Here is a 72,089-nt window from a genome sequence, read left to right on the forward strand (position 1 = left end):
CAAGTAAAGCATCACTCTTTATGAATCATCATAAAATCATACACGTGACAGCAATGGATGTTGTCTGTTGAACATTAATGCATGAATCCTTACACTTTGTTTCCTCCCCCACAGTTCTGCCAACCTTCCCTTTTCCTAAGATGAATCTTCTCCAGTTATAAAATCTTGTTCCTTCTAAATCATGACGAAAGCCAGTGTATTCATTTGTGCACAGAGGCTACGTTAATGCTTACTTCAGACAGATTTCCTGCTTCCACAAAGTGCAGACCCACTACCTGATTCTCTGTTCACTGGTCAATTGCTCCATTTTTCTATCAGAAATTCCCTTCAGTGGCATCTCTAGTATAGCAGCATTCTATTGTTGGCATATACCAAGTTCCTAGACTACAACTGGGCACCAGGCTGAGATATTTTTCTTCTTCTAAAGCTATTCATAAGGAGCCACCCATGGGATTAAGCCTGTGAGTTGAAGGGCAGGCATTAGTACAATAGTGAAAGATGATATGTGAATTGAGTCCAGCTCTTCATTTAAGGAACTTACTTGTATCTTCTGCTCTTCCTAAGGATCACTTATAAGGTATTCTCCTGGTCTTCATTTCCCTTATCATTTAGTGGATCAAAATAATTCTATGGGGTTTATCCTACATGAGCAATTGACATTTAGTGCAATACTGCATGCTTGCTTTACATTAAAAATGATAATTATAATTCATTACAATATCTGATCAGACTGTATGCTTATTTCAATACATGTGTTAAAGCTTTAAATAAAATTCAACAACATTTATGATAAAGACTTTAAATCAATGTAAGAATAAAATATCGATTTGAGAAAGTATGTATGTAAAACTGATCAGAAACATCATACAGCAAGGTGAAATATTACTCTCACATTGAATATTCAGACTCCCTCTTTCACATTTGTGGTACCTTGTGATCTCTTGTGTCCCTCCAAATCTCACGTGTTGGAACTGCAATTAATCAATGCTGCTGTGTTGGGTGAGGAGGTGAGATGTAGTGGGAGGCCTTTGAGTCATGGAAGTGGGGCCCTTATAGATGAACCAGCACCCATATGGGATGCCTGCACTGCAGGCAGAGGCTTAGCCTACTAAAGCACCTTGAGTTTTCTTTTAACAGATATGCCCATGATACACTGCATGCAGCATTCCATAATTCGAAGCATTATAATATTTCAAAATGCAGCTCCATAAGCTAAATGGTTATCATTACCAGAGGATATCTATAACATGAAATTTTGTTATAGAAATTGCTTCAAAATCTTGTGGCTGGAAGCATAGCAAAGAAAAACAGAAAAACTTCTCTTACTTCCAAAGGAGAAATAATTTAAATTATAGGAATGTATTTGAAAATTGGAGAAAAGCATCATTTATTATTTGATAAAATAATTAAGAAGTAAGCTTTACTGCAAGCTAAATTAAATGATGGCAGGATTACAGTGAACTAACATAATTTTTTTTCCTCTCAGTTCAGATGATTAGAGTCTTGACATGTAGTTTATCCTTGATGGATAAAAGGAGACAGTAAGAGAAGCAATGAGCTATTAACAGTAAAGTCAGGATTGAATCAAAGATAAATTGAGATTCTGAGCAAAATCAAGATATGTGCTTCAATCATTAGAGTTTGTCACTACTGAGATTTGTTGGTTGATGAGCTGTCAAGGAACCAAGAGAAAAAGGTTTTATAAGAAGAAACTAGACTTGCAGAAAAAGCAGTTTAATACCCAAAGGACCTGTATAAATAGACCTTGTAAAGTAAAAGTGACAATAAACTTTGTAAATCAGAAGGAATAGAGTTTAACTTAATCCCAGAAAAGGCAGCCTCTATATTTTCCTCTTAGTACCTTGGTTCTTTAGAACACCGTTTAAATATAACATAATTCTCAGCTTTAACTCTAAGGAGGCAGTGCACACATAAAACCCAATAGACTACAACATAGACGTTTTCTCAAACCAGTAGATTCTATTTTAAAAAAGGATTTACTTTATTTATTTGCTTATTTATTCTGCAAGTTAGAATTACCGAGAAAGAGGGAGAGACAGAGATTTTCCATCCACAGTTTCACTCGCCAGATGGCTGCAACAGAAGGCACTGGGTCAAGCTGAAACCAAGACAGGAATTTCTTCTGGGTCTCCCCTAGTGGTGCAGGGGCCCAAGCACTTGGGCCATATTCAGCTGCTGCCGGTATGGCAGGCAGCAGCTTTCCCCTTACCCCTTATCAGCAACGCTGCCCTAGTTGACTAAGTTTTATGGCTGATATTTCTTCAAGACTTTCTTTCATATCCATTGTTTATTTCATTAAAATTTATAGTAGCTTCTGGGTACTCTGTTTGCTTGAAATTATCTGTGTGCCTTTCCTTTTCTGAAAATTCTTAGAGATTGGAAACTGACCTAACTGATGTGAAATATTTGTTTGTTTTGTATCTACAAGAAAAACATGGGGCTGTACAGTGTTATAGAAGGTTAAGCTTCTGCTGGCTCTGCTGGCATCCCATACGGGTGCTGGTTCAAGTCCCCACTGTTCCACTTCCATTCCAGCTCCTTGCAAATGTGTCTGGGAAAGCAGTGGTGGATGGCCCAAGTCCTTGTGCCCCTGCACCAACATGGGAGGCCCTGATGAAGTTCCTGGCTCCTGGCTTCGGCTTGGCCCAGCCCCGGCCATTTCAGCTATTTGAGGAGTGAACCAGTGGAAGATCTCTCTCTTTCTCTCTTCTCTCTCTCTCTCCCTTCCTCCCTCCTTCTCTCTCTGTATATCTGTCTTTCAAATAAACAAATCTTAAAAAAAAAATAACTATTGAAGAGGAATCTACTCTGGAGATTCTTTCATTTGGGTACTTTCTCTTCTTAAGAAGATTTGTAATTATTTTCTATTTAGTAATTTGTCCTGAATTTTTCTTATTTATCTTCAGGCCAGGTTGTTCTCAGAATAAATTCTACTTGCTCTTCCCACATAAGTTTGAAAACTCTTAGAAAGGAAAACATTCTGCTCATTTTCTTTTCAGGGCTTCCTTAAATCCATCAAGCTCCAGTCTAGCTGCTCCAACAAAAATGATATTTTGAATGAAACTGGGAGAGGTCAGTCATAAGAGTATATTGAACCTTCTATCTCTCCAAAATTGTTGTCTAGTAAAATCTGTATAGAATAATAAATGTTCTCATTTATTCCAATCCTTTAACTATAAAAAGGACTCTCAGTCTGTCAGTTTGCATGACATTTGGTAAGCTTTAAAGAAATACTGCTGTTCTTCCTGTCTTCTCACTCATTTTACATTTTTTATCACCATGTACAATAGGAAACGTTGGTCAAATTTCACCTACTCCTTAACATTCTCAGGCACTTAAATAAAATGAATTTTCCAATCTGTCCTTGCAGTTTTATGTGACTATGTTCCGGAATTCTAGCCAATCTTATACTAGTGGAAGTTCAGTGACCCTCTTTCAGACATGATTAGACAAACTTCTTTTGTTTTTCTAATGCTTACTGTAGATGCAAAAGAAGTACCACAAATGTACAGGTTAAAATAACTACCTGGTTTTTCTCAAGAATTTCTGGGTCAAAAATTTAGAAAGGGATCAAATCGACAGTTCTGGAGTCAATTTTCTTATTAAAGTCATAGATGCCATTCTTGGGTTGAATGTTGTAGATAGATCACCTATAAGAGCAGTGTCAATGCTGGATTTCAATTAGAAGTTCAGCATAGAATTTTTGTGGAATGTACACATAGTCCTTTTAAGACTGTCTCAGAATAGTGAAAGACTTTATTTATTTATTTATTTATTTATTTATTCTTACATTATTCTTTTCCCTGACAAAGGTATTTTTGTGTAAATCTACAATGTACATGTTTTAATATATATGTTTGTATATACACTTTATGAAATTAGTAAATAAATAAAATTAACCTGTTACTTCACATGCTTATGAGTATTTTTTGTGGTAAGATTTAAAATCTACTCCATTAAGAATTTTCAGGGGCCAGAGTTGTGGTGCAGCGGGTTAACGCCCTGGCCTGAAGCATTGGCATCCCATATGGGCGTCGGTTCAAGTCCCGGCTGCTCCACTTCCCATCCAGCTCTCTGCTATGGCCTGGGAAAGCAGTAGAAGATGGCCCAAGTCCTTGGGCCTTTGCAACTGTGTGGGAGATCCAGAAGAAACTTCTGGTTCCTGGCTTCGGATTGGCAGATTTCCAGCTGTTGCGGCCATCTGGGGAGTGAACCAGCAGATGGAAGACCTCTCTCTCTCTCTGCCTCTCCTCTATCTGTATAACTCTGACTTTCAAATAAATAATAAATCTATAAAAAAATAATTGACTAACAACCTAGATTTTGAAAGCAAAATAGAATTTAATAGTGGAAATAAGTAAATGAGATAGATGATAATATAAATCTATGGCTGAAATAAAAATAATATATGAAGAACACTTTAGTTTAATAAAAGTGAAATAAAATATAATTTAAATGGTTTTTGTTTGTTAATGTAAGAAACACAGAATTTGCATCTGCTGGTTCACTTCTCAAATGGCTCTCAAATGGTGACAATAGCCAGAAATGAGACAGGGTATAGCTAGGAGCAAGGAACTCAATCTAAGTCTTCCATATTGGTGGCAGAGACCCAAGGTCTTGAACTATTAACTGTGGCCTCCCAAGGTATAAATTACAAGGAAACTGGAAGCATATCTAGGACTCAAACCCAAAGCCTAATATACAAGATGCAGCACTCTAGTTCGTATCCCAGTTGCTGTACTTCCAATTCACCTCCCTGCCAGTGGCCTGGGAAAAGTAGCAAAGAATGACTCAAGTGCTTGGGCCCCTACTACTCATGTGGGAGACCTTGAAGAATCTCCTTGCACTTGGCTTTGGCCTGGTCTAGCCCTAACAGTTGCAGCCATCTAGGGGAGTGAGCCAACAGATAGAGAATTGCTCTATCTTTCTCTCTTTCTCTCTGATTTTCAAATAAATAAATAAATCTTAAAAGAAAAAAAAGATATGAAGTATGTGCACCTTAAATGCTATGCCAAACACCTTCCTCTTACATATATTTTTAACTAATACAGAACAATTTGTATATTGAACAAACCCAGATTTATGTCAGTACTTGATACTATTATATTAGGCTGAGCCAGTGTGAAATTCCAGCATATATATTAATAACATTCTCCTCCAATTGTAACTTTATAATAAAATGTTTATATTACATTTCTCTATATTCTATTCTTCTTAGCAAAGACGAAAAAGACATATTTATCTTATTGTGGTTGCTTCAGGCATAGTTAGGATAAATGGCCCCCCAAACAGGATTTCTCATTCTCTCTGTACTATAAGTCTGTTTGATTTCATAATTAGGTCTTGCAATGTAGGTGATTGGTTGGAGTTGTCTGAACAGGTAGGCTGGGTTAGCCTTAATTATATCATGAGTCTGATGCAGAGAAAGTACCTGCACCAAAGTGGTGATGGAATGAATACTATACTGGGTAAAATAATTGATTCCCACTTATTCTATCTATTGACTCCCAATATGTAAACAACCACTAGTGTGGATCACTGATGTGCTAGTATGATGGGTCATTAGTGGACTACATGCCGACTCATTGGCACTTACAGAAGAAATGTACCTAAAAGTTCTAAAACCATCAGTAATTTTAGTCAGAAATGAGTAATTCACCCAGAAGAATGGATGAATAGTAGTATAGGGCAAAAATGCAAACAGGAATAGTAGGAATATATTGCAATACTTAATAATGATTATTAATGTGTATTTGTGAAAATAATTTCCATCTATTCACAATGTAGTAAAATTCATCCCTGCTACATTTTTATAAATATTGAAATGAAATGTAAGAAAGTAAATATTTTAACAGATATTTATAGGAAATAATAGAAAAATATTTGTATCACAGGAATATTAGGAAAATTAGGGAAATGTCTCCAATGTTTGTTTTTTTTTTTTTTTAATTTTTGACAGACAGAGTGGATAATGAGAGAGAGACAGAAAGGTCTTCCTTTGCCGTTGGTTCACCCTCCAATGGCCGCTGCGCTGATCCGATGGCAGGAGCCAGGTGCTTATCCTGGTCTCCCATGGGGTGCAGGGCCCAAAGACTTGGGCCATCCTCCACTGCACTCCCTGGCCACAGCAGAGAGCTGGCCTGGAAGAGGGGCAACCGGGACAGGATCGGTGCCCCGACTGGGACTAGAACCCGGTGTGCTGACGCCGCTTGGCGGAGGATTAGCCTATTGAGCCCCGGCGCCGGCTCCAATGGTTTTGTATAAGACAGTTCAACAATTAAATGTGACTTCTGAGAAAATGCTTTTACTAGATGCTTTAAGAATTCTGTGCAAAAATATCTTTTTTGTTTGTTTGTTTTTTACTTTTTTTTTTTTTTTTTTGACAAGCAGAGTTACACAGTGAGAGATAGAGAGACAGGTCTTCCTTCCGTTGGTTCACCCCCCAAATGGCCACCACGGCCAGCACGCTGCAGCCGGTGCACTGCGCTGATCCAAAGCCAGGAGCCAGGTGCTTCCTCCTGGTCTCCCATGCGGGTGCAGGGGCCCAAGCACTTGGGCCATCCTCCACTGCCTTCCCGGGCCACAGCAGAGAGCTGGACTGGAAGAGGAGCAACCGGGACAGAATCCGGCGCCCTAACCTGGACTAGAACCTGCGGTGCCAGCGCTACAGGCGGAGGATTAGCCAAGTGAGCCACAGCGGCAGTCAAAAATATCTTTTTAAAAATTTTTATTTATTTGAAAGGCAGAGTTATAGATAGAGCGAGAGATAGAGAGAAAGGTCTTCGATCCACTGGTTCATTCCCCAAATGGCCACCACGGCCGGCGCTGCGCCGACCTGAAGCCAGGAACCAGGTGCTTCTTCCTGGTCTTCCATGCGGGTGCAGGGGCCCAAGCACTTGGGCCATCCTCCACTGCCCTCCTGGACCATAGCAGAGAGCTGGACTGGAAGAAGAGCAACAGGGACTAGAACCCAGCGCCCATATGGGATGCCAGTGCCGCAGGCGGAGGATTAACCAAGTGAGCCACGGCACTGGCCCCGCAAAAAATATCTTTAGCAAAGATTACATTCTGATCACTACCCTTTTTAGAAATTAACGAAGGAGTTCATATGATTATTCTGAGTAATGTAGAACAATTTAATTTTTTTTACCCAAAATTTCCTAAATTTATTTGACCAAAGAATCAATTTTATGATATTAATATAATGATAGAAACATTACTTGGAACACAATTTGGGAAAGAGTACTTTGGAAACTCTTTGCTTTAATATAGAGTACTGTGTCATCTTTTTTCTTATCAGCGAAATTGGAATTCTGAAAATGAAAGCATTGTTCACTACTGCCAACTGAGTTTGGCAGCAAGGAGAATATTTTCATCATGACTTCTAAAGTATAAGAGCTAAGATTTATCTTGGTAAAATCCTACGTAATCATAATCTCCTAAAGCTTCAAAGACACACATGAGGGCCAAATAAATAACCACGGGGTTTTCAAAAATGAAGCATTTCATGAATGGGACCCCTTTGGGTTCTACAAACTTTCATCATATTTTCAGTGCTTATCAGACATTGGATGTGTATATGTACGTGTGAATATATATTTATATACAGTTGATTACAGACACACATATATATGTATATATGAAATCTGAAATTATAAAAGTAAGTTTTCTTTATCCCAGCCTATCAGGAATTGCAGCTATTAGACCTGCTTTAATAACGTATGAAAGGTGATTCCTAGAGGGCATTTGTTCTGAAGATGTTCACTAGGAGTACACATGGACGGATTGATAAAACATATTTTTAAATGTGATGCCATAATTAGGCATTTTATTTATTTGACTATTCATTTACTTATTTATTTACTGTTTCATTAGCTCCTGAGCTGTACACTTGATCTTGGTCACAGTACGTAAACATGGGATTATATTTTTCAAGTTATTTCTTCATCTCAATGTAGAAGTTTCATTATTCCAGTGAGTGTTCTAGTAGATTTAGACTCCAAATGAATCTGAATCTGAATCAAAATTATTCATTTATTTTCTAAAAAAATATCTGGAAATGATGGTAACTAAAACATAATGTACATGTAGTCAAATTGAAACATTCTATGTTTTTAAAAGATTTATTTATTTATTTGAAAGGCCGAGTTACAGAGAGAGAGAGAGATGAGAGAGAGAGAGAGAGAGAGAGAGAAAATAAAAAAAGAGAATGAGAGATATCTTGAATCTGCTGGTTCACTTACCAAATGGCCACAATGGCCAGGACTGGACGAGACCAAAGCCAGGAACCAGAAGCCAGGAGCCAGGATTTCTTCTGGGTCTCCTATGTGAGTGTAGGAGGTCAAGCACTTGGACCATCTTCCACTGCTTTATCAGGGCATTGGCAGGGAACTGAATCAGAAGCAGAGCTAGGGACTCAAATCGGCACTCATATAAGACGTCATTTGTAACTGGTTATGTGAGATCATTTGTAAAATAGTTCTCCACATTATTAATAATGATGATGCTGGTGTTTAATACCTATATTTGAGTGCTGAGTCAGCCTTTTCAGTACAATTTACTATGTTTAGCTTCTGTTGCATATCACTAAAATGGAGATAATAATAGACTATAGATCAATGTATCATTTTAAATGAATGGGATACTAGAGATTAACATTTTAAGAAAATGGTTTCAACTCAAAAGTGTCAAACAAGGGCCACTATTTTTATTTCTGTCTAAAATTATCTTTATTCTTGACTCCTTTTTCCTTCAAATTCTGCAAACCTAACATTATGTATCTCCTAAATTTGGCTGTGCATCTAAATCATCTTAAGAACTTGTTTTAAAATAGACCAAAAAACCAAACAAAAAACAAATCCCCTAGACTTACCTATAATTTTCCTGAAGTCAAGTATGGAGTAACTTTCCTTGTCATTGAGATTTATATTGAGCTTTCCTTTTGAGTCTGCTGCATGATTTGAAGTCAGGAATTTACCCAAAGGAAATGAAATCAGACTATGAAAGAGCTACTCTACCATAAAAAAGAATGAAATCCTGCTTTTGCAGCAAAATAGATGCAACTAAAGCCATTATACTTAGTGAAATAAGCCAGTCCCTAAAAGAAAAATACTATACGTTTTTCCTGATCTCTGGTAACTAATAGAGTACAAAAAATGTAATGTATAGGAGCAAAATTGACATTTTTAGATTAGATGATTATTTATGTCCCTTGTCTACTGTTGAGTAATAGTGCTATTTTCTGCTTACTACTTGTTGAATTCTTTTCTTAGTGTAGGATTAATCTTATGAGTATAAAATAAAGTGAAAGTAGATCAGTGTAAAATTAAAAGAAATAATAAGAAAGGAATGAGAGGAAGGGTGGCAGCATGGTGGGGAGAAGTATCATTGTGCTCCTAAATCTGTCTGTATGACATATAAAATGTATTCACCTCAAAAACTAATTTAATTAATCAATTTAAAAAATATGTTGTCTTGGCCGGTGCAGTGGCTCAATAGGCTAATCCTCTGCTGGGGTGCTGGCACCCCGGGTTCTAGTCCTGGTCGAGGTGCCGGATTCTGTCCTGGTTGCTCTTCTTCCAGTCCAGCTCTCTGCTGTGACCCAGGGAGTGCAGTGGAGGATTGGCCCAAGTGCTTGGGCCTTGCACCTGCATGGGAGACCAGGAGAAGCACCTGGGTCCTGGCTTCAGATCACCGTGGTGTGCCGGCCACAGTGGCCATTGGAGGGTGGACCTTTCTCTCTGTCTCTCTCTCTCACTGTCCACTCTGCCCGTCAAAAAAAAATTTAAAAAAATATTGTCTTAAAAATGAAAAAGAAGGACAGTTCCGACATGGGATGTAAGTACACAGTGACTTCTGTTGCTGACTTAACAATTTGACACTCCTGTTCATGGCGTCAGTAATCTCCCTAGGCTCTAGTCATGAGTTGCCAGGGCTATGGAAGCCTTTAGAGTTCGCTGACTTTGATCTTATTCCGATAGGGTCATAGTCAAAGTGGAAGTTCTCTCCTCCCTTCGGAGAAAGGTACCTCCTTCTTTGATGGCCCCATTCTTTCCACTGGGATCTCACTCACAGAGATCTTTCATTTAGGTCTTCTTCTTTTTTTCTTTTCCATGATATCTTGGCTTTCCATGCCTTCAATACTCTCATGGGCTCTTCAGCCAGATCCGAATGCCTTAAGGGCTGATTCTGAGGGCAGAGTGTTGTTTAGGACATCTGCCATTCTATGAGTCTGCTGTGTATCCCACTTCCCATGTTGGATCTTTCTCTCCCTTTTTGATTCTATCAGTTAGTATTAGCAGACACTTGTCTTGTTTGTGTGATCCCTTTCATTCTTAGACCTATCTGAGCCATCGAATGTGAACAGAAATTGATCACTTGGACTAGTGAGATGGCATTAGTACATGCCACCTTGATGGGATTGTATTGGAATCCCCTGGCACATTTCTAACTCCATCATTTGCAGCAAGTCTGATTGTGCATGTCCCAAATTGTACATCTCCTCCCTCTCTTTCTGTCCTTAACGTGTTGTCTAATGTGCAGTGATGCTATAATTAGTACTGAAACAGTATTTTTACACTTTGTGTTTCTGCGTGGGTACAAACTGATGAGATCTTTACTAATTATATACTGAATCGATCTTCTGTATATAAAGATAATTGGAAATGAAAAAAAAAAACTGGTGTTAAATTGGAAATGGCATAGAAAATTAATTAATTTTTAAAAAAATATTATGTAGGATCTCTGTCTTTAATGTGCTGTACACTGTTATTTAATGCTATAACTAGTACTCCAACAGTATTTTTTTTTTTCACTTTGTGTTGCTATATGGGGGCAAACTTTTGAAATCGTTACCTAATATATACTAAACTGATCTTTTGTATATAAAGAGAATTGAAAATGAATCATGATGTGATTGGAAGGGGAGAGGGAGCGGGAAAGGGGAGGGTTGCGGGTGGGAGGGAAGTTTTGGGAGGGGGAAGCCATTGTAACCCATAAGCTGTACTTTGGAAATTTAAATTCATTAAATAAAAGTTTAATTAAAAAATGAAAAAGAAATATAAAAAAAGAATCTTGACATGTACTTGTGTACATCTATAATTCTTCAACTGTGAGGTATCTGGGATATTTAGTTATTTTAATTAGGGTGCATGTTTTCATATAGTTGTGTTTTAAAAATTAATTGTGTATTTTGATAGCTGTCTCTGATCTGATTTGTGACTTGCAAATATATTTTGGAACTTTTCTTTCATTCTTTACCAGTATCTCTCACGAAGTCAAAATGTTAATTTTTATAAAATCAACATTATAATTATGCCTTTAATATTGAACCAAAAGCTAATTATCAAGTTGAAGGTCACCTTTTTCATGTAGATATTTTAATGTTTTACAACTTATATTTAAGATATGATTAATTTTATATAAATGTTTTGTAACATGTAAGGTCTATATTTGTGATAACTTTTCCCACATGGTTGTCCAACTATTTTAGGTGTTGAATATTTTTGGTGTATTTTCCTTTGCTTAGTAAACATTAAGTCATTAGAGTTAGAGGGACAAATGTCAGATAGGCAAAAATTCTCACTAATGCACAGGACTTTATCAATCAGACAGGAAAAACAAGCCCTGGCAACAAGGCTGGTACATGGTGGCCAGTTCATGGTAATCATAAATCTGTGACTAGTTTTAGGAATATGGTGAAGACAAACAACTCCCCTGACATGTCCTAAAATAAAGTTCTTTCTTTGATCTGTAAAAAATCTTTTGATGTTTTGCATATATGAATCCCTACTACTACAATGTAGTTGATCCATTTCCCCTGTTCATTACAAGAGATTCTGCCTTTCTATTCTTTCAATAAAACTTTACTAAAATAAAAAATGTTATATATAGTCTAAAAAATTTTACCTATTTTTATTCAAGAGAGTTTTCTTCTAGTACATGTAAATATTCCATTATTTCCATGTTCGACGTTGGTTTTTACTGTTTTTTTTTTTAATTCTCCTAATTTACAGGGAAGGATCTCTACTCAGAGATATTCTTTACATTATTTCTATTTATTCTTTATATGGATTTTAATTTTCTATTTTAAAAAATATTTATTTGTTTATTTGAAAGGCAGAATGACAGAGAGAGACAGAGTCACAAAGAGAGCTATTTTGTCCATTAGCTAACTCATCAAATTGCCACAATTGCTATGTCTGGACCAGGCTGAAGCCAAAAGCCCCGAACTCCAGTCTGGTCTCCCTCTTGGAGGGCAGGGGCCCATATACTAGGGCCATCTTCCACTGCCTTCCTAGGTGCATAAGTAGAAAAGTAGATTGGAAGTAGAGCAGCTGGGATATGAACCTGCACTCTGATATGGGATGCTGACATTGCAAGGTGGATTAAACCACTGATCCACAATGTCAACCCCCAGATTTTTTTTTTTTTTTCTGACAAAGAAAACGTTTGCTTTCTCAAGAGCCTGATTTATTTTGGCTATTTTTCCAAATTATGATATTGTTATTTTTTTAAACTAATTCAGCACATTGCATCTTTAAAAATATGACAGAATACTATTCTTACTGAGATGTACAATCTGCAGCACACAGGTTTCAATGGTAGTAGAAAGTATTGAGAGACTTCTGCTTAAGCCCCTGTTAGAAAACATGATTTATTTGATTTTGATGGTAATATCACTGTGAAAATAAGAGTTGGGTGGCACGTGCTATTAAGTAGTATTCTACATTGATTTTCAATGTGTGATTGTTTAGTAGACATCCAAAATGCAATTGGAAGAGTAGAATTATTACATGGAGCTAGTAAACAGTGAAGACGGATTTTAGATGAGATGCAAAGAGAAATTTCTGAAAGAACCAAATGTGAAAAGATATGGAAGAGTACAGATATTTTTTAGAAATGCCATTTTTTTCCTGAAATATGTAACATTGATTCTTTGTAGAAGAGTGACAAGAAGGAATATATGAGATTGGGACAGGTCTTTTGTCTACTTATTCTGACCTAAGAGCTAGAGCAGAGGATGAGCCACAGGAATTCTTCTGAAGTAACATTAAGTTTAAGCTACCAGCTACAAGTGAGACAGAAAGAACATGGTGCTATGGTGCTATGGTGCAGTGAACACTGGGGCTCTTAACTTGCTATTAAACAACATTGAGCATTGGCATAATGGCAATGTTGGAGATCTGGCAGAATTGGAAGACCATAGATTTGTAATCACATTCACCTTCTCAGTCATAATTTTTCCCCAGCAACCTGGAAGTTGCAGAAGGAATAACAATCTCCAAAGGTATCCTGATCTGAGCCAGAGGGACTCTTCTTATGGCATTAAATTAAGGCTCTTGAGCTGCTGACAGTATCCTGGATTGCCTGGTTGGATGATAAATATAATCCTTTTTTTTTTTTTTTTTTTTTTTTTTGGCGTGGGGAGGCAGAGAGAGACTTGACTACACAAACAGAAGACAATACCGGGACAGTGCCGTGACTCACTAGGTTAATCCTCTGCCTGCAGCGCTGGCACCCCGGGTTCTAGTCCAGGTTAGGGCACCGGATTCTGTCCCAGTTGCTCCTCTTCCAGTCCAGCTCTCTGCTGTGGCCCGGGAGGGCAGTGGAGGATGGCCCAAGTGCTTGGGCCCTGCACCTGCATGGGAGACCAGGAGGAAGCACCTGGCTCCTGGCTTTGGATCGGTGCAGTGCGCTGGCCGTAGCAGCCATTTGGGGGTGAACCAACGGAAAAAAGGAAGACCTTTCTCTCTGTCTCTCTCACTGTCTAACTCTGTCTGGCAAAAAAAAAAAAAAAAAAAAAAAAAAGACAATGCCAAGAGTCAAACAAGGTTACCAGCTACTGTATTCAAATAAGTAAAAAGGGGCAACAATTCAAGGAATGGATACACAGATGTCTTGAGTCCTCACCTGGAGAGTCTGTAGTGAAGGCAGGCCAGGGCCAGTGATTTCAGATGAATCTGAAGCAAGTGCGACTGCTTAAGAGATGTGTATTTTTTAAGCCCCCAAATTTGAGGCAATTATTACAGTAGACAGAGGAAATTAATGTACCAGTTTTAAAAATAAAGAGGGATCATTGGGATTGACCAGATTCTGACAAAATGGGTCACCTAATAAGTGAGTAAACAAAAGGCCCAGGTAATAGAACTAATCAGTGAGAGTGAGCTGAATTTTTGAGGAAATAAGGTCACTGGTGCAGAATAAGGTTGATAGGGCTGTGAAAGTGGGCTCCGGAGAGAATGGAGAGGCCAAGGCATTGGAAGACTGGGTGAGTTGAAAAAGGGGTTTGAGTGAAAGTGAGAACCCAGAGCTTTGCAGGAGTAAAACTGTGTGGTAATTAGGAGTGATTGCAATTTTAGAACCCACAGAGTGAGCCCAGCATGGGGCAATGGAAAGGCACCAAGGCACTCAGAGAGGGAGGTCAAGGTGGTGAGAACTGAGTGTGCTATTCTTGAATCTTTCATCCCTTTCTTTTCTCTCATTTCACCCTCAGGTAACCTCAAACTTGAAAAAAATGCTCAAATACTAAAAACTGGAATTTGTGCATTCAATTATTAAATATTGCTTAAAAGTACTTGGAATATATGGTATATTTTGCCATAACAAATAATGACTGCATGAAAAAAGTATTTGAAATAATTTAGGTTCATAAATAGTATCATATATTTGTTTATAGGAATATGATAACAACCATTAACTATTTATACATAGTTTGATGTTAATTATAGATAAATTTACTGTTTCAGCTTACTTTGTCCTAAAATTTGGATTTTCTTTCTGTTCTTTAAAGCAATAATGCACGAGGAGAACTGGTGTCAGTTTCCTCTTCTTAAAATGTACAAACTTTTTTTTAACAAAGATTAATAGGGGACTAAGACGATTGACGCGACTAGAAAGATTTACGAGATCAGCAGGAAGTAAATTGTACTGAAATAAGCCCTTTAATAAAAGAACCTTCTTATTCTTCCTGGCCTTTTGAATCCAATTTTTTGTGACTCATTCTAGTGATTACTGCAAGAGTAAATTATTGTATCCAGCACACAGAATTGAATTGTTCTGGGTCAAGAAGTACTCAAACATAATATAAAACATTTCGTGCCTTTGTCTCATACAACTAAATGCTCCATATCATGAAAAGCTGATTATTATATGTTTCTAAGTTTTTTTGGCATGGTGTTTCTGGTCATTCATATATCTATTGTATATCACTTCTCTACAGAATATGACATTTTTCCTGTAGATATTTTTGAGTGATTTATAAGATTTTCAGCTAAAATGGTAAAAATTAGAACTATTACTCCTGGAAACAATGTCAAATTTCATGATTTTTTAAATAAACAAAGGATATGTTTTATTTTCCATGATACAATGAAATAAGCTATTTAATTTAACCCACTCTTGGATTTTATTTTCATGATTACTTGAATTTCTTATGTAAAGTTAACACAATTTTAAAGGGAATTTTAATCGGTTTGGTGGCAATTTGCCAAAAGAATGCTTTAAGGGAAATGTATAACTTTATGAAAATAGCTTTTATTTTATTACAAAAATAATGAATTTTCATATAATTTCTAGAAGCATGGAAATAAAAACATTGAAATTAATGATTCATAGTCCTATATGTTGTAAAACATAATAATTACTTGATAGCTATCTATCTATATATCTGTCACATCAATTGGACTTATTCCACATTTCTTACAAACTTTTTCATTTACTAGTAAAAAAGGAAAATGTTCATAGAGCTATTTATCTTCAACAACTCTTTCATATTCTACATTTTACATCCCCTTAATTTTTTAAAAGGTTCCATTCGGAGACATTGTCTTGTTTAGTGTTTCACTAAAACAGAAAATGTTTCTGGTTTTTTCTCTTTTGCTCATGGTAAATCACATAATTACAGTTTTATTGAAAATTTAATAGTATGTCTTTATATTGTACTTTTTCTGAACTGTAATGTTTTGTGTGTAATTTCCCACTAAGTTTTTCACTACCCTTTAGAGAGAATGGTGAAAACGACATTATTTACTAGTAGTACACAAAGAAATACCCAGTATTCCAATTCCAGTTGATTTAATGTTAATTGAATAAGATTTTATGAGAACTTTTGCAGATATGTATGGTCCAAAATCATAGCTTACTTTTCTTTGACATGCTAAAGTAGATTCACATTTATCATTTTTGAAATATAATTTTTAAATGGTCATAATTAAATGCATATACAGCTTTAATGTATTTCAAGTTCTAATTTTCTCTAATGTACATCCCTCCTTAAATCTCATATGCTTTAGGATCTCTGTGACCTCTTTATAATTAACAGATTTTAAAGTATTTTTATATTATTATAAGAATGTTTATTACAGGGCCAAATTTTAGCACAGTGGGTTAAATTGTTGCTTCCAATCCCAGCATCCCATTTTGGAGTACCAGTTTCAGTCCTAACTACTCCACTTATGATCTAGCTTCCTGTTAATATACCTGGGAAACAGTAGAAGATGTCCCAAGTAGTGGGATTCTGCCACCAATATGGGAGATTAGGATGGAGTTCCTGATTCTTGGCTTCAATTTGACACAGAATTGGCTGTTACAGCCATTTAGGAAATGAACCAGGAGGTGGAAGATCGACATCTATCTCTCTCCCCTACCCTCCACCACTATTCTGCATTTCAAATAAAAAATATGCAAATCTCATCTGAAAAGCAAATATATTATAAACATATACATTTTAAATATATACTTTAAGATTTTCAAGGGAATTATCTAATTAAGCAAAACTATTTATAAAATGAAACTAATAAATATATACTTAATTAAAATTCATGATATGACCCAAAAGTAAAGAGACAAATTGAAGAAACTGTGATATTTTAGTTTTCTGTAAGAGGTGGATAAGAATTTGAAATCTCTGACATGCAATTGAGACAGTAAGAACATTGATAGGTCCTGTTTTGTTTATGATTCTATTCATATCTTTGAATAAATGGTATACCCTTACTTAAAGAAAAAGAAAATCATTTTGATGAGTTTCTAAATTAATGTATCCCTTTTCTTGTTACCATGTTGACTTTTCCTGTTTTCTGAGCACATTTCATTGCACTAAATCCATCACATATATTCCAAAGGTGGAAACTTCCTGTTGACATTTCATCAATGTGTCATGCACCTTGAGCTATTGTTTTATTAATGTTTTCTACCTCATTTCATTGTTTATATCTGATAGATGAAATACAGATAAAGATGTCAGGTGGATGTCTTTGGAGTAATAAGGAACAGATCTCAATAGAAATGATTTAACTAAAAATTCTTATATGCTGTGTAGAATATAAATTTGACATTTTAGTTTGTAGAAAATCCTGATTTTTCCATGATAGTTTTTATACTGCTTTGACTTGGTGTTATATCCTGATTAAAAATAGCAGTCTCTTTGGCTTAAGAACTGGAGAGTTGAGACCTAAGCGAATTAAGTGAACAGTCATTTTCTTCCTTTAGTGAATAAGCCAATTTCTCAATATAACCATGACTGTTGGACCAGATAAGGCGGACTCCTAGATAAGAAACAACATCCTGATGTGTGGTAGCAGGAGGGACACTAAGTTGCTACATAAAAAGGGAGGTTATCCTCAAGATTCTATTTAGCACATTTATTATTATGGAGTTCCTAATTTTTCATTGCAACTTTGTAGTTTGTTTAGCATACCTTTTCTTACTCAGATACTTATTTTAAACAAATTTTCTATCAGAATCATCCATAAGAAGAAGATCCTATTCATATTATCTCATACTAGGGACCAAATTTTATCCCAATTCTCCCCTTATGATACCATAATCCTATCACTATCATTTCTTGTGCTTATTTTTTAAAAAGACTTATTTTATTTGTAAGGGAGAGTGACAAAGAGAAAGGGTGAGACTGGGGCCGCTGCCGTGGCTCAGTAGGTTAAAGCCCTGGCCTGAAGCACTGGCATCTATATGGGCGCCGGTTCAAGTCCCGGCTGCTCCTCTTCCAATCCAGCTCTCTGTTATGGCCTGGGAAAGCAGTAGAAGATGGCCAAGGCCTTGGGCCCCTGCACCCACATGGGAGACCCGGAAGAAGCTCCTGGCTCCTGGCTTCAGATTGGAGCAGCTCCAACCATTGCGACCATCTGGGGAGTGAACCAGCGGATGGAAGACTTCTCTTTTTCATCTGCTAGCTTACTCTCCAGATGTCTGTAATGACCAGGGCTGGTCCAGGGCAAAGCTAGTCATTCAAAGCTCCAACCAGGTCTCTCACATGGGTGACAGGGGCCCAAGTACTTGGACCATCCTCTGTGGCTTTCCCAAGCATATTATCAGGGAACTGGATTGGAAGTGGAGTAACTGAGAATCTAATACACACCCTGAAACAGGATGCTAGAGATGCAAATGGCGGCTAAACCCATGGCACCACACTGCAGGTTCCTCATGTTTATTTGACATTAGTAATAGTCCTTAGAGAAAAGCCTGGAATTTTCTCTTTTATTTTATTTCCTTACTTTTATGTAAGAGACAGAGAGAAAGAGAGAGAAAACCACAGCATTAGAAAGAAAAGAGGAGGAGGAGGAATAGAAGGAAGAGGAAAAGGAGGGGGAGGAGGAAGAAAAGAAACAGCTAGAGGGAAAAAGTTCACATCTGCTGGTTCACTCTCCAAATGCCTGCAATGCCCAGGCTGGGCAGGCTGAATATGGGAGCCAAGAACTCAGTCCAGATATCTCACATGGATTCAGTTACCTGAGATACCATATGCTGACTTTCAGGGTGTGCATCAGGGGGAAGCTGGAATTGGGAGTTGGAGATGGAACTTGAACCCAGGCATTACAATATGAAATGCAAGCATCTGGACAACTATAAATCCTAGGGCAAACTCCAGACCCCAGGCTGACAGCTTTAGAAAATGTGGATAATATTATTGACATACAAAACAAAACAAAACAAAACAAAAAACTAGGATAGAAAAAGAGAAAAGAAGATATGATGAGATCAGGAAGGTGTGCCTAGAAAAATAAACCAACAAAGTACACAAAATATGTAAGAATTAATTTCTTTGGAAGATTTATTATAGTCTGGTTTGACCATAGGTCCATTACATATATTCATTTACTTAGTCCTTATTAACAATATTGCAGAGTAGCAACTTTAATATTTTGTATTTAAAGGTAAGAAAAATAATCAATAAATTATCATTAATATACAATGGAATAGTTAAGGATATATACTCAAGGGGGCAGCACTGTGGTACAGTAGGCTAAGCTTTTACCTGCGGTGCCAGCATCCCAAATGGGTGCTGTTTCCTGTCCTGGCTGTTCCTCTTCAGATCCAGTTCTTTTCTATGGCCTGGGAAAGCAGTGGAAGATTGCCCAAGTGCTTGGTCCTTGTATTCGTGTGGGAGACCTGGAAGAAGCTACTGACTCATGGCTTCGAGCCAGCCAGCTCTGGCCATTGCAGCCATTACGGGACTGAACCAGCAAGTGGAAGATCTTTCTCTTTGTCTCTCCTTCTCTCTGTAGCTCTACCTCTCAAGCAAATAAATAAATCTTTTTTAAAAAAGAATACATACTCTAAAGTCATGTTGTTCAGGTTTATAAGCTGTCACTGCTCTAAAACAGCTCCGTAAGTTTGAGAAAATAACTTAAACCTTCTGTGCTTCACTTTCTTTGGCCATAAAATGGAGATACAATAATGTCTACCACACAGGGGTGTTATGAAGATAGCTGAGTTACTATAAATATATAACTTAGAACACTGTATGACAAGTAGTGAGCCAATCTGTTTGCTGTTATCTTTGTTGTCTGACATTACAGATTTTGCATTAGAACTTAAAGAATCCAGGCAACCTAAACAAAGAGATTATGACATTACTATACCAAAGTCTCATATTTTCATGACAAATACATTCTCTCTCTCTCTGTCTCCCTCTAATATACCCATACCTACACAGAGATACACTCAATATATGAGGAGTCTTCAAAATGTTCATGGAAAATGCGCTATATCTTTTTTATTCCATTTCCATGAAATTTTAAAAGCACTCTTGTATATAGGATTCACTGCTGAATTCTACCAGAAACTTAAAGAATCAATTCCAATTCTTCTCACGTTATTGACAATTGAAAGGGAGGGAATCCTCCCAAATTCTTTCTCTGAAGGCAGCATTAATTTGAATCTTAAACCTGAAAAAGATACAATAGAGATAGAGAACTACAGACAAATTTACCTGTTGAACAAAGATGCAAAAATCCTCAACAGCCAATCCAATACCAGTCAATCAAATCCAACAACATGAGAAAGATCATTTACCTGGACTAAGTGGGATTTATCCCTGGCATGCAGGGATGGTTCAACATTCACAAATCAATTGATGTGATACATCACATTAGAAACCTGAAGAAGAAGAACCATATGATTATCTCAATAGACAAAGATAAAGCTTTTGATAAAATATAATACCCTTTCATGATGAAAACTCTAAACAAATTGGATATAGAAGAAACATTCCTCAACACAATGAAGGCAATATATGACAAACCCACAGCTAGCACCCTATTGAATGGGGAAAAGTTGAAAACAATCCCAATAATTTCTAGAACTGGACATGATGCCCAGTGTCATCAATACAGTCCTGGATGTTTTAGCCAGGGGATACAAATTGGGAAGGAGGAAGTCAAACTATCCCTATTTGCAGATGACATTATTCTATATATGGGAAATATAAAAGCCTGCACCAAGAGACTATTAGAACTCATAAAAGAGTTTGGTAAAGTTGCAGGATATAAAATCAACAGCCTTGTATACACAGAAAATGTGACAGCTGAGAAAGAACTCCTAAGACCTATCCCGCTCACAATACCTACCAAAAAATCAAACAGCTTGGAATAAATTTAACCAAGGATGTCAAAGATCTCTAAGATGTGAATTAGAAAACATTAAAGAAAGAAAGAAAAGAAGATACAAAATAATGGAAAAATATTCCATGTTCATGTATTGAAAGAATCAATATCATCAAAATGTTCATTCTTCTAAAAGGAATTTACAGACTCAGTGTGATATCCATCAAAATACCAAGAACATTCTTCTCAGATATAGAACAAATGATCCTGAAATTCATATGGAAACACAGAAGACCCTGAATAGTTAAAGCAATCTTATACAACAAAAATAAAGCAGGAGGCATAACAATTCCGGATTTCTAGAGATACTACAAGGCAGTCATAACCAAAACAGCCTGGTTCTGGTACATAAACAGATGGATAGACCAATGGAACAGAAGAGAAACACCAGAAACCAATCCAAGCATCTATAATTAACTTTACTTTAACAAAGGAACTAAAATCAATGCCTGTAGTAAGTATAGTATCTTCAACAAATGGTGCTGGGAAAACTAGATCTTCACACACAGAAGTATGAAGCAAGACCCCTGCCTTACACCTTGCACAGAAATCCACTCAAAATGGATTAAATACCTAAATCTATGACCCAATAGCATCAAATTATTTTAGAACATTGGGAAAACTCTGCAAGATATTGGTATAGTCAAATAGTTCTTGGAAAAGACCGGAAGGCACAGGCAATAAAAGCCAAAATTGACAAATGTGATTACATCAAACTAAGAAGCATCTGTACAGCAAAAGAGACACTCAGCAAAATGAAGAGGCAACTGACAGAATGGGAGAAATTATTTGCAAACTATACAACTGATAAAGGATTAACAACCAGAATATATAAAAGGATCAAGAAACTCAACAAAACAAACTACACAGTTATTAAATGGACAAAGGACTAAAAATGATATTTTTCAAAAAAGGAAATTCAAATGGCCAACAGACACATGAAAAAAATGCTCAGGCTCGTTAGCCATCGGGGAAATGCAAAACTACAATGAGGTTTCAACTCACCCCCTCAGAATGGCTTTTATACAGAAATCAACAAAGAACAAATACTGGCAAGGATGTGGGGAGAAAGTACCATAATCCACTGTTGGTGGGGATATAAACCAGTAAAGCTACTTCATATGACCCACTCATGCCACTCCTGGGAATTTACCCAAAGGAAATGAAATCAGTATATTTAAGAATTATCTGTATCCCCATGTTTATTTCAGCTTAATTCATGATAACTAAGACATGAACTCAACCTAAATGCCTGTCAACTGAAGACAGGATGAAGAAATTATGGGATATGTACACAGTGGTAAAAAATTACATCTGGTCATTTGCAACAAAATGGATGAAACTGGAAAACATCATACTTGGGGAAATAAGCCAGTCCCAAAGGGACAAATACCATATGTTCTCCCTGACCTGTGATAATTAATAGAGCACCTAAAAGGCAATCTGTAGAAGTGAATTTGATGCTTTGAGAAGCAATGACCTTGAACAGCCCTTGTCTTTATGGTTAAAGAACTTTTTTTTTTCCTACTATCTGTTGAACTCTTTATCCAATATAGAGATAATCATATGTGTATAAAGTTAGTTGAAAACAGGTCTTAATAAAAAGTGAGTGGGAATAAGAGAGTGAGGAGGAAGGGGTTGGGAGTATGGGGGGGGTGGCCATGGTGGGAAGAATAACCATGTTCCTAAATTTGTAATTGTGAAATATATGAAGCTTATAACTCTAAAACTATAGTTCTGCATAAATTCCTATAAACTTACCTCTAAGGATACGGCCTAAAAACTTACATGGAACCCCAAAGCCCCTTAAGCTGGGTAATAAAATAACATTTTAAGTGTTAAAGTGAACGTATGGGTAGGTTTAAGTGTTAACATTATTACATAGGTAAGATTAAGTATTTGATAATAATAATAGAATTAAAAAAGAGTGAATGCTCCAACATGGGAAACTGTTCATGTAACAGCCTCAGAATGACAGTCACTTTAAATAGCACTCTGACCTCAGAATCAGCCCTTAAGGCATTCTGGTCTGGCTGAAAAGCTCAGGGGAGCATTTCAGGCATGGAAATCCAAGACACTGTGGCAAAAAGTGTCCTACATGAAGAACCTCTGAGGATGAGACCCCAGTGGAAAGAAGTGGTCATCAAAGAAGGATTTACTTTTCTCTGAAGGAAGAAGAGAACTTCCACTTTGCTTATGGCCCTATCTAAATATGGAAAGAGTTTGTGCACTCAAAATGCTTCCATAGCCTAGACAGCTCATGTCAGAAGCCTCATGTGATCACTGACATCATACATAAGAGTGTTAATTGTTAAATTAACAACTGGAATCACTGTGCACTAACTTTCCATGCATCTTCAAAAAGCTGGATTGTGAGAGTTAATAGCAAATCCAGTTCTCAGATTTACTTTGCTTTAGTGTATTAAATAGAAGAAATTCTCATGTATCATAAGCTCTAGTTATGTCTAAGTGCTTGCAAAAGATGTATCATTCTTGGGCTTTTCTTCAAAGTTAATTATGTTTCAAAAAAATTTTAAAAAGTGATTTTTAACAGAATTTACTATTTTCATGTAAAATATATTATACATATGTATGTGTGTGCATATATATGTATGTATATATATATATATATATATATATATATATATATATATATAATGTTGTATGTGAGAAATAGAGAGAGAATGGGTACGTTTGGGGTTAAATTTATTGATCATATGGAACTAGTGAGATAACAACCAAAGTGAGATACCAAGGCGACTGGAAATGAAGAATAGTTATGTGAGTCCTCAGCCTATTGTTAAGTCATGGGATTTGAGATTCTAGGAAAAAAGAGGATGAAAATGAAATTGATGTCTGAGAAACTCCTGATATTTTTCTAATAACAACATTCTTCTCCAGGCTTTTTCATTATTCAGTAAAAAGTGACAATTCTAATTGAATCCCTCATGGAACAAATATAGAAGCCCTCCTTGGTACAAACCCAATCCTTCAATTTCCTATCCATTTCAGTCTATCTGAAACATAAATTTTCAACTGCAAAAACATTTTGATTTTCACATAACCTGAGGTATACCTATTGCTTTTTTTGATTTATCTTCTTGATTTTATTCAGACTCTGTTCATGCCCACAATAATCAAAATTAGTATTTTGATCCTGTGACAAGATTTTTATCTCACTTTATTATTCTAAGACAGTTAGGATTATTTCTATCCTTCCCAAAATGTCTTATGTAATATGGTCCTACCTTTCCTTGCAACTACTCTCTCTATCATAAACTCTTCTCAATTTCAAGGTCTCACTTGTATGCTTTTCTCTCACTTCACAATCGCATTCTGCTTCTTTTTGATTCTTACATATCTTACACGATGTTCTTACCCTTAAAGTATCATTTTGGGGATGTAATGTGGTCCTGCTTTTTTCTTGCAACTACTCTCCCTCTTTATCATGTACTCTTCTCAATGTCAAGATCTCACTTGTATGCTGTTTCTCCCACTTGAGAAGTCTCATTCTGCCTCTTTGATTCTTATGTATCTTACATGAAATTCTTACCCTTAAAGTGTCAGCTTAGGGATGATAGTCATGTAAATGCCTACAATTCTTTTTAAAGGGTGTATTTTTATTTTATTCTCTTGTACTTTCTTTGACTTGAGTCCATAAAACTCCTGCAGTATTTGTATTAATTCTGTGATTTTATCACTAAACTATATCTCTCAGCAAGCTATCATCTCTGAAAGAGAAGACACTTACACTTAATACTGCATCCCTACTGGCTAGCACTGTGTTTGCCTCAGGGCAAATTATCAATAAGTATTACTGAGTTATTGAGTAATTTCATCTTTGAAGTCATCATTGTTAAAGAAGAACGCATGAAACTGAAAGATTCTATTAAAAGCATAAAATTTGTTCACTACTTCACATGTCTGGTGTATTTCCATAAACATTGAAATTTAATAAATTTCATTTATTGAAATCATTGGGAAAATGCTGCCGAATTTTAGCCATTTTGATAATATAAAATTAAATATTTAGAAATAAATTATCAAGGAAAAAAGTAAGAGAATATGAGAACTAGAGAGATAAAAGGATATGATTCAGAAATTAGTGATTGGACAATTTCTTGCTGGTAATAAACTTCACTGGGTTTTTACAGGAGTGTATGTGTGAGATGAAACACAACTAAGTATCTTTAATGAATGAGAATTGAAAAATTGGAAAGGTGGTGGGTGACATAAAATTGGAAAGCAATAGATTAGTATGTGTATCATGAAAAATTATGCATGGATTTTAAATATTTTGGAAGAAAAAAATTAAACTTATCTTTTATCTTATTTTCCACAAGGGTTTTGAAATGCTTTTATATCACAAGATTTCCACAGAAAGGACTTTTGCAAAATATGAATTGTACTATTCTGAAAAGGAAGGAGCTAAAAAATTATCATTCCAACTTCTATACTTCATAAAGCATAAGCATAAAGCATAAGGGATATGATGATGATGATGATGATGATGATGATGATGATATTAATGCCCAATTTATGCTTTGCGCTGTGTTAAGAAATGAACACTTCAATACCAACAATAATGAATTGTTACCATAATTCACATGCATTTGTTAGGAAGCGTAGGCCAAGATCAGGCATCAGATAAGTGGCAATCTTGAGATTCAAGGAATTGTCTCAACATGTGTCTGACCTAGCTGTTGTGCTGCACCACTACCATCAGGCACTATTCCACTTAATTAATTATATTTAAAATGAAAACATGCAAAAATATAAACTGTGTTCATGTGATTTATGAATAAAATGACTAAGGTGTAACATTATTCCTGAATTTGTCACTGGTTCTCAGCATGAAATTTATAGGTGCTTATGTGTTAAATGCTCCTTCTAGGTTTGTTCAATATGCATGTTGGCAGAGGAGCTTGATAACAGGACAGGGTCATAGACTGAGTCTTTTGTTGATCTTATTGACCTAAATATTACTGGTTCCATTTGCCCATGGAATGAGAAAACTGAACCCAGATTTATTTATCTGAAAGAATCACTGAGTAGATTCTTCCCCCTCCCCACCAAATTCTGCTATCTCAGGATTTAATGATAGTAATAATAATAAACAGAAAACAAGTATTGAAGCCACTTTGAGTTCCCTCATTTTTTTTCTTTTCATTTTGTCCTCATTTGACTTAAGACTTGAAAAAAAGCCTCAGTGACATTGTAAGAGAAATTATGCTCTTAATATTCCTGGTATGGGGCAAAAGCAAAAGTATAGTAAATCTCAGGAGAAAGGCTGCTTTTTGACATTTACAGCTCAATTTTACTGATTCAGAAGGTTTGAATAAGCTTCAGATAAGCATCCCAGCTTATCCAGGGTGAGCTTGAATTCTGGAACTTCTCAAGTTGAATCATGAGTAATACCACCTTACTTTAGAGGATGCCAGTCATCGCTTCCCAGTGAAAATCCTAGTTTGCCATTGTATCTCATAGTCAAGGATGAATAAGGTCACATTGTAGCCACTTTATTAAAAATATGAGGTAAGGGTAGGTCCAGAGGAAAGTTCCTTAAGCACTCAATGACAGGAAGAAGTGAAATGTTCTTAAAAACAACTAATTGCCTTAAAGTTGTGTGATTCAACTATTATATTTGAAACAATTATTGGATAAAGTAAAAATGATATTGATTTATTAAACATGATGTTGTCAACAGAATAGATATTTTTATGTCTACAGAGTAATAAAAGATCAGGATTCAGAAAATTAAATACCATTTGTACAATAAACAAAAAATGCATAATACAGAATTATTAAAATGTTATATGTAGAAATCATTTCAGTGAACATTAACCACTTAATGGATACCTTATGGCTTCTGGGTTAATGTGCTCCAAAACAAGGCTGAGAGAAATTAAATTAAGAATAATTAAATTCCTACACAAGAATTAAATTTTGTGGACACTTTTCTAAAGTTTTTCACAGCTGAACTTATAAAAACTCTTAACAAAAAAGTCAACTAATAAAAATGTGTCATAATTAAGTTGTTAGAGAATTGTCCAGCAGAATTGAAAATAATTTCTTTTTTTTTTTTCTGTTTTCAGGGTTGTGTAATAGTAAAGTATAAAACAGGTAAATTATATGAAATAGCTGATTATGTCTTTCATGATTACAATTTTCCAATCTACTAATTAGTTTTCTAACTTCCTTAGGCAATCTCAGAAGCCCAGAAACAATTTTCAATAGCACACTTTTATTAAACTTGTTTTAATGTATGCATTTTTAAAAATAGATTTATAAGGATTATCACTGAAGAATTTAGTGCTTCCATGTTCTTTTCTCTTTATTTTCTCTTTGAAAGAAAACTTTAAAATCCTATTATTCTTTCCTTTCTAGTGTAGCAGACTAACATCTGTGCAATTATACTAACCTGCAAATTACCTTTTTCCTGTTGTAAGTTAATTGCTACAAAATTATAATGAGAAAAGAATCCAAAACCTAAATGCAGAGCAACGTTAGGCAAAAATAAATGGTAAACTTTCTCATTAACCATATAAAATGTATTCAGACTGTTTTGATAGAAAATCTTAATGCAAGTCATTGGAAATGTTGGCAAATATTTAATTAATGAATTTATTTAATTGATAGTTATATTCACATTAAATGATAATTATTTAACACATAATCTTCTCTTTTCTGCTTTCAGTGAGAATGTTTTTAGTAATCTTAGGGAAAAGAAATGGAAGTCGAATTATGTGCCCTCTTTCACAGTGAAGAAAGTAATTAAAATATACAATTTTAAATAACTGTATTGTTTTGATACATTTAAAATACAAAAAAAAAACAAACTAAAAATAATGTGTCTAGCACAGTTTCACATGTAAGACTGTTTTCTGGTTCGTGAATATCAAACAGGTGCCATCTTTTGCAGTGCCATGAGTCTCATTTTAGTTTTTCAAAGTGAAATGCTATCACTTGCCTACCACGTGTATTTGAGCATTATTCATAATAGCTAAGGTAGGGAATCAATTAACCACATTGTTCATTGACAGGTAAATTGTCTTATAGATATAAAATTGAGTGTTTTCACTTATAAATAATGAAATTCTGCCATTGTTTTGCAAAATGGATGGAATTTGAGAATACTCTGTTAAGTGAAATAAGGAGGAACATAAAGACAGACACTTCATTTCCTCTCTGAACTGCAGAAGCTACAAAAGTTGACCACAAAGTAGAAGAGTAGAATAGTGATTTTCAGAGGCTAGCAAATGGCAGCAGAGGTAGTTTGGAGAATTAGTAACAAAATATAGTTAGATAGGAATAACAAATTTCTGTGTTCTACAGCACAGTAAGGTGACTATAATAACTTATTATATGAGAATGTGAAACAAACAGATAAATGAGAATGGAATACCAACATTATATTGATTATGGTAAGTGAAATAAAATAAAATACCCTTTTAATCTCAGGCAATTGATTTATAGTGATACCCAATGTTTCTCATTAATATTATCTATATACCATTTTGTGATGATGTTTCTTTATTAGTTCTCTATATGGCCAATATAAATTATAGAGAAGATAAAGTACAAAGAAAGCCTTTAAAAAACATTCAGTGTTTTACACTTATTTATTTATTTAAATGGAAGAGAGACAAAGAAATAGACATATACAGGAGAGAAAGACAGACTGAGACTGAGTATCTACATGGTTGTTCACTCCCCAAGTAGCTGTAGCAGGTGAGGCCAGGCCAAAGCCAGAAGCCAGGAACTCAACCCATGTCTCTCACATGGGTGATTCCGGGGCTCAGCTAGTTGAGCCGTCATCTACTGCCTCCCAGGGTGTGTATTAGTGGGAAGCTGGAAAATTATTCAGTTTTATTCAAAGAAGATAAACTTTTACTACAAAATTATATTACTGCAGAACTAAAGGTAAAATTGGAAGTTAATATTCCTTCCCAAATTTCCTTCCAGAATTTATTGTTTCAATACTTTGTTTAGCATGAGTTTCTTATGCATGTACAAATATACATGATAGAAGATCCAGAGAAAATATTGGAATAACAAAGGAGAAAAAATGTATTTAACAATACCAGGAGCCTGCAGTGATTCATGGTCAGATGGCTGCTGAGCAAAGTTGGGGACTGTGTGGAGCCTCTTGGCATTAAGATCAGGATGTTCCCTTTCATGAAGATCATGAAGCCTGAGGATCCCAGGTTACTGAACATTTGAGCTGTTTGTTGCAAGGTGGCTTTGGATTTAGCCCCTTACTTAGCATCACAGATGGCAACATATCCACAGGATGCAGGCTGGGGCTGTCACCCACTTTGGGTGGCAAGCAATGTGTGGTGGTTTCACAGCTGTCTTTGGGATGATGAATAACATCATTAGGATCATGATGCCAACCTTTTTATTCTCCACTGTCATTTTCTACTCCAGTATGGGTTATGGTGTTCCCAAGGTCTACTAAGACACATCAGAGATGTGCTCAGCGCCAGGCTGGATCTAGGAGCACTGTCTGAGACCCCCGCCATGGACTAGAGCAGATGTCCATTGGGTATCACATCCTCCAGCACTCTCAAAACTACTGCATAGGGCATCAGAAGGAGTGGCTGGACTATAATAACTGGGATGAGAGTAAGGCTGCAGAATTCGAGGACGAATGGCAGAAGGAGACATCCTGATCTGGGCATCAGTGCCCTCTGGATTTTTGTGTCATTGGGGCACGTGGGACAGAGAGCCTCAATGCTTGGCCATTTAGGGACCTGAGAACTCCCCCTCCCAAAAGCCTAACAGCAATGAATGGTGAGGGCTGCAGGCTCTCAGCCTCTCTTGGAGCAGCTAAGAAATCATCCCCTGAAATAACTTTTCCTCCAATTCCCACCTGCAATTAAATATTAAATTACCAGGCAAGCCAGCTGCCAAATCTCCCTGGGTCGCAGGGAGAACCTTTCATGGCCCCCTTCTACCCACCTTTTCATTCTCTAATCCCCTTCCCACAGACACTCCACTTGTCCTCTATCCACTAACTTGATTTTTCATGTTGCTGCCCCATTTTTGAACCTCCTCACCTTTTCCATCACAACCCTGTTGTACACTGAAGGGTCTTTGGAGTAAGTTCCAGGTTTAAGGGCCTTCACCATCCCCCAACCACTGAAGATACTACTCACCCATGCCTTCCTCAGAGGGATGGCAGCTGGCGCCAAAGCCCCTTCAAGGGCTGTGGAAGGAGCAGATTGGTTGCCAGCTTTCCCTCTCCCCTTCAGCTCACGCACACATCAAAGAAATCTTCCCTACTGCCTTCTCTGCCTTTATTTATGTATTTGTTTATTTATATATTTGATTTGTGTAACTTGTATGTAGGTAGTTATGGAATAGGAGATAATGGAAGAAGAAAAAAATATAAACACCAGAAATATTATGGGACAAAAGAGGAGAAACAAGTGGACATTTAGGGCATGCTGAAAGGTTTTACCTCTGTTAGTCAGTTGGCCCATAAGGAGCTATGATTTCTATAGTGTTTTAAGAAAGCAGTGAACTTACTAATAAAACAAGAGCCAAAGGTGTTTATCACAAGCTGATTCTATGAATGGGTGACCTAATCAATGTCCTTTTAATTACGCTGTCAAACACAATTCCATAAATTTAAATTTGCTAGAGTATGAGCTAAGCTCAAAAGCATTATTCACATTCTGTGTTGAAGTAGGCTGAAAGAATGTGCTTTTGCCAACCTTGAAATTATTATTGCTGACTTGTGGCAAATAGAAACGTTTTTAAAATAATTGAAACAGGGCAAGTTCAATTTTTGAGTAGATCTGATCTCTTTCCAATTGCTTTTAAAAATGCTTTCAATAATCATTGGGCCTTATTGTTGTTATTACTGCATATAATAATACTAAACTTAACTATTCCCACCCAATTAGTTAAAAGAGAGGTCTTCAAACAGTTCATGGAAAATGTATATTATGTAAAACAACTCATGAATTTTAAGTGTTTGAAAACAAAATAAGTTTACCTTTTAATACCATTTTCTATGATTTTTGAAGTACCTTCATATTGCTTTCTTTCACCTTAGCATAATATAAAATCTTCTCCCTCAATTTTAATCCATAGGGTAGATACATGTTCACGTTAATCTAGTGGAATATGTACAAAATAAATAACTTTTGTCCTTACAGCAACAAAATGGGATGAACCATAATAGTGGTAGAAAAACTAGTAGCCAGTCCTAGGTGGCAGGTGAGAAGGTTTTTAATAATGATTCTTTTTAGATTCCTAGATAGCTGAATAGGTAAAAGATATGCTGGTTTTTGACAAGGGGAACAAAGCAGAAAAAAAGATGTGCATTCCCGGGGGGAGAGTTGGAGGTAAGTTTGCAGTGGAAATTCTTCAGAAAGAAGAGGGATGCTCAGGAGCAGCGTGAAAAGTGCTGACGCAGAGCAGCAGGTGGGGACACCACCCATGACTCCTGCAGCCGGGGGCTGGAGGAGACCCCAGCTTCTGAGAATGAGCAGAGAGCAGATTGTGGCAGCCAGTGCCACTGGTGATATTTCCTGAGGGAGAACCTTGGAGACCACATTGGCTTTGAGTCCAGCCTGGAGCCCTAGTGAGGGGCAGGGTACTCACTTAATCCAGTGAAAGAAAAACATGTTTCTTTCTCCCAAACTCCCGAAAAAGATACCTAATAGCCAGCAGGGAGAAGGAGCCGTCATGATGCCAGCACAGGCTGCAGCAGTTCTGGGTGGCCCAATTAGGGGATTGAGAACAATCCGCACTTCTCATCGACTCTGAGACTGGTTAGGAGGGTTGTCAGAGGGGTGGGCACCCACTTAGAACTGTGGGTACTGTCATCCCCTCAACCTATCATGGGCTCCAGGGCTCAAACTGCCAAGGCAGAGCACAGAAACTTTCCAGGAGGAGCACCTGCTGGCAGCGGGTTTGGGAATATCTGCTCTTTCTGTGGACAGGGCAGGCCCATGGGCCTGAGAGAGGATCCTCTGCGCTGTGTGACAGTGGGAGCTTCGTATGCTGTGACAGTGGGAATTCTGTGCACGATAGGGCATGGACTGTGCTGGGTCTAAGGGTGATTGCTTTGTCTTGCGTCAGAGGCTCAGAGTTCACTGACTGCTAGGGTGGCTCATTGCAGAGGGTTCGATGCTCACACTGAGGACTGCACCAATGCTTTGTGCAGTACATGTGCCAGCACGGCTAGGGCTTGTATGCACTGTGGGCTAAGCCTAGACATTGATCACCTTGGGAGAGCGGAGGTGAGGTTGTGATTACACCAGCATGTGTCATAATGCTCTCCCTACTGCAGACAGGAGGAAATCTACCGTGCCCAACTTGGTATCACCCTGGATTGCTGTCTCACATTTGAGCAGTGAGCAGAGCTCCCTGGCCCCACCCAGCACACACATCTGGATATCCACTGAAGGAAAAGACACAGCACTAAGCCACAGAGGCATAATTCAAAGATAAAACTCATGAGAGAAGAATACCAACAAATCTTTCTGCCTGAAAATAAACACAGAAATACAAGAAAAAAGAACAGGGAGACAATATCAATCCCCAAAAGAAATACAACATTTCAATACGAAAAGATGAAGAGATTGATGAAATGCCTGAAAATAATTTCAAAAGAATGATGATCCTTGTTGAATCTTTCCATTATGATTTTGATTTTAAATATTAATTTCTCCATTTTTAATGTTGATTTTTCTTTGATATCTCAATTCCTTGGCAAAATTTTTTGTCCATATCCTGTATGGATTTCTTTATCTCTCTGTTTCAGAGCTTCTGCACAGCAAAGGAAACAATCAGCAATGTGAAAAGACACCCAACAGAATGGGAGAAAATATTTGCAAACTCTGAAACTGACAGAGGATTAATATCCAAAATTTCTCAAGAGCTCAAGAAACTCAACAACAACAAAACCAACAATCCAGTTAAGAAAGGGACAATGGACTTGTACAGGTACTTTTCTTTTTGTATTTGTTTATTCAGAAACTTCTTATTTAAGGTATACAAAATTTATGGATTTCATAAATACAACTTGAGAAACATAGTGATTCTTCTCACCTTATTTTCCTTGCCACCCTCACTCCCACCTTTCTTCCTCCTCCCTCTCCTATTCCCATTTTTATGTTTTACTGAGATCTATTTTCAATTAACTTTGTCCACATAAGATAAACTTTATACTAAGCAAACTATTCAATAAATAGGATGAAAAAATGTTCCTCAACAGTCAAAACAATGGCTGTTCAAAGTCATCATGTCTCAAAGTGTCAGTGTCACTTCTATGGATTACCTTTTAGGTAATCTATTAGTTACCACAGGTCAAGAAGAACATATATGGTATTTATCCTTTTGAGACTGGCTTATTTCACTGAGTATAATGTTTTCCAATTTCATCCATTTTGTTGCAAACAACAGGATTTCATTTTTTTACCACTGTGTAATATCCCATGTTGTACATATACCATATTTTTTTTATCCAGTCTTCAGTTGGCAGACATTGTGTTGATTCTATATCTTAGATATTGTGAATTGAGCTGCAGTAAACATGGGAGCACAGATAACTCTTTCATATGCTGCTTTCATTTCCCTTGGATAAACTCCCAGGAGTGGGATGGCTGGATCATATGGTAGGTCTATATTCAGATTTCTGAGGTATCTCCATACTGTCTTCCGTAGTGGCTTTTCCAGGAGTTCAGGGTGGGAAGTACAACTATGTTCCTAAATCTGTATATATGAAATAAATGAAATTTCTTCACCTTATATAAATAAAAAAAATTTTTAAAAAAAGGGTTTCTTTAATGAGACTGGGATTGTTAAACTTATGATACCTAAATCTCCCTATCCTATGCCCAGGGCAAAGATTGTTAATTAATAAAATTATTTTTCACTGCCAAATCATAATAGTAACTTAAAAGTTCTGTGCAGTTTTTTGGATCATCATTATTAATTCTGTGGAATTTCTAGTAAAGATTGAATCTGATTATTTATTGATTGAAGAGATGCTTTTATAGTTTGTTTATTGTCTCTTCCAGTTTAAACACATTACTACCTTAATTTTATATGTTATCATCATTAATAAATAAGTGATTTAATGAGATGTCTTCAATTGTCCAACATTACATAAGTCCCAGGAAAAGAGTTTCATTTTCATCAATCTGATTTAAAAGTCCACTTTCTGACTATCCAATTTTCATTACTTAATAATAAGTTTAAAATTACGAAGTTCAGGGGTCAGTGCCCTGGTGCAGTAGGTTAATCCTCCACATGCAGCGCTGGAATCCCTTATGGGTGCTGGTTCTAATCCTAGCTGCTCCTCTTCCAGTCCAGCTTTCTGCTATGGTCTAGGAAAGCAGTGGAGGATGGCCCAGGTCCTTGGGCCCCTGCAAATGTATGGGAGACCAGGGAGAGGCACCTGGCTCCTGGCTTCGGATTGGCTCAGCTCCAGCCGTTGCGGCCATTTGGGAAGTGAACCAACGGAAGGAAGACCTTTCTTTCTGTCTCTTCATCTCACTGTCTGTAACTCTACCTCTCAAATAGATAAATAAAATCTTTAATTTTTTTAAATTACCAAGTTCAAATAAAGTTCTACACTAATTTTTCCTATGGTCTGAAACTATGAAAGCATTTGAGAAAATCTTTGGATACTTTCTTTTAAATTAATACCCTAACCTGACATCTAATTATATGTTCTTCTTTATAAACATTGCTCCTGCTTAAAATTCAAGGCTATTGCTTTCTATTCATAACATTCTAACATTCTTCATCCTTTCCAGTTGACCTAGCTTTATGTCACTTGAGGGTGTGAAGCAAAACATACTAATCCTCCTTTTTATTTTCTGCAAGTGTTTATAGGTAATGACAGTAATAGCCTCCATGCTTCATTAAGTATTATATTTAATTTGCACTACAAATTCATATGATGTGAGTCATTAGCTGTCTTCTGAGCCTTTAATAATTAGAAGTTAAAACCATCAATAATATGCTAATATAACCGATTTTCAGAAAGTTATGATCATAATTCAAATTTCAAAATCTGGGGAAATGATTATTTTTAATGACTTAATAATTAACTTTGGTAACAATTAGCATTTTTATTGGCTTTCCTGCTGTAAGTCCTTTCCCCTTGAAGTTTTCTCCACACTACACAGATATCAATACCCAGAATCACTACTCACCCTTGAAGACATCAACTTACCAAGACAAGAAGTCTAAGAGTTGACTTTTCATTCTAATCTACTATGTAAGGCAAGTATTTGCTTTAGCTATTCCAGGAAATTTCTCTGGCTCCTGCGTGTGTATTTCCAATGGACTTGGTTTGTGTATCTTATACAGCAATTTACTCTTTTATTGTAGATTTATAATTGTTAGATAATTTTGGTTTTTGTGAACACAAAATCCTATTGGCATTTGGAAATTGTTGTTGGTCTTTCAATATTTGTCAATCTTGTTCTAGTCAAAACGTTTTACAAAGCATTTTTCATTCCATAATTTTTATATTTCAAGTGACAGATAATTTATTTACATTCACATTGACATTGATTTTTTCTATAATTTATCATTGCAAAGTTCTTAGTATTTTAAGGAATATCATTGCCACAGTTTAGTTCTGTATTAGAGATACAATTCATTTCAGCATCCGGAAGTTTCTTTTGTTATTTGCTGTATAACCATGTTAAAGAAAGCATAGGTGGTTCCTGCTGGTTGATCTTAGCTCTATTTTTTGTTGCAAACAACTGCTCCATTTCAGTAACAAGGTAATGCTGCTGTTGACTTTGATGCAAAAACTTCAATTATCCTTAGGGTATTATCATAATTCTAGTATCAAAAATTAAATCTTAAAGGTATTAAGGATTAGAGAATATTTTTGTTTTTATGTAATTAACTTATATTATTTAATATGTCTAAAGGAAAATATACAAAAGAAAGCTTGAATAATAAAGTCTTTAAATGTCTCATTTTAAAATATATTAACATAAGAATAATATACCTTTGAATTTGTGTATATTCATCATAAATAAGCTTTTGGACAGTTTTTTTTAAGTGTCTATTTGGACATATAAGTTCTAGTGCTGAGTAGTTAAATACATATGACAAAATTTAAAAGCATCTGCTTTGGACCCATGCTTTCATATATATTGCTGTGTCACCTTGGGAAATCCACCTGCAAAGTTAGAGAGTGCTTAGAGAAACACAAAATGCAGATTGCTTCTACCTTAATGACTATCAACTTCAATAGATTTTCAAAAATATTTGGCAATCTAACTGTATTTATTCTTTTATTTAATCTCCTATTTTAGATAACACCTATTTCACAGTTACTTTTTCTATTAAATCTCTGCCATCTTTTCTCCTTTATTTCTCAATAGATGATCAAATCTCCAAATTTACAGAAAAAAATAAATTTACTATAAAACCAATATTTAGATGCAATGGGGGCCGGCGCCGCAGCTCAATAGGCTAATCCTCCGCCTGCGGCGCCAGCACCCCAGGTTCTAGTTCCGGTTGGGGTACCGGATTCTGTCCCGGCTGCCCCTCTTCCAGGCCAGCTCTCTGCTGTGGCCCGGGAGTGCAGTGGAGGATGGCCCAAGTGCTTGGGCCCTGCACCCATGGGAGACCAGGAGAAGCACCTGGCTCCTGCCTTCAGATCAGCGCGGTGCGCCGGCAGCAGCGCGCTGGCCGCGGCGGCCATTGAGGGGTGAACCAACGGAAAAGGAAGACCTTTCTCTCTATTTCTCTCTCTCACTGTCCACTCTGCCTGTCAAAAACAAAACAAAACAAAACAAAACAAAAAACAAAACAAAACAAAAAAACAGATGCAATGGGATAAGAATACCGACATTTATACACATCTTAAGATCTTTTTCTCTTAAGAGCTATCAATAATTAAAGTAAGACCTTAAAGCAAACAACGTGCCCCAAGCCCTTCTTTTAGCTTTAATACTGTAAATGAATTTCATTAAAATCAAGAAAATAATGAGATCTATTTCATTTAATATGAGAAGCAATAAGATTTTAAAAAAGGCAAGGGAATACATGCTTAGTAGATTAAAGGCTTCAGAAGAACAATTAACAGGGTTTTTTTAATCAAATCTTACCCACAAATGATACACAATGAAAAATTTTGAAGTTATTTTTCAGTGCTAGAAATCCTCAACTTGATGTACTTCAGCTTAATAATAAGTCCTTAATAATGGCTATACAGAAATGAATATATATATGTATATATATTTCAATTTGATTGGGGTATCTCACTGCCAATTTTAGCAGAGCAAGTCTCTGAACTGTGTACTCAAACGCAGGAGTACCCCATTCTCTAGCACTTTCCCAGAATGTATAACATGAGAAGAACAAAACTTCCTAGTGCATTATTTGAAAAATCCTTTTAGTCTTTTATGTATTGTGTTGTTTTAGAAAAACAATTTCTCTAGAAGAGATTTATATAACTTCCTGACCTATAAGTTGCAATGGTGGTTCTGTCAATTTTTAAGCAGTGACTGCCCCTTTACCAGTAAATTTGAGCTTTCCAGCGGACAATAGAGGCCTTATTTTTCAATGTCTCATTGCTTTGAGTTTTCTTTATGGAGAGCAGACTTCACTTTCTAAGCAATTTCAATGCTCTTGTCCTAATGAATTCTTGGAAAATACTAACTTGTTTTCTTGATATGGAAAATTCTTTATGAGATAACCATGATGTGATGAATTTGTATTTTTTATTATTTTTAATATGAATTTGTATAAAAGGAAAAATGTTATGTTTTACATAACAAATCATATAGAAAAAAATAAAACTTTGTCAATACAACGTTGTTCTATTTTCTACTATTCTCTGTGAACTCTGTCCTTCAACAACACCTCCCTAAAGTTTAGGAAAAATTGCTAGAAACAGGAATGCTTAGGTTATTTTATGGTCAATTTAATTCTTGACCTCTTCACTTACACTGTCAAAAATATCAGTTAGTGTCAAATGTACCAGTGATTCTTTAAAAGTTGTCATCCTTTTCAGCAAGAGTACTTCACATTGACCTTGGCCAAGTTGTCATATTTTTTGAATATGGGATGATCAACCCTGTTGCCATTAAGGACCTGAATCTAAATAAAATAGAATAGATTTTATTGAGACAGATGTCTTCAACTATATATGGTTTTAAGCAAGATAAATGCCATTTATATGTTTCTTTTTTAAACTTTTATTTACTTACTTGAAAGGCAGAGTGATAGAGAAAGACAGAAAGAGAAATGGAAATACCTCTCTACTGGCTCACTCCTCCAAAGTCCACAAGGGCCGTGACTGGGCCAGGTTGGAGCTAAGAGGTTAGAACTCCATTTGAGTGTCACACATTGATGTCAGGGACCCAAGTACTTGGGACATAATCAGCTGCTATCCAGATGCATTAGTAGGGAGATGGATTGGAATCAGAGTTGTAGGACTGAAACAAACACTGTGATATGGAATGCCGGCGTTGAAAGTGGTGGTTAGCCCGCATGGGAGACCAGGAGAGGCACCTGGCTCCTGCCTTCGGATCAGCACGAAATGCCGGCCACAGCAGCCATTGGAGGGTGAACCAACGGCAAAAAGGAAGACCTTTCTCTCTGTCTCTCTCTCTCTCACTATCCACTCTGCCTGTCAAAAAAAAAAAAAAAAAAAGAGAAAAGAAAAAAAGAAAGTGGTGGTTAGGCCAGCACCGTGGCTCAAAAGGCTAATCCTCCACCTTCGGCGCCGGCACACTGGGTTCTAGTCCCGGTTGGGGCACCAGATTCTGTCCCGTTGAAAATGTATGTGACTAGTTTCAACTCCCCAAAACAGCTTCTTTGTCTTATCTTCACCCTATCAAAAGATCCAAGCATCTTTCCGTTTTAAATTGGTTTTAGGATCCGATTGTTACTCCATTTATGAATAACAATAATCATGTGCATCTATTGTAAAACATGTATTATAGTTATGATATATAGCATGTCCTATATATACTGTATTAGAATTCATATCTGTATTAATAATTGTTTATTTATTAATTGATTTATTAAAGTCAGGTAAAATATCACCTAATCTTATATGTTCCTTATGTTTGAAGACAATAATGTCCACAAACAAACTCACAAGAACCAAGTTGATATTATTAGGTATTATTGTTAGATTGTTATTGCTTGTTTGGCTAGGAAGGAAGTCAAGAGATCTGAGTAATGAATAAGGCTTCATTAGAGTGTTAACACATTAGGTGAAGAAAGTGGAGTTCTGTGTGTTCTGATATTAGAAGTCATTTACTTGCAAAAAAGAAGCAATGCTGACAGGGAAACTGCCTTTCTGCCTGAATAAATAGCTCACCATTTTATGGACTCAAAGTCCAGGATGATGGAGAAGGGGATGGACGTGGAGTGGAAAAGTACTGAATCAGAGCAGAAAAGAGTTGTCTAAGTGAAGGCCTCCAAAAAGGAGCTACTCTGCTCCCAATAAGGAGGTCTCACCAAAGGTGACTGAAAAGGCCACATAGGCTGAGTATGCAGACTTGCCTTGGCAAGTCGAGTCCTTGATAGCAACACTTATAGCCACCACTGTGGTGGTCATGCACTAAACCAGTGTGGGAGGGCAGCATCTCCCATGCTGCTTGCCCAGCAAAGCTTTGTGGTGACTGATGGTTGGACCTCAAGAACCCAGCAGAAGATTTTTCCCCAGAGCCAGACTCCGCACTCAATTGTGAATGAATCTGCACTGGGTTTTATTAGATTTTTTAAAAGATTTATACATTTATTTATTTGAAAGGTAGAGTGATAGCAAGAGGGAGAGACAGAGATCTTCTATCCATTAGTTCACTCTTCAAATAGCCAAAATGAACCAGGCTGAGCCAGGCTGAAAATAGGAGCCAGGAACTCCATCTAGGTTTCTGCCCTGGGTGATAGGGGCCCAGGTACTTGGTCTATCATGTAATGCTTTCTCAGGAATATTAGTAGGAATCTCGACTGGAAGCAGCAGGAATTCAAACCCATTCTCCCTTATGAGATATGGGCTTGGCAAGCAGCAGCTTAACCCACTGTGCCATAATGCTGGGTACTTTGTTAGATTTTTGAGTCTGATTTTCCAACATGAAAATGAATAATACTTAATTTATAAATTGGTTATGAAAATAAAATCAGGTCTTACTAGTAAAATTTCTTAATGTGCTGTATATCATAAACTATTTCAAGAAAGATTAGCTAATGTTGAATTCAAAAATATTTTCAGAATATTTCATTAAATATAAAATTGATAAAATTAAAATCAAACATAGTTAAATGCAGATATTAAAGTAAATAAAACAAATATCAGAGTCTAAGTTTGAATATCTATGATATTCAAATGATACTTTAATCAATATAAATTAATCTAGCCCACTTGATTGTTGAAGTTAGAATTAGAGATACACTACTTGGCTTTGCAAAATAAATAGGAAACAATCATAAAAGTATTGAAATAATTTTGTGAAAAAGACATCATTTACATTCCCTAAGCAAAAATAATAAACAATTAGCAATTCCTACTCATTTGAACTATTTTAAATGAGAGAGTAACGTAATATGACTTTTTGCACATTTGTTTAGAATATCAAAGAATAATGAATTGAAAAAAATTAAGGTACTCGATTTTCCTTTTTGATTTCTACAATACTGAGCTTTTAAAGTTACAGTTATATTTGAATTATATAAGTAATTCATTAATTCTTTTAAAATGTATATCTATTATGCAATAATGAATGTATCAATGTATAAGTCATGCTAGAAACAGAATGTAAATATAGTAATATTAGTAATGGTTTCACCCATCTTGCTTGGAGGATCCAAATTAAGTTTTGTGCCTGCTGTTTGATTAATTAATGATAAATTAACAATACATTGATTCACTGTCAAATATAACCCTTAAAAAGTTGCTGCAAGGGCTGAAAAAGGAATATGATTTTACTATATTGCCACAGAAAAGTAAATTGTGGTTAATATAAACACAGTGTCAGAAAATGTAGGTTATTAGCGTTCTACAGAGTTTTTTTAAGTTTGTGCATAACATTTGGAATTTAAATGTGCTTCTTTCAAAATGCTGCTTGACATAGGTTATACTTAGTGAAACCATTCAACTTTACTTTGTTTTTCTGCTATCCTTTAAGCTTTAAATGTAAGCATAACAATTGGTATCTATCCTATAACATTTGTCCTATGGGGTGTGTAAAACTCCTTTTGCATGTTCCCATTTAGAGCTTGGTCACTTAGTGGTCCTTGAGTCAATCCGGATTCCACCAATGGCAAGTTTTTAATCTTGGGAAATTACCTGTCTTCAGGCATAGCATCTGTAAAATGGGGATTTTAAGGGCACTAATCCATGTGGGAATTTTGAGGATTATGTATTCTCCAGTCCTGCAGAACTGTATAGAGTTGCCCATTCTTGAGAGTTGGCATTAGTGCAGAAATGAAGAGGCCCAAGTCCCACATTAGAGTGCCTGGGTTACATTCTTGGCTCTGGCCCTTGAATCTAGCTTTCTGCCAATGCAGATCCTGAGAAGTAGTGGTTGAATGTCTGCCACATAAGTGGGAAATCCAGATTGAGTTCAGGTCTCAGCTTTGTTCCTGGCCTGGCATGGACCACTGCAAGCATTTGAAGAGTGAGCAAGCAGATATGAGCACATCTGTCTCTCGTGCCTCTTCTCTCTTTCCTGTCACTCAAATAAATGAATTTTAATAAAAGAAGCCAGGTATTCTAGATAATGTAAAGGAAATTTTTAAGATTGATGTAAGTAAGCCCTTGATCTGATTGAACATACTATGATTTTAATTCACTTACTTTTTGTTGTACTTTCTTCTTGAAAAACAAATTTTCAATTATTTACTGTCTTTGGTTGATCATTGTATGGTGAAGTACTAGGTGACTCTATTAGTTTTTTTTTTATATATTTCATAGTAACTGAGTTGAATCCTAGGCCTAACATTTATCAAATTTTAGCTTTTTTGATCCAAATGATAGAAAATTTGCATAGTGGGTGGGTGGCTCCAAGATGGCAGAATAGGGAGGGAGCACACTGATAATCTGGGGAAAGATAGTTTAATAAAAGTGGAGATACTGTAATTTCAGGGAAGAGGTAGGGAAAAAACTGCAGAAGAAACTCTTCCAGAACTAGTGGGACATGGTAGACATACGTGGAGGGCACGGGTGCCCACGGCTCAGGACCCCAGCCGCCGACTCTACGCACTAGTGTTGGAAAGGGAGGTGAGGCGAAACTGCAGTAGCCCGAGATACTGATGGAAAAGTGACAAGAAGAGCCTAGAGGGAATGAGGCTTGAAGCCCCATGGTGGAAAGTTCACCAAGCTAACCAGAGGAGAGAAAAAAATTAAAAGGGACCATTATGGACATGATTCTCTCTCCACTCACCTTACAAAGGCATGTGAGACAATAGAGCAGGCACGATTTTGGGCATACATAACACCTGTGCTATCTTGCGCTTGCACCTGCCCTCAGCCAAGCAGAAAAACCTGACTCTGGTGGGGAGAAATAACAGGAGGTTAAGACCTAGTGAATGTGTGGAGCTTATTAACTGAGACTGTGAAAAAAAAAAAACGGAGAGTGTGTGGGAGAACTCACAGAGTGCCTGTGGGAGGCACCACAAACTCGATAACCTTGGCAACCTGGTGGGAGATTGAAGGGGAATCTGAGCTTACACTTAGGACTGCACAGATCCTTTGTGTGTCCTTAGGACAGAGCAGACGAATATTATACCCACAGGGTATAGCTAGCGCACAGGCACTGATTGCCTTCAAGGAGAATAGTTCAGCTGTGTGGAATTCCTTCCCTTCTGAATAAGAGAGAGAGAGAGAGAGAGAGAGAGAGAGAGAGAGAGACTTACCATGCCAGACGTGGGTGTTTCACCCTTGGCACATCCTTAACCCTGAAGAAATGAACAGAGCTCTTTGGCCACAGCCATCACAAGCCTCTAAAGATTAACCAAAAGCAGACAGTCCACTTAATCTAGAGTCGTAGTATAATGAGAAAAGCCACCACAGCGAGGAAAAAAAAAAAAAGAAGAAACCAAATAATATCTCCACAATGCTAAGCAACAAATGCAGAAACCGAGGAAACAAGAACAAGGAAGACATTATGATGTCTCCAAATGAACATGATACTCCAATTCAAGATTATGAAGATGATGAGCTAGAAGAAATGCAAGATACAGAACTCAAAAAACTTATGATAAGAACATTTAGAAGTTCTCAAAAACAAATTCATGAACTACAGAAATCCTTACTGGACAGGATAGAAAATCTCTCTCATGGAAATGAAATCTTGAGGAATCAAAATGAAATGAGGAATCCAGTAGAACATGAAATTGTGATATTGAAGAGAAATCAAAACATATTGTTGGGAATCTACAGGATACTATTAAAAAACCCAACATTCGAGCCAAAAAAAGCAGATCTATCAGGAAATAATAGAAAGTGCCATTCCGCTGTGCCCACTGCCATTATTCCTACAACATCCCCGGCTCCCTGAAGCGACACTACAACAGGAAGTACCCCAACAAGGAGTACAGCAATGCGGGCAGCGGGGAGCTGGCAGCTGAGGCGCTCATCCAGCAAGGTGGTTTGAAGTCCTGCGTGCAGCTTTGTGTACGGCACCAAGTGGGAGTTCAACAGGCACTTGAAGAACAAGCATGGGCTGAAGGTGAGGGAGATTGACGGAGACCCCAAGTGGGAGCCAGCAACAGACACAACTGAGGAGCCCTCTACCCAGTATCTCCACATCACATAGGCTGAAGAGGATGTGCAGGGGATGCAGGCAGCAGTGGCCACACTCCAGGACCTGCAATATACCTCTGAGAGTGGTGACCGACTGGACCCCACAGCTGTAAACATCCTCCAGCAGATCATCGAGCTGGGCACCGAGACCCACGATACCAATGCCATGGCCTCTGTGTTTGCCGTGGTGCCGGGGACCGTGACTGTTGTGAAGCAGGTGAACAACGAGGAGCCCAGCTCCAACCACTCGGTCATGATCCAGGAGACCCTCCAGCAAGCCTCCGTGGAGCTGGCTGAGCAGCACCACCTGGTCATGTCCTCCGATGACGTGGAGGGCATCGAAACAGTGGCCGTGTATACAGAGGGAGGAGAGGCCTCAGAGTTCATCGTCTACATGAAGGAGGCTGTTCAGCCGGTGGAGGAACAGGCTGTGGAGCAGCTGGCCCAGGAGCTGTAGAGGACACCACCACTGCACAGTCACGGCTGCTGGCCTGGCTCCCAGAATGGTGCTCTCTCTGCCCTCGCCTCCCGGCTGCCCAGACGGGACTCTCCACGTCCTCCTTTAGGTGGGCAGCGTGATGGGCATCACCAGCAATCCAGGAACCCCTGTCCTCAGCACACACGTACACCCTTGCCCCATAGTGGCTGCTTCTGGACAGACTTAACTATCACCTGCCCTGCCTCTTCCCTTGCTTCAAGATCAAGATGGAGACTCCCAGGCTGACTCCACATCCCTACCTCCCTGAGCCCCATCCAGGTGCCCAGACTTCATCAGGGACCACTATGCAGTCTGGCAAAAGGAGAAGCCATGACAGGAAGTGAGCTTATGGTGCTGGGTGTCACCGCTAGGTGGGGCGGGGATTGTCCTGGCTCCATGGACAAAGTCCCTCCTTCCTCAAGTGTTGGGGGTTCGTGTTGTCATGTGAAGTCACTGCAGCTCAGCCCTGTCATAGGGTCTCAGCTCACCATCTCAGAATTCTTCTGCTTCTAAGAGAAATGCACTTTTCTTACTTCCCATCCTAAGGAGGTGAGGCTGATGGAATAAAAGCCTTTCCTGCCAAACAAACAAATAAACAAACAACAACAACAACAACAACAAAACCAGCATTTGGTTTCTAGGAATTCCTGAAGGCATGGAGAGGGAGAAAGGATTAGAAAACCTTTTTAGTGAGATACTTGTAGAGAACTTCCCGGGTTTGGAGAAGGACAGAGACATCCAAGTACAGGAAGCTCATAGAACCCCCAATAAACATGACCAAAAGAGATCCTCACCATGACACATTGTAATTAAACTCAACACAGTGAAACATAAAGAAAAGATCCTAAAATGTGCAAGAGAGGAATGTCAGATTACTCTTAGAGGATCTCCAATTAGACTCACAGCTGATCTCTCATCAGAAACCCTACAGGCTAGGAGGGAATGGCGAGATATAGCCCAGATGCTAAGAGAGAAAAACTGCCAGCCCAGAATATTATATCCTGCAAAGGTCTCATTTGTGAATGAAGGTGAAATAAAGACCTTTCATAACAAACAGAAATTGAAAGAATTTGTCGCCACTCGTCCAGCCCTGCAAAAGATTCTTAAAGATGTGTTACACACAGAAATACGGAAAGACGGCCATCAATATGAAAGAAGGTAATGGAAGAAAACCTCCCAGTAAAAGATCACAGGAAGTTCCAAGCCTATATTTGAAATATCTTTGGGAAAATGGAGGGCAAAGTTACTACTTATCAATAGTCACATTGAATGTTAATGGCCTCAACTCTCCATTTAAAAGACACATACTGGCTGACTAGATTAAGGAACAAAACCCATCAATTTGCTGCTTACAAGAAACACAAATTTCCAACAAAGATGCATGCATACTGAAAGTGAAAGGTTGGAAAAAGATATACCATGCCAACAGAAATGAAAAGAGCTGGCATAGCCATCTTAATATCAGACAAAATAAACTTTAACACAAAAACTGTTAATAGAGACTAAGAGGGGCACTATATAATGATTAAGGGATCCATTCAACAGGAAGATATAATGATTATCAATGTATATGCACCTAATTACAGGGCACCGGTTTATTTAAAAGATTTGTTAAGGGACTTAAAGGGAGACTTAGACTCTAATACAATAGTATTGGGGGACGTCAATACTCCACTTTCAGAAATAGACAGATCAACCGGACAGAAGATCAACAAGGAAACAGCAGATTTAATCGACACTGTAGCCCAAATGGATCTTACATATATCTACAGAACTTTTAATCCTACAAATAAAGAATTTACATTCTTCTCAGCAGTACATGGAACCTACTCTAGGACTGACCACCTACTAGGCCATAAAGCAAGTCTCAGCAACTTCAAAAGAATTAGAATCATACCATGCAGCTTCTCAGACCACAGAATGAAGCTGGAATTAAGCAACTCAGGAATCCCTAGAGCATATGCAAACACATGGAGACTGAACAACGTGCTCCTGAATGAACACTGGGTCATAGAAGAAATCAAAATAGAAATCAAAAACTTTCTGGAAGTAAATGAGGATAACAAAACAACATATCAAATCTTATGGAATGTAGCAAAAGCAGTGTTGAGAGGAAAGTTTATAGCAATAGGTGCCTATATCAAGAAATTGGAAAGGCACCAAATAAATGACCTTTCAGTGCATCTCAAGGATTTAGAAAAACTGCAGCAAATAAGACCCAAAACTAGTAGGAGAAGAGAAATAATTAAAATCAGACAAGAAAGCAACAGGATTGAATGAAAAAAATATTACAAAAGATCAGCCAAATGAAGAGCTGGTTTTTTGAAAAAATAAACCAAATTGACACCCCATTGGCCCAACTAACTAAAAAAAGAAAAGATCCAAATCAATAAAATCAGAGGTGAAAAAGGGAATGTAACAACAGATGCCACAGAAATAAGAAGAATCATCAGAAATTACTACAAAATGTTGTATGCCAGCAAGCAGGGAAATCTGTCAGAAATGAATAGATCCTGGACACATGCAACCTACCTAAATTGAACCAGGAAAACATAGAAAACCTAAACAGACCCATAACGGAGACAGAAATTGAACCAGTAATAAAGGCCCTTCCAACAAAGAAAAGCCCAGGGCCAGATGGATTCACTGCTGAATTCTACCAGACATTTAAAGAAGAATTAACTCCAATTCTTCTCAAACTATTCAGAACAATCGAAAAAGAGGGAATCCTCCCAAATTCTTTTTATGAAGCCAGCATCACCTTAATCCCTAAGCCTGAAAAACATGCAGCATTGAAAGAAAATTACAGACCAATATCCCTGATGAACATAGATGCAAAAATCCTCAATAAAATTCTGGCTAATAGAATGCAACAACACATCGGAAAGATCATCCACCAAGACCAAGTGGGATTTATCCCTAGTATGCAGGGATAGTTCAATGTTTGCAAGTCAATCAATGTGATACACCTCATTAGCAAACTCCAGAAGAAAAAACATATGATTATCTCAATACATGCAGAGAAAGCATTCAATAAAATTCAACATGCTTGCATGATGAAAACTCTAAGCAAATTGGGTATAGAAGGAACATTCCTCAATACAATCAAAGCAATTTATGAAAAACCCATTGAATGGGGAAAAGTTGGGAGCATTTCCACTGACATCTGGCACCAGACAGGAATGCCCACTGTCACCACAGCTATTCAGTATTGTTCTGGAAGTTTTAGCCAGAGCCATTAGGCAAGAAAAAGAAAGTAAAAAGATACAAATTGGGAAGGAAGAAGTCAAACTATCCCTCTTTGCAGATAATAAGATGCATTATTTAGGGGATCCATGAACTCTACTAAGAGACTATTGGAACTCATAGAAGAGTTTGGCAAAGTAGCAGGATATAAAATCAACTGCCTTTGTATACACAGGCAATGCCACGGCTGAGAAAGAACTTCTAAGATCAATCCCATTCACAATAGCCACAAAAACAATCAAATACCTTGGAATAAACTTAACCAAGGACGTTAAAGATCTCTACAATGAGATTTACAAAATCTTAAAGAAAGAAATAGAAGAGGATACCAAAAAATGGAAAAATCTTCCATGCTCTTGGATTGGAAGAATCAATATCATCAAAATGTCCATTCTCCCAAAAGCAATTTATAGATTCAATGTGATACCAATCAAAATACCAAAGACATTCTTCTCAGATTAGAAAAAATGATGCTGAAATTCATATGGAGGCACAGGAGACCTCGAATAGCTAAAGCAATACTATACAACAAAAACAAAGCCATAGGCATCACAATACCAGATTTCAGGACATACTACAGGGCAGTTGTAATCAAAACAGCTGGTACTGGTACAGAAACAGAGGGATAGACCAATGGAACAGAATAGAAACACCAGAAATCAATCCAAACACCTACAGCCAACTTATATTTGATCAAGGATCTAAAACCAATTCCTGGAGCAAGGACAGTCTATTCAATAAATGGTGCTGGGAAAACTGGATTTCCATGTGCAGAAGCATGAAGCAAAACCCCTAACTTTCACCTTACACAAAAATCCACTCAACATGGATTAAAGATCTAAATCTACGACCCGACACCTTCAAATTATTACAGAACATTGGAGAAACCCTACAAGATATAGACACAGGCAAAGGCTTCTTTGAAAAGACCCCGGAGGCACAGGAAGTCAAAGCCAAAATTAACAATTGGGATTGCATCAAATTGAGAAGTTTCTGTACGGCAAAAGAAACAGTCAGGAAGGTGAAGAAGCAACCAACAAAATGGGAGAAATTATTTGTAAACTGTGCAACAGATAAAGAATTAATAACCAGAAACTACATACAAAGAGATCAAGAAACTCCACAACATCAAAACCAACAACCCACTTAAGAGATGGGCCAAGGACCTCAATAGACATTTTTCAAAAGAGGTAATCCAAATGGCCAACAGACACATGAAAAAATGTTCAGGATCACTAGAAGTCAGAGAAATGCAAATCAAAACCACAATGAGGTTTCACCTCACCCGGGTTAGAATGGCTCACATACAGAAAGCCATCAACAACAGATGCTGGAATGGACATGGCAGAAAAGGAACACTAACCCACTGTTAGTGGGAATGCAAACTGGTAAAGCCACTATGGAAGTCAGTTTGGAGATTCCTCAGAAACCTGAATATAACCCTACCATACAACCCAGCCATCCCACTCCTTGGAATTTATCCAAAGGAAATTAAATTGGCAAACAAAAAAGCTGTCTGCACCTTAATGTTTATTGCAACTCAATTCACAATAGCTAAGACCTGGAATCAACCTAAATGCCCATCAACAGAAGACTGGATAAAGAAATTATGGGACATGTATTCTATAGAATATTATACAGCAGTAAAATTGAAATTTGGTCATATGTAACAAAATGGAGGAATCTGGAATACGTCATGCTGAGTGAAATAAGCCAGTCCCAAAGGGACAAATATCATATGTTCTCCCTGATCAGTGACAGCTAACTGAGCACCAAAGGGGAAACCTGTTGAAGTGAAATGGACACTATGAGAAACAGTGACTTGATCAGCCCTTGTTGTGACTGTCAATGAACAACTTATACTTTATCCCTTTTAGTATTTTTTGCTAGTTAGTACTGTTGGTTGAACTATTTAATTAACACAATTATTCTTACGTGTTTAAATTTAACTGAAAAGTGATCCCTGTTAAATATGAGTGCTAATTAGAGAGGGAGGAGTTGTACAGTTTGGTACATGCTCAATCGGACTTGTCCCAAACAGTAGAGTTAGAAATGTGCCAGTGGATTCTAATTCAATCCCATCAAGGTGGCATGTACCAATACCATCTCACTAGTCTAAGTGACAAGTTTCAGTTCACAATTGATCCTAATGATGGGATTAAGAGTCAAAGGGATCACATAAACAAGACTAGTGTCTGCTAATACTAACTGACAGAATTAAAAAGGAGAGAATGATCCACCATGAGAAGTGGGATACACAGCAGACTCATAGAATGGCAGATGTGCTAAACAGCACTCTAGCCTCAGAATCAACCCTTAAGGCATTTGGATCTGGCCGAAGAGTCCATGAGAATATTTCAGGCATGGAAAGCCAAGACACTCTGTCACAAAAAACAAAAACAAAAACAAAAAACAAAAACAAAAACAAAACAAAACAAAACAAAACAAAAACACCTAAATGAAAGATCTCTGCAAACAGGAGTCACTGTGCACTTACTTCCCATGTCAGATCTCTGTCTTTAATGTGTTGTCCAATGTGAATTAATGCTATAACTAGTAATGAAACAGTACTTTACTTTTGTGTTTCTTTGTGGGTGCGAACTTGAAATCTTTCCTTAATATATACTAAATTGATCTTCTATATATAAAGAGAATTGAAAATGAATCTTGATGTGAATGGAATGGGACAGGGAATGGGAGAGGGGAGGGTTGCAAGTGAGAGGGAAGTTATGGGGGAGAAAAAGCCGCTGTAATCCATAAGCTGTACTTTGGAAATTTATATTTATTAAATAATAGTTTAAAAAAAGAAAATTTACATAGCAATAGTGGAATAATTAATATACATAGGTATCAGATTGGGTCTTTGATAACAATTCTGTGCATTCAGTGCTTGCTTTCCCTTACATTTAGATCTAGGGGTAGGGTTTTGGCATAGTGGTTAAGCTCATTACTTGGCATGCCCACTTCCCCTGTTGGAGTGCCTGGTTCTAGTACCAGCTCTGCTTCTGATTCCAGGGAGACAGTTGGTGATGAATAAAGTACTCAGATCCCTGCCACCCATGTGGGTGACCCTGATTGAGTTCTGGGCTACTGGTTTCAGCCTGGCCCAACACTAGCTGATGTTGGCAGTTGTTGGCTGTTCTGGGCATTTGGGCTGTGAACCATTTGATGGAAGATTTCTTTCTCTGTCTCTGTATTTGAAAACACATCAACAAATTTTAAGAAGCAGCCAGGGAAAAATAATTTAAAACATGGCCCTCAAAGCTGTTAAAGTTTAAGAAGTGGCGCTTAAGTAGTTAAACATTAGTGTCAAACATTTAAGTTTTCTTGTAGACTCTGGCTCTGATAAAATTGATGAAATAAATAAGCACTAGTGCATTTCTGTGTACTAAGGGTATTTATAATTTATATATGATATATACCCTGAGCAAAGTAGATTGAAGAAATAGGAAAGCAGAATTGAGGGTGGGAAAGGTCAGGAATGTTTTTTTCTCAAAGGACATTGGCTGTAAGGATGGATAGGGAGCAATTGTGTAGGAGAAGCTGTTTTCCTTTGTGATTGAAAAGCCCACACTGGTGACACACAGAGACTGTAGTTCTTATCAGCTGCTAATTGTACTCCCATATTTGCAGTTTGACAAATTACTGGTTTCAGTGGAAATGGCTAGTAACTCTACTTTTAATGAAAGCCATGTTATTATTTCTCTGGAGTTTCATTTTATTAGCTTTCAGACAAAGATAAATGTTAAGAAGTATACAGGAGCCAGCACTATAGCATAGTGGGTAAAGCTGCCGCCTGCAGTGTTGGCATTCCATATGGACGCTGGTTTGAGTCCTGGCTGCATGGGAAACATGGAGGAAGCTCTTGGCTTCTGGCTTTGGATGGGCACATTTCTGGCCATTGTGGCCACCTGGGAAGTGAACCAGTGGATGGAAAACCTCTCTCTCTCTCTCTCTCTCTCTCTCTCTCTCTCTCTCTCTCTGAATCTGCCTCTCTATAACTATGCCTTTCAAATAAATATTTTTTAAGAAAAAGTAATACAAGAGCACTTCAAAAAGTTTATGGAAAGTGGGATTAAAAGATATGTATCTTTTGGTGCAAAAAATTTTTGGAATTCACATGTAAAGAGGCTTGAAAAATGTTTGGTAAATATGTGCAGATTTTAAAAAAAATTTATAACCAAAATAAGCTTATTTTTAAATTTTATTTTTTACAACATTTTTGCAGGATTTTTGTATATGAAATAAGTCATGTCAGCATATTTTAGAGAGTATAAAACATTTTAGGAAGAGCAGACTAGGCCATTGCTCTAGCTTAGTAGGCTAAGCCTCTGCCTGCAGCACTGGCATCCCACTATGGGTGCCACTTCCTGTTCTGGCTGCTTCTCTTCTAATCCAGCTCTCTGCTTATGGCCTGGTAAAGTAGTGGAAGATGACCCAAGTCCTTGGGCCTTTGCACCCATGAGTGAGACCCAGAAGAAGTCCTGGCTTCAGATCAGCTCAGCTCTGGCCATCGCAGCCATTTGAGGAGTGAACCAGCGAGTGGAAGACCTTTCTCACTGTCTCTCCTTCTCTATCTGCAGCTCTACCTCACAAACAAATAAAATCTTAAAAAAAAATGAAGCTCTACATCTCACTACATCCTAGTGGAATAGTTCCATTCTTTAGCCTTAACTTGTTAAATGTAACATGGGGAAGATGTGCTTAACTTGCAGGTAATGAGGTTTAAAGACAGTGATAATGCTTCATAGTGACAGGCACACATATGGCAAATGTGTGCATAAAACTGCTGGTTCCCACTCCCACACAGAGTGTGCCTGCGTCCCATACTGGAATAACTGTTTCGGAGTCCCAGCTCTGCTCCTGATTCCAACTTTCTGCTAATACAAACAGTAGGAGGTAGTAAATAATTGTTCATGTTCCTAGGCTCCTGCAACCCATGGGAGACCCAGATTGAGTTCTGGACTCCTGGCTTCAGCGTGGTTCAGCTTCATCTGTTGCAGGCATTTGGATCATGAACCAGCAGATGCAAGATTGTCTTGCTTTGTCTCTCTGCCTTTCAAATTAAAAAAAGAGGCTATTACAGTGCAAAGATACTTGAAAATATATGTAGCAAAATTTAATAGAGTAAAGAAAACAACCCTTGTTCCCCAAAAAAGATATTCATTGTTTCCTAGATTTCATTAAAATTGATTTGAAGATCACAGTTTGAAACATAAGAATTATTAGTCAGTAAGCATAATACTTCAAATGGATAGACTATGTACAGTCGACATTCTCAAAGTGGATGTTGCTTACTCCTTTCTATTTATGAACAATTGATCAAGTATTATTTTCAACTCAGACACCTGTAAACATAGATTGAGAATTAGATCTTCTTTGATTCAAGCCTTCTTCACACGAACAGAAAGCCCAGGATCAATAACGGCAGCTCACAAGCTTGGAACACATGAGTATATGTGAAAATCACAGCACACCAACATGGGCACAATAAACACCAACTAGAAGTTTCACTAATACCCAGACAAAAGAGAGTTATAATCAATATTAAAAACACATTGTAGTTATGATGGCCTGGTGACTGGATAAATATAGACCCACATTAATATTTATGTATGTGTAAACTAACATTGCATTATGTGAATGCAAAGCCTTTTGATTTATTTTGATGTAATTTTTCATGACTTAAATATATTAATCTAAAAATTTAATTTTGTATACCTTTTGTCCATTTTTAATATATAGTTTATGTTCACCTTACCAAGATGTAAGCATCTAGAGGGAAAAAGGAACTTTCTAATTCATATTTTTGTAGATCAAGTATTTAGTAAAATGTTTGGCAAATGCAGTGTGTAGTAAGTAGGTAGATGATAAATAATAAATGGAATCCATAATATAACACAAACAGTACAACACAATCAAATTATTTACAGTTTACACAAATAGTTAATTTGTGTGAAATCTATGTATCCCATACTTATTATTATGTGATTTTAGATTTATTATAGTACTGACATGTCTCTTTTTTTCAATATTTATTCATTTATTTGCAAGGTAGAGCTACAGAGAGGCAGAGAGAGAGGTCTTCCATCTGCTGGTTAATTCCCCAAATGGCCTCAGAGGCCAGAGCTAGGCCTATACAAAACCAGGAGCCAGGAGCTTCTTCCGAGTCTCCCAAGAGGCCCAAGAACTTGAGCCATCTTCCACTGATTTCCTAGGCTATAGCAGAGAGCTGGATCACAAGTGGAGCAGCCAGGTCTCAAACTGGTGCCCATATGGGATGCCAGCACCGCAGGTGGTGGCTTAACCTGCTGTGCCACACACAGTACTGACCCCCACTGTGTTGTTTTTAATTAGGGATAAGAATTTAGCTTAGCTGTTGAGATGCCTGTAACATATATCACACTGCCTGGGTTTGGGTTAATGCCCAGTTTTAATTCCTGACTGGATTTATACCAATGTAGACCTTTCAAGGTAATTTTGTTGGCTCAGAGCTGTTGGCTGCGGCACCACAGGCACCAGAGACCTTTATTGAGAAAACCAGTGGGTGGAAGATCCCTCTGTGCGTGTATGTGTGTGTGTGTTTCCTGTTTATTTAAGTATAATACCTTATTACTAGCATGTGCATTGTAGCATACATCTCATATTTTATATGATTTTGTGACTCGTATTTTTTTCTATTTCCCCCGATTATATAGAGAAGTGTTTTAATATGTAGCAGTTTTTCAAATTAATATAATGTTATGTAAAATTTATTAGTTTCATTTTATTTTATATAAACCTGTAAGTCCTCTGTGATAACCAATTGCACCAATGGAGTCATTATATATTTTTTAACTAACTTCTTGAATTATCTGTGTCATATTCTTTTACACATACATGATGAATTTTTATTTAATCAAGAATTATAACTTCCCCCTTCATGTTACATGGACTATTCAGGATACAAAGAAAGAAGTGACAAAAATTCTGTTAAAGCACAAGCAGTGGTGCTAGTATTGTGGTGCAGTAGTTTGAGCTGCACTAGAACTTGTTTCTTCTATCCAGCTGACACTTGGTATCTTCTAACTCACATCCATTTACTTCCTCCCTTGGCCTGGGTAACCACAATTTTCATTTTTTTGAGTTCTGCTCTTTTAGATTTCACATGCAATATATTTGTCTCTTTGTGTATGACTTATTACACTTGTCATAATATCTTCTTGATTCATTCATGTTGGCAAATGATAGAATTTCCTTCCTTTTTAAGGTTAGTAGTATTCCATTGCATATATATGACATTTCTTTTTTTAAACATTTTATTAAGATAAGTATGTATACCAAGAAATGCACATGAGTGTACACATATTAAATTATTTTTGGCACCCTGGCCACACTCATAACTAACATTCAAAGTAAGAATAAAACATAACTAGTACTCACTATTTCCCCTCTCCATTGCCTTTTTTAAACTTGGGGTTGAAGTATACATTGTAATTTACACAATATAATTCAGTGAAGCAATATTTGTAACTGTACACCAACTGAAATGACATCTGCACAATTTTTTAAAGATTTATTTATTTATTTGAAAGTCAGAGTTACACAGAGAGAGAAGGAGAGGCAGAGAGAGAGAGAGAGAGAGAGGTCTTCCATCCGATGGTTCACTCCCCAGATGGCCACAATGACCAGATCTGTGCCGATCCGAAGCCAGGAACCAGGACCTTCTTCCCGGTCTCCCATGTGGGTGCAGGGGCCCAAGGACTTGGGCCATCTTCTTACTGCTTTCCCAGGCCATAGCAGAGAGCTGGATTGGAAGTGGAGCAGCTGGGTCTTGAACTGGCGCCCATATGGGATGCCAGCGCTTTAGGCCAGGGCGTTAACCCACTGCTCCACAGCACCAGGCCCATGCACAATGTTATACTCTATACACTAGCTACCACAAATAAGACACTTTAATTATTTCTATATTTTTTACTATTGTGAATAATGCTAAAATTGAACATGGATGTCCAAATATCTGCTCACCTGTGAATTTCAATCCCTTTATATTATAATCCCAGAAGTAGAAATTCAAAATGACATGGCAGTTCTATTTTTAGTTATTTTAGAATATCCAAACTGGTTTTCAAAATGACTGCACTAAAGTAGATACCCACCCAGGCTGTTCAAGGATTCCGTTTCCTTCCCTTCTTTGCCAACACTTGTTATCTTTCATCTTTTTGACAACAGCCATTCTAACAGATGGGAAGTGAGGCCTCATTGTAACTTTAATTTTTCTTTCCCTGATTCCTGTTTGTTGTAGCAATTTTTATGAAAGCCAAGACACAGAAACATGTTACATGCTAAGCAACAAATGAAAGAATAAAGAAAACACCCTTCTTAAAATGGAGACCATAGATCTTAGAAACCATACATTGAAAATAATGGGTATTATTACAGCCTGGGTTACAAAGCGCTTTAGTAAATTGCAGTCTGTTAACCTGAGACACCCACTCCATATATTTGGTGATCACGAAAATCACTTCCTATATGTTTGAATCATTAAGTTTAGAATCACTCATTTTTGCAATTTATGCTTTCTCCTAATCACAGAAATCTGGATCAATTTTTTAATTGCTAAGCCCAACTGTTGTAATAAGCTGAGTGCACAGAGAATGTAGAAAAATATGGTATGATATGACTGACATGTTCTGATTGTCTTTAGTATTCCACTTAAAAAGACAAGTGGTGATATATGGGCCTAAAACATCTTTCTTTAGCTTCATATATTGATATAAATATACTTATCATATGATGGGTATTTTGTAATTTAAATAATTAAGCTAGTTCTTCCTGAAAAATAGACCATTAGATATTCTCTTTCAAAAATTTCATAGCCATGTAGGCTTCTTGGTATAAGATAGCAATAAAAGAAGTATAGAAAGAGGGGGGACGCCCATATTTTAGACTTCATCCTCCATTTATGATTGGAAATACTTCACATGTTGTCTTTACATAAATACATTGTCTTGAATGAAAAATTTTCCATAAATAATTTCTGAAAGAGGTGCTGTAGTTTATAAAGCAATTTTAAGCTTTAGATTCCAGAAGCCAGCGATATGATTGTTAGGATGATTCTTCAAAAGATATTGAAAATAATTCAAAGCAGAGTGATAACAGGATAAAAGGAAGTCTGGACAGAGGTGGCAATCAAATAGTGTCCTAATTTGGGAAAAGAGAGATAATCTTAAATAATATTTTGAAACAAAAGAAACCAAACTTCATTTAGAATCATTTCTCAATGTTTGTTAATAAACTCCTCCAAATTAGAGAGAGAGCTCCAATTTAGTTTTCATCTTCTACTTGTGGAGTGCCTTTATTTTTGTTTACTTTCTTGGCACTTGTTTTAGGTGTTTCAATATTCTGTTTAGAAATCAAGGTCATGGGAATCTGTTGGGGTCTCTCACGAGCCTTGCTTTCTGCCTTATTTTATATGTACTTTTTAGATGAGGTAGCAGAGTAGTGTCGAAAGAGTAGAAATCACAGAAAGTACAAAGCCATTAAAATTACCAAACTTACTAAGATCTTTTTTGAAATATATTTCAGGTGTAACAAACTAGAGAACAGATTTCCTTCACTTTAAAAACTGATCATTCTTGATTTCTTTGGTAAAGTTAACTAAGCAAAAATCATACTAGTATGAATTTTTAGAACTAATTTCAAAATAAGCATTTCAATGCCAGAATGAATATATTTGTATACTTCTTAATTTCCTTATCATATATTAGATGAATAAAGCATTCTTTTGCCTAATTAAATAATCAGTGATGTTAATGGAATAACATATTAAAATTGCCTTTAAAAGATTCAGAGACAAGTATTTAGCTTCTTCCCTAGCCAGCGGTTCATATAACATGAGTTGCTTTTCTCCTTTTTACTTATTTTCCTTCTTCATGGTTAGGGTGGCATTTATTCAATCAAATTCAGAGATTTGTGTGGATTTCTTCCTCTCCTAAATATTTTAACATTGCTCTTGCTCTCATTTGTGAATTCCACTTTCTGCTCCAAAAGTCCTTTCATTTAACCTTTCTCTCTGACATTTTGGAGCCCAATAGATATGTATTTGGCCCAAGGCTTATCTGATGTTCAGATACTTTAATCTTACACAACTTTTAAAACTCCACATTTGAAAAGTAGAATTCATCTTCCAACCCTGAATCTCCCTTCAAATTCTATACTGTCATGAATTTACAACACTATTCCAAATAACATGAAAAGATATTATTATGTATATAAAGCCCTGTGGATTATACTCATAATGAAAAAACATACTATTCACTTTAAATACCTTAAGAATATCCTATTTAAAACACATTTTTCCTATTACAAGTGGTTAACAAAGCTTGAGTGATATACAAAATAATGAATTTACAATGCCTTAAAGACCATAATTCTGCAACTATCAATTTGTACATGAAAATCTTGTGGTACTTCACATTTTACTTCAGAGCTACAATAATCTACAAATGCATGTTTAAACATGCCTAATCTGGAGGTTTCCAAGAGTGATAGTAAGGAATTTAAAAAATAAAATCACTCTAAGATTTCTCATGCAGTGACTCTGTGCTAGAGCAACTTATTATGGTGATGAAATTATAATGCTGCACTGTGATTTCATTAATTCCATACTGTACTAGCACACTGATACAAAAGAAGGGTGTCTAATAACAAATAGAAAATTTTACTATAAAAAAGAAGGTGGTATTGAAGTATATTAGATGATATAGAGATATAATAGCCTGATTTCCAGATTAGAAAAGTTTTAATGAAACTATGAATAATTGCCCACTCAAGCAAGAAAATAAACCATGAAATGAATTGCTTATCATTGATTCATTTTATTAAATTCAAGAACTTAAACATTTTAAGGTAAATCAGAATAAACATAAAAGCTAACAACCATATAGTTTAGAAGCTGTGATTGAACTTGAAAAAGACTAATTTAACAGGCTAGCTCCTAACCTTTGAGAGTTTGAGAATGGAGCTTTGTTAATATGGAAGCCTTTGTTCTGTATAATAACCATATTCAACTGGCACATATACTAAAAGGTGTAACAGACAATTGTTTTTCTATTGTTTTCTTACAGATAATAAAATGTTTAGGGCAGGCTAATGATGCCATTACTAATCTTTTTCTAAAAATATTTGTTTATTTATTTATTTGAAAGTCAGAGTTACACAGAGAGAGAATGAGAGGCAGAGAGAGAGAGGGATGGCCGGGGTCTCCCATCCACTGATTTACTCCCCAATTAGCTGCAATGCCCAGAGCTGCACCTATCTGAAGCCAGGAAGCCAGGAGCTTCTTCTGGGTCTCCCACAAGGGTGCAGGGGCCCAAGGACTTGGGCCATCTTCTACTGTTCTCCCAGGCTATAGCAGAGAGCTGGATCAGAAGAGGAGCAGCCAGGACTAGAACCGGTGCCCATAAGGGATGACAGCACTGGAAGTGGTGGCTTTACCTGATACGCCACAGCACTGGTACCCATTCCTAATCTCGTGAAATAAATTACTGCATCTTCTGGATGGTAACATTATCAAAATCAATTGAGTGGATTTTCACATCATCAGAAACTCTTCCGTCATGAGATGCTAGTTGTCCAAAGCAGATGACTAACATTAAAGTGGTTTATTACTTCTCAAAATACCAACTCTTGTAACAGCTTACTGAAATTGCCCTCCACTTGAAAGGTCACTGTAGATATGACTAATACCATCATCATAGAGCTCATATATCTAAATGCCATTTTTTTCTTTTTTTTTTTAACCACATATTGAATGAAAGCTGGAGTTGTAGCGCAGCGAGTTCAGCCTCCCTCCTGCGATGCTAGCATCCCATATGTGTGCCAGTTTGAGTCTGGACTGCCCCACTGCCATTCCACCTCCCTGCTAATGCACCTGGGAAAGCAGGATGCCTGGTTGGGTGAGTCCTAGCCTTCTCCCTGGGGACAGCTTAGGGGAATCTCATCCCACCCTTTATGAAGAGGGCTGTTATGAAGTTCTGGGAGGGATTTCACACCCAGAAAGCCCTCCACCAGCAATATTCCAGAAAGGGTGTGGGGAGAGGAGAATCAGAGGGCCCACACCCAGCATCCATAGAAACTCCAGGTTCAATGCGCACTGGGCTCTCAGTGCTTTACTCAGATGCCCACCTGGCCTGTCAGGTATTATCTTTTCACTATTTCTCTTCATGAGGCTTTGTTTACCTCTGCTCTGTCTCACATCTGAATTCTTTCATGAGGAAGACAAGAAACACCAGCAGCTGATCCCTGGTAACAGTATCTTTGATGGGCCCTGGTATCAGTCTGTCTGTTCAGGCTGCTGTAATGAAACACCATGGAGACGGTAGCTTATGTACAATAGAAATGCATTTTTCATAGTTAGGGGGCTAGGAAGTTTAAGAGCAATGTGCCAACAGATTTGGTGTCTGTTGTAGATTCATTCTGTTTCACATATAAGCCCTTCTAGCTGTGTCCTCACAGGGTAGAAAGAGCAACCAAGTTTTCTTAAGCCTTTTTAAAGAAGAACATTAATTCCACTTATAAGGGTAGAATTTCCAAAAGACTCTACTTCCTACACCATCTTCTTAGGGGTTAGGATTTAAACACATTAATTTGCTGGGAGGCACAAGTTTCAGACTACAGCTAGTACCTAGAGGAGTGTCTATACTTTAACCCTGAAGTTTTCATATCCAAGTTAAGATTAGATGGAGGAAATGATATTTTTACCTATAACGAACATTTATTACAGATATTTTCAAAAGTAACTATATAAATGCAGTGACATAGCTCTATCTAAATGTCTGCAGTATTGGCACAACTCCTAGTGTATTGTGGATTTGCAATACATGTTTGGTGAATGAAGGAATATGCATATGATAAATGAAAAAACTGCTCCAGTTGAGGACAGCATTTCTGGCATGGTGGGTTAAGTATCTGACTGCAATGCCTGCATCCCCTGCATCCCCTGCATCCCCAGTTAAAGTCTTGGCTGCTCCACTTCCAATCCAGCTCCATGCTGATGGCCTGGAAAAAAGCAGCAGAAGATGGTGTAAGAGCTTGAGGTCCTATCACTAAGGTGGGAAACCCCCACAAAGCTCCTGGCTCCTGGTTTCAGCCTGGCTCAACACTAGTCCTTCCAGCCATCTGAGGAGTGAGCAAGTAGGTGAAGGATTCTCTTTATCTGTCACTCTGACTTTCAAAATAAATAATCTTTTTTTTTTTAATTACACCATTAAAAGTTCTGGCCTCTATTCTTTCCCTAAATCCTGCAAATATTAGGCTTTAATATACAAAATCAATCTAGCTTTTCAATTCCCTCAGATCATTATCTCCAATTCATATTAGCTAAAGGCAGTAATAACTGATTCCTTATTGTCCCGAAATCCTTTAAAGTACATGGAAGTGTTTCTATGGAGATGAAAAGAAAATGGGGGCCAGTGCTGTGGCGTACTGGGTAAAGCCTCTGCCTGCAGTGCTGGCATTCCATATGGGCACCGGTTAGAATCCTGGCTGCTTCACTTCTTCCAGCTCTCTGCTATGACCTGGGAAAGCAGTCGCAGATTTCCCAGGTTCTTGGGCCACTGCACCTGTGTGGGAGACTGGGAAGAAGCTCCTGGCTCCAGGCTTCAGATTGGCTCAGCTTCAGCCATTGCAGCCAACTGGGAGGTGAACCAGTGTATGGAAGACCTCTCTGCCTCTCTCTCTTTCTCTCTCTCTTTCTCTCTTTCTCTGCCTCTCCTCTGTGTAACTCTGACTTTCAAATAAATAAATAAATCTTAAAAAAAAAAAGAAAAGAAAATGGTCTTTTAATGCTCTTTTCTCTATAGTTGCTTTGTATGTTGGAATCTTGTTTAAATATGCTCATCTTTGAAAGAAACTATAAAATATTTTCCAGAAGCAAAGTTCCTCCAGAATCCATTACCTAAAATGTCTTTCCTATACTCTACACTGGCCCTTAGTTTTCTACTCAAATGTAACTTGAAAACTTTCTAAGTTCTTAAAAGGTAGCTCTCTAACTTAACAGCCAGTACACTGGCTTACTTTGAATAAATTGTTCCTATCCACTTTAAGAAAGTTGTCTGACCCTGAAATTTGACAGATTAAAGTACAGCAAAAAAATATAGCCATTTTTTTAGAAGCAGCAAATTATATATCCTAGGAATAAAGTGTCTGCTACATTAATGCAGGTGACCTCTGGTCAGAGTCTGTCCTTAGATAGTTGCTGCTATATCGTTTATATCAAACAAAGAAACATTTCAAAGAAGGTAAAGGAGGTTGGTGGCATTTGTCACATGGTTCTGCAGAGACATCTCAGGTAATTTCTTGAGCCTCTGATGTATTGTGCTATCAGTCTTAATTTTCTCTTGTCATTCCTGCATCGACTAAAGAAGGGGAAAATTATTCACTGAGAATCTATGAGGGAATAAAACATAAGACCTAATAACTTATATTTGGCAAAGAAAGTAAAAATAATAAGTAAAAAATGAGTTGGCTTCTAATTTTAGAAGTTAAGACTGGCATGGCATCAGTTCTCTTTAGCAGTTTTTATTTTAATATTTCCTGATTTTCTGTTAATTGTTATATAATTCTAAGATATGATTTCATCATATCATTAGATTAAGATAAATAATTCTAGGTAAAGCAAATTGGATTTCACTACACTTTCGGTAATATTTTCCCAGTGTCACTGGGTCCCTGACACTAAGCAGCAGCATTATTTAGCATGAAAAATAATTCCACAAGAAATGCAATTTCTCATTGCTGAGAGAAAGAATCCCAGGAAGCTTAGCAATGAGTTATGGTGGTACTGGTGTGGTGTACAGCAAACAGAATCTCCATAATTAGCTCTTTTCAATGCTGATAATATGCAAAGAGAGCTGAGATTCGGACCATGAAACAGAGGCTGAGCTTGCCACTCTCTGGTCATAAAATCGTAGGCAAGTGAACCAGTGATTCCGGACATTGGATAAGTCTTTTGTAACAATGAACAATCTGAAATCCCTTACAAATTATAACTTTAATTTTAACCTCTCCTGAATAAGACCAAAATATAGGCTAAAGTGATAACTTGGAAGTCATTTTTCATTATGTGCCATACAAGTTCTTCCTACCTACTAAAACACATATACTGGAAAGAAATAAAAAACATTTATAAAAACATATCAGATGTACCTATGTGCTTTATGAACCTTCCCAAAATAAGCATTTTGTTAAAATATTGGATTAAAATCAATTAAATATATTCATTATTTTCATCCAGATAGAAATTATGATTATATTCTGATGTTGAAATTATGCCAGCATACCCCTATATTGTTTCAAGAATGTAATAAATAATGAATAATTGAGTAAAGCACTGATCCAGAGTCTCTCCCCTGGTAAGCCAAAGTGATAAATAAAAATTAGACATATTAAAGGAAGATGTTACATGACAAGAGACTGGGGAAGATATTAATTTATAGTCTCTCAACCAGAATTCCATGCATTGTTTTGTGTTCCCTGCTCATGTTTCTAATTTGTTAGCTGGCATCTTAAGACACTTTTCTTTCTCATCAATTCTCATGTTAATCTTACAAATACAAAGAGAACAGATTTGATGTGGTTCATGGATAGCATTTTAAGACTGTATTGATACTTTCCTCTCTCCCACCCTCCCTTCTTCCTCCTTCCTTTCTTTTTTCATTCCTTTTTAAATGTTTGAGATAAAATACTTTTAATACACGTTATAGTCAATGGCTCAATGATCCAGTAAAAAAAAAAAAAAAAAGATTTCAAAAAGTAAAAAGCTAAAACACCATTGCTCAGCAGGATATAAGCAAAATAAAATAAAAGGCCCGCGCTGTGGCAAGGTGGATTAAAGACCAGGTCTGCTGTACTGAATTCCCATATGGGTGTCTGTTCAAGTCCCAACAGCTCTACTTCCTATCCAGCACTCTGCTGTTGCACCTGGGAAAGCAGCAGAAGATCTCCCAAGTCCTTGGGCCTTTGGACCCATGTGGGAGACCTGAAGAAGCTCCTGGCTTCTGGCTTTGGTTTGGTTCAGCTCCAACCATTGTGGCTATTTGGGGAGTGAACCTGAGGATGGAAGACCTCTCTGTGTCTCTACATCTCTCTGTAACTCTTTCAAATAAATTAAATAAATAAATAAAATGAAATGATATCCATTTCATTCACATACAATACATATAAAATAATTACAAATATTAAAAATACAGAAATATAATATTAATAATTAAATAAAAATAAAGAAATGTAACATTCTTAATTAACCATTGGTTTGGCAAAGTTGCAAAACAAATGCCAAAATTATATTTGAAGCCATACTGATACACACAGGCTTTTCTTTTTAAATTTTGGTTCTCATATTTAAGGGAGAACATGCAGTATTTTTCTTTCTGTGTCTGGCTTATTTCATTCAACATGGTGTCCTCCATTCATTTTGATGCAAATGGTAGAAAATTTCCTTCTCTCTTACGGCTGAAAAATCTTCCATTATTATTATATTTCATATATATATGTACATATATACATGCCGCATTTTCTTTATCTGTTAATCTGATAGCAGACACCTTGGCTGATTCCAAATTTTGGCCACTGTGAACAGTGCTGCTATAAACATGGTTATACAGATATCTCTTTGATAAAACGTGGTCATAGCTTTTTGGTATATACCCCATAGTGGGGTTGTTGGATTATATGGCAAGTCTATTTCTAGTCTTCAAAGAAATCACCATGCTGTTTTCTACCATTGGTGTACTTATTTACATTCCCATCAGTAATGTGTAAGAGTTTCCCTTTCTCCACATCCTGGCCAGCACTTGTGACTGTCTGTCTTGAATAATAGTTGTCTGACAGGTGAAGTGGTATCTCATCATGGTTTTGGTTTGCATTTCTCTGATGGCTAGTGATGTTGAGCACTTTTTCATACATTTGTTGGCTATTTGTAATTCTTCTTTTGAAAAGTATCTATTGAAGTCCTTTGCCCATTTTTTTTAGCTGGACGGGTTTTGTTGTTGTTGAATTTTTTAAGTTGCTGATGTATTCTTTATACTAATCCTTTGTCATATAGGTGGCTCGCCATATTTTTTTTTTTATTCTGTTGGATGTCTCTTAATTCTATTGATTGTTTCTTTTGCTATGCTGAAGATTCTGAACTTTTATAATCCTATTTGTTTAGTTTTATTTTATTCTGCATTTGTACAATCAGTTTTCTCACCATCATCAGTGGAAGAGCTTATCCGTCTCCACTGTGTGGTCTTGACACTTCTGTCAAAAATCAATGACAGTATGTATGCAGTTTAATTTCAGGGCTCTCTATTCTATGCCATTGGGTTATGTGTCAGTTTTTATGCCTTTACCATGCTGTTTTAATTACTATAGATTTGTAGTATGCTTTGAAGTCAGGTATTGTGATAACTTCAGATTGAATTTTGCTTTTTTGTTTGTTTGTTTTTGTTTCTCTTCTTTGTTTTCTCATGACTGCTATTTTTTGTTTGTTTGTTTTATTTTTGCTTTTGTTTTTTTCTCATGACCACTTTGGCTATTCTGGGTCTTTTGTGATTCCATATGAATTTTAGGAAATTTTCTAATTCTGTAAAGAATTTCATTGATATCTTGACAGAAATTGCATTGAATCTGTAGATTACTTTAGGAGGTATAGACATTTAAATGATATTAATGTTTCCAATGCATGAAAAAGGAATATCTTTCATTTTTTCTGTCTTTCATAAATATTTCATGTTACTTCATAAATATTTTATGATTTTAATTGCAGAGGTCTTTCATATCTTTGTCAAATTTATTCCTCATTTTTAAATTGTTTTTGTGGCTATTGTGACTGGTATTTTTTCTGGAATTCTCTTTTGATGTGTTCACATTAGAGTATAGGAAAGTAACATTTTGTATTTGAATTTACCATATTGTTTAGCAGTTCTAATAGGTTGTTGGTGGAGTGCTTAGGTTTCTCCATGTACAACATCATGCCATCTGCAAACATAGATATTTTGTTTCTTCCTTTCCGCTCTTTTAAATTTTGTTTAAGGAATACAACTTCATGCATTTAATATATACAGATTTGGGTAGATGATAATTCTTCCACCCCACCTCCCTCACACACATACTATTGCCTTCCTTTTTCCTCCTCTTTGTTTCTTTCCCATTCTTACTTTTCACGGTTGTTCCTTTCTTTCTCTTGCTAACTCCTCCAGTGATGTATTGAATAGCAGTAGTGGAAGTGGATATTTGTCTTGTTCCAGATCTGAGGGGAAATGCTTTCAGCTTTTCCCATTCAGTATTATATTGGATGTTGTTTTGTTATATATAGCCTTTATAATTTTGATGTGTATTCTTTCTATACCTAATTCATGGAGGATTTTATCATTAAAAGATATTAAATCTCCTTTCTCTCTGTCTCTCTCTCTCTCACTGTCCACTCTGCCTGTCAAAAAAAAAAAAAAAAAGGTATTAAATCTATCAAATACTACCTCCACATCTATTGAGATGACCATACAATTTTTGCTCTTCATTCTATTGTGATTTATGACATTTATTCATTTGCAAATGTTGAACTGCCTTTGCATCTCTGGGATGAATTCTACGTGATCATCATATATTGTGGTGGAATAAGGCCATGCCAAGATGGCCGCTGGGAGGCCAGCGTCAGTTACTCAGGAATGGATTTGAAACCCACCTGGCAATGGAGCCTATCTGGCAACAGGCTGTGATTGGATGGCTTTGGATACTGCCTGGCAACAAGCTGTGATTGGTTAGGACATAAACTGCCCCTTGACCAGACTGGCTGCCTTGGCTATTTAAGCTGCTGTACCAACTGAAATAAACACATCTGCGGACTCGCCTCTGGCCCGCTTTCACCCAACTCCCGGGGTCTGTGTGGTGACTCCGCGCCTCTTGCCCCCACCACACTCCTCCTCTCAGAACTAATCCACAGCAACATTTGGCGCCCAACATGACTGAGAGAGACAGCGTGTCGGACTCGGCGAGGTCCCCCCAGATTTCGGCAAGTAGGCCCCTCAGTATTTTGTGTAATGTTCAATTCTGTGAGGGTGAGCACAGAGCCCCTCCTATGCCCCTTTCCTTGTCCTTGTCCTCGGTCTGAGTGACCCCAGGTTAGGCACAAACCACCCAGAGGTGTTCGCCGCTTCTCGGCTCCTCCTTTTACTTTTGGTTCACCTGGCGAATTCACATAAGGGACTGATCATCCCAGAATTCAGAACCAAGTCATGTTCCCTACTCGAGAGAGGTGATGCTCCAGAGACACTGTGTGGGCATACTGCCTTGACCTAACGAATCAAGGAAGTCCCCCACTAAGCACACGATCTGATACACCACTATCTGTCTAACATAGGGAACCCCTGCAAAATGCCATCAACCACTGAGGTGCTAGGACTCTGTTTTGTTATGGCAGCCATGCTGTGCGTGTCTTTGCTTTGGCTAGAGTTGGCGTGCTGTGCCGCTCCTAAGCACTCAAACATGGGAAAGATACCCCCCTCTTAGAATCCTGTGCAGATTACCAAACAGTGAATCTGTGAGTGATAAGAGCCTGTCAGTCCAGGCCTCTGCCTCACAGGCAACAGTTGATGACTTAGGGAGAGAGAGCTCCAACAGTGAAAATGACATGACAGCAAACAAGGTAGCAAACAATGCAGCAATGCCTAGTCAGCCACCCCCCAAATACCTGTGGGATGAACTTAGACGTCCTCAAGGCAATAACCCATGAGAGGTCATCCCATCAGCACCCAGTGAGGATCCCCACATTTGTGGCAGTCCCCGGGTACCCCAGGCTCTCAGGACAGCCGCTAGACTCCATCCCACCTGCACATTTGCCATTAATGTAGGAGCGGACATGGAATTCAGGCCCTGGATTCCAATGCCCATAAATGACCTTACTATGCTAAAAAAGGCTTCTTAAGAGTCAGGCCCCAACTATCCCTACTTTGAACAGGTACTCATACGATGGGCAGCGAACCTTCAAACTCATTTTGACTGCGGTACACTGCTCAAAGTATGTTTGTCGAGACCACAGTTCTTACAGTGAAAAGCCTCCTAGGAGGAAGAGGCTGAAACCATGGCGAGAAATAATGCTGCCTATGGAATAGCAGTAACCTTTGATATGCTTACAAGCCGTGGCACCTACATCTATCCTCATGAACAGGCCCGCATTGGAGTAGTTGCCTATTTTGATCGGGTCAGAGATTTGGCACTTAGAGCCTTAAAAAATATAAATCCTCCTAATTATAGTCAGCTCTTCAGAAACCTAGTTCAAGGCCCAGACGAATGGTTCCCTGATTTCTTTGCCAGAGTCTTGGAGGCAGTAGAGAAAAAATTACCGGTTGGCTCTGATCAAGACAATTTGGTCAAACAGTTAGCTTGGGAAGGTACTAGCAAAGAGGCAAAAGCTGCAATTGCCCCATCTGTAATGAAGACATTTCTAAATGGATAGTAGCTACAAAGGAGGTAAACCCTGCTGATACACCCATACAAGCCCTAACTGCAGCCATTAACAAACTGAACACAAGGAAGTCCAATGACCCTCCAGTTTGTTGGGGATGCCAGGAAATAGGACACCTACGGCGAAACTGCCCAAACGCTGGCAGACAGGGCAAGCCCAAAAGGCTGTGTCCCAGATGTAAAAAAGGCTTTCATGTGGCAAAAGATTACAAGACCAAGCCTTTAAACTCCCAGGGGAGCGTCCCTCAGCCCAGCAAGTAAGAGGGAGTCCCACCACCATTAACTGGTCGATGCCTGTCTTTAATCTGAGGCCGAAATTGACCCTATATTTAGATGACATTGCCTTTGTGGGTTTAACTGATACAGGGGCAGAAGCCACTGTCTTAAAAGCTAGGGATGCAAGAAAAATGCAACATTGGAAGACAGTGCCCTGGCCCTACCTCCAAGGTGGGAGGATTAAAATTGGCTGATCAGGTCATCAGGCCTATATCATGTCGAGACGACAATGGAGATACGGGAACCATTTTCCACTAATTGCTGAGGTTTCCATGACCTTATGGAGAAGAGATGTGCTCTCACAAATGCAAGCGGTCCTTACTACAGATCACAAATCTCCACAAGCCAACAGCTTTAATGGTGAGCCTACAAGTAAGATTCACCCCCAATTCTAGGGGCCTCTGCTCACCTCATACAAAAGCCAGGCCCAATCCCCATTTAATGGGAAAAACAGGAAACATCTGGGTAGAGCAGTGGCCAATATTACAACCCAAACTTGGCATCCTTAGAGAACTGGTACAGGAACAATTGGAAAAGGGACACATAGAGCCCCCCACTAGCCCTCACAACATGCCCATTTTTGTGATACCAAAGAAACAGGGAAAATATAGGCTTCTACAGGATTTGAGAGCCATCATCAAAATCATAAAAAAGATGGGAACATTCCAGGCTGGCATTCCCCATCCAGGGGCCATTCCTAATGGATACCACATAGTTACCATTGATATCAAAGATTGCTTTTTTCCATTCCCATCATGGAGGAGGATAAGGCCTACTTCGCCTTAACAGTATGGGAGTCCAGTTTTCAGCTCCCCACAAAAATATTTCAGTGGACAGTACTCCCACACAAGGCATGAAAAATAGCCCTGCCATTTGCCAAAGATACATTTCTCATGTGACCAGCACACTTAAAGATCAGTGCAGGGTCATACATTATGTGGATGATATCTTACTTGCTCACGAGAATGCAGCAACTCTGAAGGCCTAAGTGAGACAGTAAGAAATTTGCAATTCCAGCCGGCGCTGTGGCTCACTAGGCTAATCTTCCCCCTGCGGCGCTGGCACCCCAGGTTCTAGGCCCGATTGGGGCACCGGATTCTGTCCCAGTTGCTCTTCTTCCAGTCCAGCTCTCTGCTGTGGTCCAGGAAGGCAGTGGAGGATGGTCCAAGTGCTTGGGCCCTGCACCCACATGGGAGACCAGGAGGAAGCACCTGGCTCCTGGCTTCGTATCGGCACAGTGCTGGCTGTGGCGGGCATTTGGGGAGTGAACCAATGGAGGGAAGACCTTTTTCTCTGTCTCTCTCTCACTGTCTAACTCTGCCTGTCGAAAAAAAAAAAAAAAAAGAAATTTACAATTCCTGGGTTTGTCTATTGCCACGGAAAAGGTACAACATTTTCCTCCCTTTCAATTCCTAGGTTATCAAATCTCCTCCCATATATCTCCAGCGGGCCTAAACCTAAAAGTGAAGCATAAGCACTTAATGAGCAAATACTCAGTACAGGTAACAAAGATGATCCCTTTTGCAGTCTTTAACCTGACCAATAAGCCAATTGACCAGATGTTCAAAACACTTAAAGAGCTAACTGAGAACAGAAAACACCCATGGTATATCGCACACGTAAGATCACATACTGGGTTACCTGGCTTTATTTTCCAAGGCAACAAAAAGGTTGATTGCTTATCTCCTGCAACACGGCTTCCATTGGACACCTAGAACAAGCCCGTATTCTACACAAAAAATTCCATATGTCAGCAAGAAACATAAAATTGCCTTTCCAGGAGCTATCAATGAGCCAATACGAACACCTTGCAAGAATTGTGCACCCCTTGCCCTGTTAGGCCCACTGCAACAAGCAGGAGTGAACCCGCCAGGCCTTGCTCCTAATAAGCTCTGGCAAGTGGATATTGCCCACATTAACTCCTGTGGTAAACTTAAGTTTGTCCATGTGGTGGTAGATATTTATTCAAAGGCTGTATTTGCAACAGCCCAATCTGGAGAAAAGGCTAGTAATGTGATCAAGGTGGTTAAGTCAGCCATGCTGGTCCTTGGTATCCCCTGGACCATAAAGACTGATAACGGGCCAGTGTATACATCACAGGAATTTAATTCATTCCTGAAATCCTGGAACATACAGTCTGCCACAGGTATCCCATACTACCCACAGTCTGGGACAGGCAATCATTGAAAGAACTCATAGGACAATTAAAGATCTCTTACAAAGAGAGAAAAGCAATCATATGCCCCCACACCCACAGCTTGCTTTGACTGAGGTCCTTTTCACTATCAATTTTCTTACTTTTGATTCCTAAGGGATCAACCCAGCTTATAAACACTGGGGATCCTTTCCATCCCAGCCCCCAGCCCCTGTGGTTCGGTGGAAAGACCCCCTGACAGGAGAATGGAAGAGACCACACATCTGCTAACCAAGGGTCGAGGATATGCTTGTGTCTTTCCAGAAAATGCGGGACAGCCCATTTGGGTACCAGCCAGAAACATCAAGCCTACAACTGACAGTCAACCAGAATCAGCTGAACAAGACTGAGAGTCCACCTTGTTAGCGGTCGCACCTGCCCTATCATCCTACCCTGAGGAACTTCCCATAGCCATATCCGCTACTGCTTTATACCCCACTTAGCTCTGGTCAGCCACTCAAATGGCCCACAGCCTGTGTGCGGTCATGCCATTCCTGATTACCATTGTTCTTCATTCCTACCCCTATCTGAGCAAGCACTCCTGTGGTCTCCTGTTTTGAGCACTGGTTAGTCAATGACGGGTAAGATCCCCTGGGGGACAACGTAAGACAGGCACAGCTGCGTATGGAGACCACAGCAGAGAGCTGGCCTGGAAGAGGGGCAACCGGGATAGAATCCGGTGCCCCAACTGGGACTAGAACCCAGTGTGCTGGCGGCGCAAGGCGGAGGATTATCCTGTTGAGCCATGGCGCTGGCCCAGAAACATTTCTAAAGCTATCAGTTTCCTTCATTGTCTAGTATCCCTCACCATGGTCATGCATTTAGATACATTTGCAAATTCCTTAAATGTTTCTTGTTTAAATAGGTGGCTCATCTTTTTTCTCTTCCTTGGATCCTGGTTGAGATGAAGATATAAAAGAAACCTTCATTTGTGTCAAGTCATCCATTTTTCATATTTTTGAGGAGTATATGAATAAAAACAGAAAAAATGCAGTGAATAAGCAACTGTTTGTTTTTTTAATTATGTTTAGTTTTTTTAAAGATTTATTTATTTATTTGAAAGGCAGAGTTACAGAGAAGCAGAGGCAGAGAGGCAGAGGTAGAGAGAGAGAGAGAGAGAGAGAGAGAGAGAGAGAGATGGAGAGAAGTCTTCCACTGCCGATTCACTCCCCAGATGGCCAATCTGAGGCCAGGAGGCAGGAACAATTTTCTGGTCTCCCACGTGGGTGCAGGGGCTCAAGGACTTGCACCATCTTCTACTGCTTTCCCAGGCCATAGCAGAGAGCCTGATTGGAAGTGGAGTAGCTGGAACATGAACTGGTGCCTTTATAGGATGATGGCGCTGCCGATAACAGCTTTACCCACTTTGCATCAGTGCCGGCCCCTAAACAAATGTTTGGAAAATAATTTGTCCTAAAATATATAATATTATGGAATAACAATATCAGAGGACAAATTAAAATTTCACAGTTTCACATCTTCCTAAAAAATAAGCAGCTCTTTCATTATAACCATAAGCCCTAAATGGAGTTTAGGAAGAAGTCAATGATATTAATTATGCTGTTATTCTTATAACTAAAATAATCTTTCTTTTAATGTCTAGTCAATTATTAGATTTTTAACAATTAGTAACATTTTAATTTTCTTTGTCATTAGTTTCACTTTCATTTTAATAAAGAAAAGAAAATGGAATCTTGAGCATGTATGTCATGTGACAGAGGAAGACAAGAGAGA

General features: G+C 37.7%; 2 pseudogenes; both read left to right on the forward strand.

The window, feature by feature from the left end:
* Positions 1 to 28,183: 28,183 nt before the first annotated feature.
* Positions 28,184 to 29,599, forward strand: LOC133775090 (myeloid leukemia factor 2-like; annotated as a pseudogene).
* Positions 29,600 to 31,319: 1,720 nt separating this feature from the next.
* LOC133775091 (zinc finger protein ZFAT-like) lies at positions 31,320 to 44,134 on the forward strand (annotated as a pseudogene).
* Positions 44,135 to 72,089: the final 27,955 nt, after the last annotated feature.

This window comes from Lepus europaeus, chromosome 16, assembly GCF_033115175.1.
Source record: "Lepus europaeus isolate LE1 chromosome 16, mLepTim1.pri, whole genome shotgun sequence".
In the NCBI taxonomy this organism is placed as follows: domain Eukaryota; kingdom Metazoa; phylum Chordata; class Mammalia; order Lagomorpha; family Leporidae; genus Lepus; species Lepus europaeus.